At 41.8% G+C, this 72,089-nt stretch overlaps 1 protein-coding gene and 1 pseudogene across 1 annotated transcript; one reads left to right on the top strand and one right to left on the bottom strand.

Annotated features, from left to right (window-relative positions):
* Positions 1-58,925: 58,925 nt before the first annotated feature.
* On the bottom strand, positions 58,926-59,813 carry LOC146313982 (trace amine-associated receptor 4-like). The gene has a single exon (XM_084737026.1). It carries the CDS (start codon positions 59,811-59,813, stop codon positions 58,926-58,928), a length of 888 nt encoding a protein of 295 aa, XP_084593152.1.
* A 9,367-nt stretch (positions 59,814-69,180) lies between these two features.
* On the top strand, positions 69,181-71,106 carry LOC146313981 (uncharacterized; annotated as a pseudogene).
* Positions 71,107-72,089: the final 983 nt, after the last annotated feature.

Genomic DNA, 72,089 nt, shown 5'->3' with positions numbered 1-72,089 from the left:
TCTTTTGACAGTGTTCTGTATTCCATTTACATTCCATGAAATTACCATAATGACATTACTACCATTTATTTGTGTAAAATCTTGTTAGAACATGAGGTACAAGCATGGGAAAATAAGATAAAAGAGAGTAAATAAAAGTAGAGTGGAAGACCTGTGTTTATGTGTGTGAGTGTGTATGTGTTCGTGTATGTGTGCATCTAGCATCATGCGCTGATGTATAGTGGAAATGGGCAATGCTGCAAATGAGAGAAAAGGGAAAAAGGAAAAATACAAAACACAAATAATGAAAGATAACTACGCCAGGAGGCCTAGACAAAACATAATAACAATCCTGAAATGGAGTAAAGCCCATGTCCTATCCACGATAGTAAGGTGCAGGTGGAGGTTCACTACCAAAACCCAGACCGAAGAAAAAGAAGGAACAGTTTATGTTTAAGAACAAATCCGTCTGTTGAGTAGCAAACACCCAACACGCCATGTTCACCTATCGTGTCACTTGTTTGACCACTTGTGTTTCACGCTTTTAACTTCAATATTTACACTTTATTGGCACAAGATAGCAAATGCACCATGCCACACCTTTGTTTTGGCCTCATTTTTAAACCTCCTGCCCATGGTCGCACAGACCAGGTGCAAGTGCATTTGCTATGTTGCAGATATGGTAAAAATGGCAACTGTCCTGGTGTAAGATAGCAAATCCACCTGCACCACCAGCAAACAGCTTTGTTCTGGATGCAACATAGGGCTCTCAATGTTGTTATATGACAAACATACTGCACTGTGGACCACATAAATGGCCATGGTCATCATGGGCCATAAAAGTGGACATCGTCTTTGCTTAGTCTTGGACTCACAGCGTTAAGAGTCAAACCAGTGACAGAATGAGTATCAGAGAATTTACAGAAAAAGTGCATGTACTGTAAAGGCTGCTTAACTATGCATAGTATTACATCAAACAGAGATTGACAGAGACAAAAGTCATCTATTTAAACCTAGAGTTATCCACCTTCACTCTAATATCCGTAATGTTGTGGAAAATGCACAAGTTGTGGCTAAAATTACTTATTACAATGTTACTGTAAATTAACAACCTTGTAATAATAACATTTTTAGTGATGAAAATCTAGTCTAATTATTAATAATTAACACGATTTTTTCTCTGCAGCCAAAACAAATGGCTATTCTAAGAAAAAAAATGATTAAACATTAATTAATTCCTTAAGCTTAGATCACAAAGACAGACATTCAGAAATGTACTCGTGTTCATTGTGCAGTATCATTAACTGAATACATTCAGTGAAAGAGGTAAGCAATGGGATATATGGCTCATATATATATGATATATATATATATATATATATATATATATATATATATATATATATATATGATCATTCTGAAAGCTGATCGAAACCAGCTGTAAAAGACACCATAGATGATCCCAGCCACTTAAATGCTCCAATAACTGGAGGCTGTATTTTGTAATTACTCAGAGGATTAAAGGTCATACAAAGAAAGTAAGGAGTCCAACAGAGCAGAAAAACTCCCATCTGTCATGGTGTTGGATTTTGTTGGTTATTTCCTGTTTTATTTTGGTAGTTTCTGTTCCTCCCTCGTGTTTTGGGTTTACTTCTTGTTTTTGTCTGTTTTCCTGCCCTTTGTGTTCACTAATTATTTTCACCTGTCTTTGACTGCCCTCACCTGTGTCTTGTTTTCCTCCCCCTCCCTAGTGTATTTAATCCTGTGTCTTGTCCTCCTTAGTTGTTGGTTCATACTCGTTTCTTGTCTGATTCTGGTTGCACGTGTTTCTTCCCTTGGATGGATTTGTTTGGGATTTCTTCCCTGGATTTTTATTTTTGCATCTCCTCGAGTTCCAGTTGCCTTGTAAGTTTTGCGTGTTTGTTTTTGCCTGCCTTATTTGAGACTCGCTCCCTTAATCTGGTGTTAGCTTTTGTATCTTTTTTTTTGTTTATCATTAAACCTCTTGGATCTGCTCTGCTCTCTGTGGTCTGCATTTGGGTCCTCCTCTTAGTAGCGTTTTGAACTGTAACAGAATGAATGAATGAACCGAAAATGGACCCAGCAGACTTTTCTGTGACAGAGGAGCTGAGGATGGCGTGTGGGGAACTGGATCGGCTGCACTCAGCCATTCAGGGTTGCATGGACCTTTAGCGCAGGATTTTTGTTTATTCCTTAATGGAGAAGACTCTCTTATCGAGGCCCAAAATTTTAGTTTTGCCCCTTATTACTTGCAACCTGTGATTGCAAACATGAAGAAGGACTTGCAGGCTGATCTTGACTCTTGTGATTCTGAGCTTATCATGGACTCTTTTAACCACCAGCCACCTGCTCAGCCTGCTAGCCTTCTCCCCTGTCCAGCACCTGAGTTGGCTAGCCATCGACCTACAGGCCTCAAGCCATGCCTGATCCAGCCCCAGCCCATTAGCTGAGAGGTCTCCCAGACGCAAGCGTGGCTCCTGCCGACGTCATGCCTCTCAGCTACCCAACGTTCCCGAGCCTCAGCTGCCAAGCGTTCCCGAGCCTCAGCTGCCCAGCGCCATGGAGGTTCCGCTGCCCAGTGCCACGATAGTGCCACCGCCACCCCCTCCTGTCCCGGTGGGAGCTCCGCAGCCATCTCCTGCTCCGGCTGGGTCACCGCTGCTGTCCCCTCCTGTCCCAGTGGGGCCTCCGCAACCATCTCCTCTTCCGGCTGGGTCACCGCCACCGTCACTTCCTGTCCTGGTTGGGCCGCAGCCATCTCCTGTTCCGGCTGGGCCGCAGCCATGTCCTGTTCAGGCTGAGCCGCAGTCATCTCTTGTTCCGGCTGGGCCGCAGCCACTTCCTGTCGGGTGGGGCCACCGCAGCCATCTCCTGTTCCGGCTGTCGCCGCCACTTCCTGTCCCGGTTGGGCCACAGCCATCACCTGTTCCAGCTGGGCCGCAGCCACTTCCTGTCCCAGTGGGGCCACTGCAGCCATCTCCTGTCCCGGCTGGGCCGCAGCCACTTCCTGTCCCGGTGGGGCCACCGCAGCCATCTCCTGTTCCAGCTGGGTCGCCGTCACCATCTCCTGTCCTGGTTGGGCCACAGCCATGTCCTGTTCCGGCTGTGTCGCAGTCACTTCCTGTCGCTGCCACTGCCGCTGCTGCCACCGCTGCCGCCACAGCCAGCTCCAGTTCCTGCTCTGGTTGGGTTGCCGCCTCCGCCGCCTTTGCCTGTTCGTGCTGGGCCACTGTCGCAGCCGCTGCTGCTGCCATCACCTCCAATTCCTGCTCCAGCTGGGCCGCAGCCGCCGCTGCTCCCATCAACTCCAGTTCCTGCTCCGGCTGGGCTGCCACTGCTGCCATCACCTCCAATTCCTGTTCCTACTGAGCCACAATCACCTCCTGTCCATCCTGAACTGCAGCTGCCTCCCGTCACCCGGGCATCACTGCATCTCCCGTTGGCTGCTGCATCGTCTCACTGCTGGCCTCCTTCAGGGTCCCGTCTTTGTTGGCGCTGCTGGCCTCCTTCAGGGTCCCACCTTCGTCTTTGCATCACATTTCTCTGTCCAAGAACATTTTGCGTATATTGCCAGCTAGTAAATTATTTCTTGCTTTGTACATGACTTGGGCACTTTTAAAATCCACCAGATCCATAACTTTCAGTTCATGTGACTTCAAAAAAAGGCTATTAATGTGTTCCCAAAATCCAACATTGTGTAAAATTCTGATTGCTCTTTTTTGCAGTATGGATAATAGTTGTAGGGTGGTTTTGTAGGTGTTTCCTAATACTTCAACACAACAATTTAAATATAACAATATCAGAGAAGAATACAGAGTATACAATGCTTTATGATTGTAACAGTTTAACTAGGAGGTGGACCCAAATGCAGACAACCAGAAGGCAGGGGGGAGAGTTCAAAAGATGGCCCCACCGGAACAGGAGATGGTGGCGGTGGCCCCACTGGGACAGGAGGCGATGGTGGCGGCAGCCCCACCGGGACAGGAGATGGCTAGCCAACCCAGGTGCTGGAGTGGGGGGAAGGCTAGCAGGCTGAGCAGGCGGTTCTTGGTTGAGCTCAGAATCACTAGAGTCAAGATCAGCCTGCAAGTCCTTCTTCATGCTCGCAATCAGAGCCAGGTTTCGGGTTATAAGGGGTAAAACTAAAATTTTGGGCCTTGACAATAGACTCTTCTCCATTGAACAATAAACAAAAATCCTCCGCTTAAGGTCCATGCAACCCTGAATGGCTGAATGCAGCCTATCCAGTTCCCCACACGCCATTCTCAGTTCTTCTGCCACAGAATAGTCTGCTGGGTCCATTGTTGGTTGGTTCATTCTGTAACAGTTTAATTAGGAGGTGGACCCAAATGCAGACAACCAGAAGGCAGGGGGGAGAGTTCAAAATATATTTAATAACTGCAGACCAAAAACAAAACTTACATGAGTGATGAGGGAGAATCCAAAAACAGGCAGGGAGAAAAAAACCAAGAAATCCATGAGTCAAAAACACAAGGAAACACTGACCAACACGGAGACAAGACGAGAGAATGAACCAACAAAGGAAAAAGGACAAGACACAGGATTAAATACACTAGGAAGGGGAAGGAAAACAAGACACAGATGAGGGCAATCAGAGACAGGTGAAAATAATTAGTGAACACAAAGGGCGGGAAAACAGAACAAAGACAGGAAGTAAAAACAGGACACATGAGGGAGGACCAGAAACTACCAAAATAAAACTGGAAATAAACCAACAAAATCCAACACCGTGACAATGATCCAGTATGTGTCTGGCTTTGCCCAGAACTGCAATGCTCCCGATCAGCTTTGTTTGTAGATACATTATATGTCCATGGAGAAGGACTTTTGGTCAGCACTGAAGTGCTTCTGGAAAACCGTGTGGTACCTCAGGAGAGAGAAATGGGGTACCATCCAAGCTGTACATAGCAAGGATGGGCCCTGTTGACTTCAAATGAGGAAGTAATCCATCGGTGGAAGGAACACTTTGAGGAACTTCTAAACCCAACCAACCCACCCTCTATGACTCTAAAACAACTCCACAGTGGCAAAGCCTCAGGGATGGATGAGATCCGCCCAGAAATGTTGAAGGCTTTGGGTGTCGATGGGCTGTTGTGGATGACACGCCTCTTCAACACTGCATGGAAGTCTGGGACAGTGCCTAAGGAGTGGCAGACCGGGTGGTGGTTCCTTTTTTCAAAAAGGGGGACCAGAGGCATTACATTACTAAGCCTCTCTGGGAAAGTTTACTCTAAGGTGCTGGAAAGCTGGGTCAGGCCGATAGTCAAACCTCAGATTGAAGAGAAATAATGTGGGTTCCACCCTGGTTATGAAACAACAGACCAGCTTTTCACTCTCGCAAGGATCCTGGACGGGGCCTGGGAGTATGCTTATCCAGTCTACATGTGTTTTGTGGATTTGGAGAAGGCATATGACTGGGTTCCATGGGAGACATTGTGGGAGGTGCTGTGGGAGTATGGGGTGAGGGGGTCACTGCTCAGGGCCATCCGATCTCTGTACGCCCAAAGCGGGAGCTGTGTCCGGGTTCTCGGTATTAAGTCAGACTCTTTTCCGGTGGGTGTTGGCCTCCGTCAGGGCTGTGCCTTATCACCAATTCTGTTTGTGACTTTAATGGACAGGATATGGAGGCACAGTCATGGGGGAGAGGGTGTGTAGTTCAGTGGCCTGAGGATTGCAAAGCTGCTTTTTGCAGGTGATGTTGTTCTCGTGGCATCATTGGCCTGTGACCTCCAGTTCTCACTGGATCAGTTCGCATCCGAGTGTGAAGCGGCTAGGATGAGGATCAGCACCTCTAAATCTGAGGCCATGGTTCTCAGCAGGAAACCGATGCATTGTCTACTCCGAGTAGGGAACGAGTCCTTACCCCAAGTGAGGGAATTCTAGTATCTTGGGGTCTTGTTCTCGAGTGAGGGGACAATGCAGCATGAGGTGGGCCAGAGAATTGGAGCAGCAGGAGCGGTGTTGTGTTCCACTTAGCCGGAAGGCCACGCTCTCAATTTACCGGTCAATCTTCATTCCTACTCTCACCTATGGTCATGAAGATTGGGCCATGACCGAAAGAACAAGGTCATGCGTACAAGCGGCTGAAATGGATTTTCTCAGGAGGGTAGCTGGCATCTCCCTTAGGGATAGGGTAAGAAGCTCAGTCATCCATGAGTAACTAGAGCCGCTGCTTCTTTGCATAGAAAGGAGCCAGTTCAGGTGGTTCAGGCATCTGGTCAGGATGCCACCTGGTCGTCTCCCTAGGGAGGTGTTCCAGGCACATCCACCTGGGAGGAGACCACAGGACAAACCGAAAACTAGGTGGAGGGATTACATCTCTGCCCTGGCCTGGGAACGCCTCGGGATCCCCCAGTCAGAGCTGGCTAATGTAGCCGGGGAACGGGATGTCTGGGGTCCCCGCTGGAACTGTTACCTCCGCTACCTGATTTTGGATAAGCAGTTGAAGATGGATGGATGGATGGATGGATATGTGGTTTCCAGCAGAGTCTGTGCTCTATTTGCACACCAAGAAATTTATTTTTGTAATATAATAATAACAATAACATCTATCTATCTTAATAAATACATGTGTATTTATTTTTTGATTCCCAAACAGCATTAGTTTGGTTTTGCTCAGATTTAATAATAGTTTTTTGAGTCAAACCACATCTTGAATTTATTCAGCTCTGATGTGACTACCTCCAGAAGCTGCTGTAAATTGTCCCCAGGACAGAAAATATTCATATCATCTGCAAATAATACAAATTTAAATATTTTTGAAACTGTACATATGTCATGGATGTGCAAAACAAACAATTTTGGCCGTAAAACTGTCTCCTCTGGGACTCCACAAGTAATGTCCAAACATGAATGTTCACCAATCTGCACAAACTGTTCCGTTTATAGCTACAGCCAGTTCAACACAACCCTGCCCTACCTGTCCAGTTTACTGATTAATAAATCATGAACAGTGGTATCAAATGCCTTTTTTAAAATGATAAATATCCTTATTGTAAATTTTTTCCATCTATGCATGTTGTTATTTCTTCTGTTAGCTCCATCAGTGCCATAGACATCGATCTGTTTATTGACTTTCCAACAACAGTTTGTGCTTCTCAATGAAATCATCCAAACTTACAACAAAAAGTTTGTCCATTATTAGAGATGGAAGAATTGGGAAGCACTGCCCTATTACATGGACACAAAATTGTACTTTGGTATATGCAATCACGTAATTTTAAAGTGTAAAGTGGTGTAATGTGGAAGCAGATTGAAGAGACCAGGACGGAGTTGACCCAGAATTTTTTGGAACTAAAAGTCAGGAAATGTCATCCTCTGGGGTTCTGACTTCTGATTTTAATTTGTCTGTTATGAATAGTACAGGTTCTCCTGTACTATTCATAACAGACAGACATTCACTGAGTACCCCTTTGAGAGACTCCCTTGACCATGATATGCTAATGAACCCAGATTAACAACTCTGATCTGAATATACTACTCAGTGGCACAAACAAAGGGCTCCCATCAGTACCGATGCACAAATCAAGTCGGCATGGTGTGAAACACACAGAGCACTAAAACTGACTGAAAACCTTTCTCTACAGAAAAATAGATACTCTTAATTTTCTTCATTTAAGATCTGTTATTGCAAATACAGCTTCACTATTAATGATCATTTATGCATGGAATCTAACTTTTCTGTCAACAGTTCTGATGATGTTTTTGAGGACAAAACCATCTGTATTTTATCACCAGATATATCTGGCAAATCAGGAGCCACCACCATGAAGTATTTATTATACACTTTTGTTGGCTGTTTATCATTTCTTATCATATGTGGGAACCTTCTTGTAATAACCTCCATCATTTACTTCAAACAGCTCCACACTCCTACAAACTTCCTCATCCTCTCTCTTGCTGTAGCTGACCTGCTTCTTGGGGTTTTACTTTTGTCTTATGGCTTGATACCGGCTACGGAAAGCTCTTGTTCGGTACAAAACTCTTTTGATCTCTATCTGTGCTCATCTTCAGTTTGGAACTTGTGCTTTATTTCTGTTGATAGATATTATGCTGTGTGTCAGCCTCTGAAGTACAGGACTAACATAAACATCCGTGTTATTTTGATCATGATCCTGGTGAGCTGGACTGTATCTGCTCTTGTCCTCTCAATTGTTGGTTTAGCAGATGTTTTCGGTTTTTACCTCCCAGCTTCCATAATGTCTGCCATCTACCTAAAGATTTTGACGGTGGCAAAGAGACAGGCACGCAGCATCCAGAACACAACCTGTCAGAGCACAAAGTCTGAAAGTAAGATGGAAAAAAAGGCCACCAAAACTCTGGCTATTGTGATGGGAATTTTTCTGATGTGTTGGTCTCCTTTCTTTATTTGTTGGACCACTGCCCTTTTCATGAGAAACACAATACCATTTTCGGTGTTTTATGCATTAGCCTGGCTTGGATGGTCAAATTCAATGCTCAATCCATTCATCTATGGTTTCTTTTACAGCTGGTTTCGATCAGCTTTCAGAATGATCATTTCTGGGAAAATATTTCAAGGTGATTTTACTCATTCTAAGCTCTCTTGACTCATGACTTGCTGGTAATCATCACTAGTTTGGCTCTGAAAATTTACATCTCTTTCTTCTGCAGCTCATATAAAATTTGCCACTGTACTATGCATAAAGTATCTGTACGTACAACTCAGTACACAGATAGCAGTACATAGTAAATAGTACAAACAATAATGTAAATGTTAATGTGTGTAAATAATCACAGGATCCACATATCTCATTGTTTTTCTCATTTCTTACTGTATGTATTCAGTCATAGATGCTGCATAATGAATGCAGGAGTACAGCTCTGAAGTTCAGTTTTCAGTTAGTGTCTTCATCATTTGTTTTTGCTGCTGATGGAAACAAAATTAAGACGTAGATTGAAGTTTCAAGAATGCAAATTATATTAAATAAAGCAGGATGAAGATGAAGTTGATTATTTATTGTCTCTTTTCAGATATAAAAATTATGGATGTGCACTTGAGCATCTTACAGTCGAGTCACTTTTATGTGCAAGATAATAAGTTTTCATTCTCTGCTTTGACACTCATGAAGATGTTGTAAATACAAGACAATTTAGACATTTTCTGTTTTCACGGCCATTTATAATGTCCACACTGCAGTTTATGTCTTTGCAACAGTGAGTCATTATCAGTGGACACTTGGTTTGCCTTTGTCAGACAGTTTCACAATGAATCAAACTGGCAAAACAGCACAAGCAGGGTTTTTTTCAAATCTGAAGACTGTGTGTACATTTTCATTTTATCCATTCTCAATTATCTGTCTTTAGTCTTACACATTTAATCTCTGCTGTGGTTTAATCAGTAACCAATCAATGCACCCACATTACAACATAGTTGTTGAATCATTACATTTTAATGCAATGGAAAATTATGTGAGGCAGAAAGTTACTGTCGAAAACTTCTTTAATCTCAAATCTTTTATCTGTCAGTTCAGACAGGGAAATATTATCCTTGTAGGGCAGTAATACTCAACTTGTTACCAACAGGCCAAATCTGACCCTCAGCAGGCTGCCAGGTGCCTCCGACCTTTTTCTTCTTCACAATAAAAATCAGCTGATTCAAACTTTGTTTCTCAGGAATGAGGGACAGATATGCCAGTTTTGGATGATAGTCTAAAATAGGATGATAATAACAGAGAGAAGAATGATTAATATAATGAGTTGAGTAACACTGTTGTAGGGGTTTCTGGGGCAAAAATGAACTTTACACTCCTACTGACCCCACACACCAACTCATTCACTTTTAATTGTTGTGTATTATTTAGTATTTAGTATATGGCAACTTGATTAAGTACAAAAAAATATTGATTGACATAACATGTAAGCACAAAATGAACTGAAATAATAAAGGCCCCTCTACAAGATGGTGCATCAAGTGTCATGGTAAACAGAAAACCTGTTTATGAAAGAGAGAAAACCTTAACACTTCTCCAGGTTTTCATCTTTATCATTACAGTTTCACAGCAGTCACTCTTAGGTTGTTATTCATGCTGCATATTCCTTATTTTGTTTTTGCATCTACAGGCACATCTGCATTTAAACAAATCAATTCTTCCAACATGAAATAATCAACCTAAGGCACCATTAGTTCCAGTTAGTTATTGTGCTTTAAAAGCAACGTACAGTTTTAAAATAAGCATACAAACTTGCAGTTAATTACATCGTAGACCTAAAGACTTTGGCGTTCAACTGTTACAATTTATACTCCTTACATTATTTTGCAGTGGGACACCGCCTATTTTATACAAGTAGTACTGTATTCTTGTCATGAGGAGAACAAGGGTTTGGGATTTAATTAGGAATTAAAAGTCAGAATATAAATATTTTGTCAAAATGGGCATAATTTCAGGTCAAAACAGATTAGGGATTTCTGACACAACTTACTTCCAAGGTGAAATAGAGTAGAAGAAAGGTTTTAAAACAGGGGTCCCTAACAGGCGGACTGCGGTCCGAGTCCGGACCCACACGCCGTCCTATACGGACCCAGACCTATAAGCAATAAATTATTAAGACGGCGCTGGTTTAGCTGACAGGAAACACACAGACCAACTGCAGAGAAGCTCCGTGTAGAGGAGACTGTTGTTAATGACGGAGTTTATTACAACACTCGAAACTAACGTGATGGTTAATGACATCGACACCAACCAGATGCACTTATGAAATTAAACAACTGTACAAGGAGACCTATAGGTGAAACAGGAGAGTCTGTGTTTCTCTGTGAGAAACTTTCAGACCTTCTCACAGCAGAGTGAACAGGTGAGGGAGGAAAGGAGGGCAGACTGATCACTAAATCAATCACTGATACCATCGTCCTCTCAGATGTTTGTTGTCCTCTCAAACACTGCAGAGAGTAACATCGTGTTGTTTACAGACAGTCTGCTGTCTGTAGTTTGACAGAGAGACAGAGAGGGTCGTGTCTAGAAGGGAACCCTAGACCCACGAAAGATCACGCGAGTTTGATTATTTTAGTAGAAATAACGAACACTAATCTCATGAGAGTTGTGCAAATAAAGAGTTACCTTCTAGACACGACCGAAAAAGGTCTCAGCTCCAAAAATAGAAAATCATGTCGTGGTGCCGATATTTTTAATGTGGTGGGCCACCATAAATAAAACACTATTCACTGATCCACAGAGTCACTGAAACACTGATCACTGACCTGCTGTGATGGAAAAAATACTCACATTCTTTACTTAGGTATTTTTACATTGTGGTATTAGTGTTTTTACTTAATTACAATTTAAATATTTGCATGCTATTGTTTCCTTTTTTGAAAAATCAACATTTTTATTGCTGTTGTTGTACTTTAATGGTATTCTTATCGCTATTTTTTTTATTACTAAATACAGACCTGCAAACTCATAAGAGGAGAAAAAGGTGTCATGTTGGTAAACCAGTCCTCTGTCCTCTGGGGGTCTGGGAGCGTCTGTCCTGCTCCAGAAGAAAAAATGTTGTGATTTTTAACATGTGAACAAAACATTCTGGTGACTGTTTCAGTTAAAAGAGTTAGTTTCCATCTTCTGTTTGTGGTTTCTGCAGACATTACTACCTTTACTTTTACCTTTGTACTTGGAAGAAAAAGTAAAAAGTAAAGTAAATACAGTAAAAGTAAATCTACATTAAAAGCAAAGTTACTTTACTGAGTATTTTTACTTTAGCAATTTATAGCTGTTTATTTAATAGACCTGTCTTATTTTCTCTTTTGTATATTATCATTGTTCTTAAATAAAGCAAAAGTAATGTAACAGGAAAAAAATGCAGAACACACAATATTTCTTATCTGATTATTCGATTAATTGCCAGAATAATCAATAGATTATGCTTTAATTTTACTGGTCCGGCCCACTTGAAATCAAATTGGGCGGTATGTGGCCCCTGAACCAAAATGAGTTTGACAGCCCTGATGTAGACGCTGATACAACTACTACACTACTTTAGTATATATCCCTCTAAATCATAACACAAGTTAGACATTATGATGTTCCGGACCTTTGCTTTAGGAAATTTTCTCTAACTGGACCTCTTTGAATTTCAGTTGAATACCCCTGGTCTAAAAAGTCAAAACACCAAAGTTAAAACCTGTTTTAAATCTGTTGAGTACACAGCTATATCATGTACACAACTTCTATATTTAAGTGGCCACTTGTGCGACATATCCTCTGAAAAGAGTAAGACCAACAGATAAATCACAAAATTCAGGCAAATTACAAACAAAGCCTCACAAAACTCAGTTTTGTTACATTGGTAAAGGACCAGTTGATCCAATCCAATAAAATATTTTGGTCAAAACACATTTTTACATGAGTAAATAACAACAATAGCATCATTTTATAATATGAAGTTTTGTAGTTTCAGTAATAAAGACCATGCCTCAGGCAGATTCATTTTCTGCAAGTACTTCAGCACACCTCATCCATTTCCTTATCCTTTGACTCTGTTTTCACTTCACTCTTCAGAGATGACAAGTCAAACAAAGAAAACCTTTAGCATAAAATAATGTATGAGGACCTCTGTCTGAATCCATCTGATAGTGGTCATTTTCGAAAAAAGATCACCTAATTCCTGTCGTAACTGAGGCCTCTCCATCTTCAAGCATTCTGATGCTTCAGCAACCCTGGGTGTGGGCAGCCATCCATATTCCACGGTGCTCTCTGCATTCATTCTCCAACAACTTCAATGATGTTGGGCCTTCGCCCTCCAGACGCTTCAGGGGAAGATCCCAGCTTTGATGTCCGAGGGACATTCCTCCTTCCAGATGCCCGTCTCCAACCCGCTCAAGGTCCAGGCATTTGGACAACAGGTGACACCGCTGACACCTTCACTGCCCCCCCCCCCCCCAACACCATGGATCAACAACAATCCATTCTACTACTACTTTCCAGATTATTAGGGCCCGATCACCGTCCAGTGCGAGGACCCTATTGAAACTGAAGGAATTCTTATTATCCTCCTGAGAACCAAGGGAAAAAAGTGTCTTACAATTTCTGTTTTTTAATGATTTCCTATATATTTGGGCCTAAAAAAACACCTTACAATTTAAATTTTTTTGAATATATTTTTTATTTTAATTTCACAGCATGTCCACTGTAGAGGACAACAGGACGATATCCGTGTGAAAATAGAACTGAATTTAGAAAATGAGAAAAAATGAGCAGATTATATCTTTAGAGTGATATTCACCCAAGAACACATTTCATTTGAACAAATACAATAAAATTCTGTATCACTCTTCTGTTACTGCTTGCAAGGACAAAATGTATGTAATAATTCATTACAATGTAATGTAAAACATGTATTCAGTTCAACAGTGAACTATAAGACATAGAACGTAAGTATTTCTGCTTTTCTTCTTCCTCTGGACATTTTAGCTGTGATAATCCTGGAAGCATGTTTTCTTTTTGGTTATGCAGAGGAACATCTTGCATTTGGTGCACCTGATGTATGTCTTGCCATTGCAGCCTTTGTTCCTGCATCTTTCTGCATGTTTGATGTCCATCATCTCTGGCATGTGCCGGGCTCCTAGTCTGCGTACAGAAGGCTCTGGTTGTGGGATTCTCATTTTGGTTGGTGGCTGATACTCTTCCTCACTGTCGTCACTGCTGTCATCATATGAAGAACAGTCCAGCAGCTCTTCAGCCAGGTGCAACTTGAAGTCCAGGTACTGCTGTGTGTTCTTAGCTGGTCGATTCAGCGCTTTGCTGTCAGACTTGTACTGGATCCAAGCGTTTGTGATGGCAACATCAAAGAAATGTGTCATCACACGTGACGTCCACTTCTTGGTCCTGGTTGACATGCGGTAGAAGCTCAGCATTCGGTCACAGAGGTCCACTCCACCCATGTTGTCATTATACTCCCTGATCACTGCTGGCCGTCTCACCTGGACATGACCTTTGTCTTTGTTGGACCATCTGCTACAGATATCCTCTGGATCTTTTCCATAGACAGTGGAGGCCATCAGAACGGGTTTGTTGTCAAACCATTTTGTCACTGCCAGCTCAGGCCTCTTCCGGACCACCATCACTGAAGCCCCTCTCCCTTCTTTTCTCAGCTTCTTATCTTCTGGCAGCTGGCACTGCTTTGGAACCCGGTTCTTCATAATCGTTCCAGTTGCTGGAACACCCTTTGAGAGCAAAGTGTCCATGAGATCGATAGTTGTGAAATATCGATCAAAGAACACATAAGTTCCTGTAGGAACTGACTCAACCATTCGCAAGACAGCTGCAGCTCCAACTCCCAGTCTTTGGCCCCTGAAAGTGTTCTTGCCCTGATAGACTTCGAAATCCAGGACCAGACCGTTTGGGGAGGCAAGCACAAAAACCTTTAGGCCAGTAGGGTTTGGCTTTCCTGGCACATACTGCCTGACTGGGCAGCGGCCTGTGAACGGGATGATTTGCTCATCAATGCACACCTTGTCACACCTTGGAAGGCTGAGACAACCTTGCCTCACACGGTCAAGCAATGGTCTGACTCTCCAAAGAATGTCTGACTCCTTTGCCTCTTCAGTTACATCCAGGTCATTGACAATCTTGAGTGAGCTCCTCAGCTTGTAGAACCTATCCCTTGTCATTTTCTTGCTAATAACTGGCACTTTAGTTTTTTTAGCCCAAAACATTTTGACTCTGGGATAGCCAAGGCAAGCCATGTGTACTGATATGCCAAAGAAAATCTTGATTTCTTGGGCAGTAGTATTCAGTGACACTCCTGTAGTTTGCAGCTGTCTTTGATTTGTAAAAGATGCCAGATCTTCAAAGATTTTGTCATCTATGTACTGTGAAAAGTACTGGATTGGACTCCAGTATTCACGGATTTTGGGGTCATCTTGATTGGCAGGAAGCCCAGGTAGCACAGGTGTGAATCTGTTATGATGGATGGAAAAAAACACAAATAAATAAAAGTTAATTAAGGGAGTAGCAGTTAATTTGTTTCACATCCATTTGGATTAATGCAGTAATTTCAGTGTCATGGATGTGATATGACTCCCTATTGACCATCTTTATAAGCATATTTTTAGATAACTTGCATATTTTAACAGCATTTACACATAGCACAATACAATAATCTAACATGATAGTAAAATTTAATACATAAGCCTGAAACTAAATAAAACATACAAGTTATTCCTGGTCCACAGAGCACGACGACTTTCCTGCTCCTGCTCCTTCTCCTTCTCTGCCTCTGACTCTGTCTCAGATTCTCCTGCATCTTCTTCCTCTCCTTCTCCATCATCATCTTCTCCTATCACTGGCTGATACTCATCCTCCTCATCCTTTTCCTCATCTGAAAGCTCCAAATCTGAATCTCCCTCTACTATCCGGTATAGAATCCTCTCTGCTTCACTTCTTTCTCCTACAACAATGTGCAGTCATTAAATACATTAAAATGGTCCTGGTGTCCACTACAGTTGACATTCATTAAATGACTGTTATTTCAAAACAGAAATAATTAAACTGTTTTCAGATGTAAAAATATTGTTATTAACATGTTTATGAACAAGAATATATATAATTATCATGGTAAAAATAGCAATAAATAAAGAATATTTGACTTACCTCTCCTCTTTCCATAAAATGTGCTTGTTGGTATGGCGGCCATCTTCATAGAGGAAGAAAGTAAAGTTCCCAGCATGCAATCCCACAACATGACACATCACTGGAAAGCCCAGGATGTCCTCTACAGAACACTATAGGGGTTGGTAGGGTAACTTCAAATAGTTAAGGAAGATGCAGGTGAACAGAATGTCCATTATAAAGGACATAAATAAATGGGCCGGGTCTCAGGAGGTTATTATGACAAAAGTAAATCGCTTATATGGGGGCTTTAACATATTCAAAAACTCACCAAATTGGGAACGCGCATTAGTTGCTTTGTAAATTTACGTGTGATATGGTTGTCGGCGGTGGGTGGTGCAAAATGCCTTGTTTCACCGATATGCACGAAAATTGGTACACATGTAGAACATACCCAGATGCACAAAAAAGTCTCTTGGAGCCATAGGCTAAACCCAACAGGAGGTTGGCCATTTTAAATTTGGCGGCCATTTTTGCTGCTTTCAATGTTTTGTATCTTAACGAACTCCTCCTACATGATTAATGGAAATGTCTTCAAAATTGCTCTGTCCCAGCTACACTACTTTGTGATCAAAAGTTATAAAAGGATTATGATGTCTCCAAAAGGCCTGGCCTTTTTAAATACTTAGAAAAACAATAATTACGATTGGAAGTTCCTATGCCTGCCGTAGTCTGTGCCTGTACTTTTGACCTAAGCATGTACTGTGTCTCAGACTATCAATAACTTTAACTACAGAACTTGAAACTGACACAGGACAAGAGTTTTCTACAGCTACACCACAAGTTTTCACTGTACTCTGCTGTCTAAGATTGTACCCACTACAACAAGACACTTTGCAGTAACCATAAAAACTTTGCATTTGAAAACTACCACAGCCGTGCCAATGTTGGACGCAAAGCCAGACGGGTCACGTGCCACAATCAACCACCACGAAATAACTGTAGTGATGAACTACTACACTAACTGCACCACTGAGGTCCAACAGACACATGCCATCCCTCAACAAATGCTCTTGCCAGCTATCACACATGACAGTCTCTTCTTCTGGTAGCTCAAAATCTCTATAAACTGGCAGACCAATAGCCACTTTCCAGTTCCTGCTAAAAACACTGTGTAGTTCAATCAACTTGCACAACTGTTTCTGTTTAGCATCCATTTTGCTATTTTCCTGAGCTACGTTTAGGCCAACTTCCCACCCTCTACACCTATCTCATCAACATCTGATGCTCGCCATGTACACACAGGAGCGACCTCATGTTTAGTGACAGCCACAACACTACATGCTATCAACTTGTTCACATCGCAAGTCAATGGTGCCACTCTGACATCAGTCCCTGCAACAACGGATGCCGGCAACGTTTCTGAACAACTGCAAGAAAGGGGATTGGCATCGGACTTACCTTTGACACGTGCGCTGCATCTGAAGGCTCTCCTCTGGCACCTTTAATATCAGTCAATCAATTAATACTTTATTTACACTTTTCATACAAACAAAATGTAAGATGAAGTGCTACTCCAACACAACCTCCTCCATCACAGCCACTGGAACAGGACTGGTAGATGAAGGTCCAGAAGCCACCTCCGCAGCACCCACGGTCAGTAAGTACACCAACCCCCTCCCTCAGAGGTCGGGCTAGTGAGGCAGCACCAGTAGCATGTATTTTAATCATTGACTAAATACTGCAAACATGTAAAAATTTCATTGCTGTTGTGTACCCACACTGCCCAAATAATTACAAATTAGTCAAACATTACACTGAAATAAATGACCAACCTGCTGCCTAGCAGGTCTCCTCCATGACAAAAGTACTTCTTGAAGACATACTTGGAGTATAGGTCCTTTTGTACAATATAAGCAGTCGTCACTGTGGTTAACTTATTGTTTGTCAGGACCAGGTTTGGAGAGCAACAGATTATTTGGATTAGGATTACATAATCTAGATACAAAAAAGGTAACTAATCCATTACAATTAGAAATAAAGACAGTCTGATTAAAGTTATATTTAGTAAAAAATAATGATTTTCTTTTTAGCAGGATTACAACATGAAAATAAAAGATGATATACCACCATGCTCAGTGCACACAGCACTTTAGTCTCACTGAAACCAGCTAATGTTTCAGTCAATTCATTATCATGTCCTCTAGTGATAAAAGTGTTTCACTGTGTGGAAAATAACTTATTTTTGGCCTTTAAATCTATCACTCAATTGCACACAACAAAGGAATAAATAGCTGGACAAACTAATAAACCTAACAATGAACATAAAACATTTGGCTACACAATTGCATTATACTTTATATTGTGGTAATCCAAAAGTAACAAAAAGTAATCAAGTTCATTACTTTAATATTGTAATACTTGGATTAGGTTCCAGCAGGTAAGTAGTTACTGTTTAAACAACAACAACAACAACATAAAGAAACATTCTGTAAAAAAGGCCCCAACACACAATTTGCATGCAAATTACCCGCTTGCCATGTGGAATGGGTGTTGACGTGCACACAGGGGTAGGCAGATGTGATGGAAAAGCTTGATCCATCGCATCCAAAATGGCACTGCTGAACCGGACAGGATTCAGTGGGATGAAGCACTCCTTCAACACCACCTGTAACAAAAAAAAAAAACACAGTAAGACTATTGCTGAAAATTTGTCTTGGTAAAAAGCAGACCAGACACAGCATAATAAAAACATGACAAACCTGCTGGTGAACCATCCTGCGTTTGTGTGTATCAGAGGACTGCAGGATGTCCTCGGGATGGTTTCTCTGTAATGACAAATATCATAGTTTGTATTTAAAATGAGTACCCTTTGATCATTACTACATTAAACTGCTTAAGGAAACTTTTTTTTTTCCAAAAAGTCACAAACATAATAACAGTCTATAAAGTCTTACCTTCCGATTCTTGCAAACAAGCGTCCATTCAAAAGGATTTGACGGACGTGGCACAACAAGCTCCCCCTTCATGACCACCTTGGGAGCAAAGGTTCTCACAGGAGGTGGTGGTTTGTGAGGAACCTTAGTTTCGAGTGATGGTTTTTCAAGCTGCTGATAGGCCGAAACCCACAGCAGCTGGGCCAAGATCTGCATGCCACCATCATCGCTGAGGTGGACCTGCAAATAAACAATTAAAAAAAAAATTATTCACAGAAAAGAACTTTTACAGTCAATATGAATCTGCAATGCACTGAACCTGGCATATCAAATACAAAGAAGTGTACGTGAAACTTCTCCATTTGACATTTCACAATTACATATTCCATTTACACAATCTCTGCTCCACAAGTCCAGGCGGTCAAGGGGGAAGTCCTCAGCAGTGGGGTAGTACTTGATCCCTGTGGGGGTAGAGAGCATTGAAGCAGCTAAAGAAAACAGTGACTGTAACGATTACAATATTTATTCATTCGTTTTGACTAAGAATATTACCTGTTACCTCCCTATTAGATATTACCTATTATACAAGTAACTGCACTGGAGCTACAAACTTTTTAAACTTACCCATGCTGGCTGCCACTCTGCGGAATTCTTGGCGCATATGGTCTTGCAGAACCGAGTCAACGTTAAGACGAGGCGCTAAGTCCTGCACAAAGACCTACACAAAATAATAGCTGTTATTACATAACTGTATTTTCTTCTCAAAATGTCAAAAATATAGATATATTATTTTAGTACACCTAATATAACCAACTTGCTTATAGTACAAAATATTATCTACTACTAAAAAAAAAAAAAAAAGACATACGTTTGGCCAGTGACTACACATGCTCGAGAGGAGCTTGCGGAAGGACACTCCTGCCTTGTCGATGGTCCTGCTCGCTGTCAGGTCGTTGCTGGGGGCCATCACGCAGACTGCGTCGGGTGTCCGAGCGACAGCAGCATGAAGAAACTTGGTCCTCAACTCAGCAGCACAGGCCCCCGGGGTGGACATGAAGCCAAAGGAGATGCATCCCTCTGGCATCAGCACAAATCCATCTACGATGGCTCGTAGATGGGAGGTTCCCACAACAAGAACGAACTGAAACGAGAGAAAAGATTTTTTTTATAATTAAAATGTTTTGTAATTCCTCAAATCAAGAAATTTGTTCTTAAATTCTAAAATAATAATACCTTCTTGTCTGGTGCTGTGGCTGGAAGGGGGGTGGGGGGGCTATAACTGCACCAAAGTCCATTCACAAAACCAGGAATTTTCCTTCATAAAGCATCTTACAATACACTTGCTTCAAACACCACAGCAAACAAATAAATACGACCACAAACATTTGTGTTACCTTCCCCTTCTTTTACTTTAATAAAACACAGTTACGTGTACAGTTACAGTAAACACAGCAAACAACACACATGAAGATAGAAAGCTAACGAACAAACTCCGTCGAGCCTGTACACTGATAACTTTAACACTTTGTACGTAAATTGTGTGAAAATTATTTACGGCGCGTCCGCAACAAGTCAGCTGAATAATTCACAGGAAGAACCTAGAAAAATCACTGGAAAAAAAAGGGTAAAAGCCTGTAGAACAGACTGTAAAAAGCTCTCTGGATCGCTCTCAAACTCTCAAACTCGCTCCGAATCTCGCTCTGAATCGTTCTCAATATCACCTCTCATTCGTCTCTAAATCCGGTAAGTTGGAGGCCTGTATTTATAGCTTCACCTACACGCCAATCAAAATTCAATTCAACCAATCAGGAACGCTGTAACTAAGGGGGTGGGACAAGGCTAGCGCAAGCTAGGACATACCGGATACACTTCCTTTAGCAGAAGTTGTCAAAATAAATGTCCTCTTGCATTTACATACTGTTTTACTGCATAGTACAATTAATTTGAATTATAATTTAAAAGTGTAAATTATTTCTACATTTAAGGTTAATTAATATGTTAGAAACAAACAGTAAGCCAGGAATGTATACTGTTTACTTCGTAATGAGACAGATAATACCAAATGAAATGTTTTGTTTCTTAAGCACAGGAGTGACAGGATGTAATCCCAAAACTGCAGTGGATATGTAGTGTAAGCATAACATCACCCAAAAGACATAATTGAAGTACAGTTAAAAAGTACTGATGACTTATTTTTAAAACCACAGTTTCATATTACTTTCACTTTTTTCTATTTCACAGTTTTGTTCAGTATGTGCTAAAACAATTACGTGGTTAGGTTCAATCAGATTATGTTATTGTTAAATATCATTGTTCAAACTAAATTACACCTTTAACCATAAGTTACAAAACCCTTTTGCTAGAAATATTTGCATTCTAAATTCTCCTAAAAAGAACACACAACATGAATGCTACCATCTAGTGTCATAAAAAATTATAACATGACATAAAATGAACAGCCTAAAGACTACCACTGAGATGGTATTTACCAAATAAAATCATTCATTTGACCATTACACCAACAGGATTAAAATACTCAGTGAAATTATGTACATTTATTCCATTTCCAGTGAAGTATGGGAAAGGTAATTTATTTGAACTCACATTATAGACGGCTATTGTTTTCATAACAGCTGATTTTGTGGTGAAATTATGTATACTATAAGAAGCTACTTATATTTGCCAAGTCTCACTACTGTAAGCTTGAAATCATAAGAATTTTTAACAAACCAGGGATCTGTTCACTGTACATAGTTTATCCTATTAATTTATCTGTATATGTATTTTTATATGCATGTAGCATCATGGCACTCAAACACTTGTGTTGTAGAATATCAATCTGTCTTGATACCTTATGTAACCTCTAAAACAGGATTTATAAACATATTCTGAATTTGGGAAGAAATTCATCTTCAATTTAAAACACATAATGTGCACAATGTGCCTGACTTATCACACTCTATCTTCCTCTCTCACTTAACTTTATAAATAAGACTAAATGCAAACCATCAAAATGAAACAGACAACCAACAATTAGGAAACAATTACTTTTACTTCAGAACATTAATAAAACAAATCCAACATAACAATTAAAAGGAACATAAACAAACAAAATATAAGAACAAAAATATATATTTTTAAAAATCATTCGTCCTCCTCCTCCTCCTCTATCTGACAGGCAACATCTGTCACATCTGCAATACAATAAATGAATTTATAAACACGTGAATTATTACACTTACTTTTTTCATGACACTACATACTTCATCATGCAATCTAAAACATATTGATATATTCACAAAATCAAAATACTAAATTGTGGCCAAATTTTTGGACATATTTAGTTGGGTTTATGTTGCAGTTTCATAACTAATAAATGTTTATCTTGCTTTTTCAAAAATGTTTCTAATAATATTGATTTTAATTTGTTCTGAAAACATAGCTAAGCTACCTTTGAGTAAAATAATAATACAATTAGGATCAACAATGAGCAAAATAATTATTGAAGCTTCTATCATTATACATTATACTGAAAAACAACAGATGAGGATCCTAAAGTGACCGAGTACTTTAAAGACAATCAAATTGCTAAAAACAAAACTTCCTTATACTCCAATGCACAGAGCAGGTGACATAGTCATGACTCATGACCATTACTGGATGACTCTGCAAAATTTCCAATGTCACATTTAAATAACAATACCATAACATTATTATCATATGTTTCACAACACCCAAACCACAACTAAACAAAAACACTTACCATCTTTGGCAAAGTCAGCCGTAGCCTGGACAACCTCCAGCTGCTCCTTCAACTGGAGGTTGTCTCTCCGCAACTTGTCCACCTCCTTCATCAGTGTGGACGCCCTCTGATCCGCCGCCCTCAGCAATCGTGTTTTCCTGACCATGAGGTCCATAACAGTGCCATGGACCTCACTGGCATGCTTATATCGCTCCTGGCGGGTCACAGCAGGATCCATACATGCATACTGCAAATACAAAACAAGAAACATGCATATCAATCATAAAACAACATGACTACACATTTTCAAAGATGATTCATGAGACATTGGAGAAAACGTATCAAAAAACCTATTATTAGGTTTAAAAATGGCATTTTTTCCAATTGTAAATGTTAAAAGCTAGTCACAATACAGGTAATAGTTCATACAGATATGATGATGTAAAAGTCAGACTGTTAACAAACCCCTTGGCAGTCATTTCTTCATACATAGGTTAAAGTGCTAATTGTTGGTAAATGAATAATGAATGGTTTCATTAATGTATTATTCCTCTCAGTATACATGCCAGCCATGGATCCTACTTGATTTTTCTTTTTGAACAGTTAGCGATTGTAACAAATCTCAAATGTAAAGGTACAACACAAATCTACTACATATTTTAATTCAACCTATATTACACTGACGTTTACTCTCTTACCTTCTGTAATATCAGTTTTAACAGAATTACAGACTATATAATCCAGACACAAAATGCATTATTGACATTAGAACTCTGTTTGGCCACAAGCATGCTAAGTGTGCGTACAGCAAATTCAGAGACATGTTTCTACATAAATTTCACAATACTAGAAATTATCAAACTGTTTTTCACTAGTTTTGATTTCATGGTATTTTGCTCATGTCTGAAATTATAGTTTTATGAAGCACTAAACCTATACTTGGCATAATATGAAAGCAAACACTATAGAAAAAAGATGAATTGCTTGTGTACACTGTGAATAATAATGATTGCGAATAATAACAAATGTGATTAATAGCACACAAGAATCTGTTTCTGAAATTGTATCAAACCGTCTTATAACTATGTTGCACCAATTTAAGTTCATGCACAGGTCAAGTAGACACGTTGCAAAAATTAGAACATAACAAGATATGGGGCGATATAAAAGGTCACAAAAGATCATAACTAATAGACGCTTGCGCAAAAACAGGAACTAGTACTTATCACAGCAGCGCAGACAGGCCCCATCATGCACGCACCCACATAGTCTGATAATTTTCAAGGAAAACACCTACACACATAAGATGCATGCGTTGATCACGCAACACATAGGCCAATGAGACACTCCAAAACAAATAAACAACCTATCAGAAGATGACACAACTCTAAAGAGAAGAGTACAAAAGATACAGGATCCCTAGACACGAGTCAGATCTCTCTCGGTACTCGTACTTGACCTGTGCTGAACTGATCTCCACGCTCTGCAGACCGTGAATAAATGCTGTTGCTTCAATCCTCGATTCTCTGACTGTTTTCTTCACCACATCAACGGACTCGGTGAGGCAACCAGTAGCAGTTCCCTGCCTCAACAGTTTTGGGGGCTCGTCCGGGATGTGGTGAGGAGGCGGACGGAGCATTCGGCCTAAAGATTGCTTCACGAACCATGGTGTGAGGACACAAGCCGGCACACAAAAAAGGTAAGCAGAACCTGTTATAACAAATTCTGCAAAATTGAACACGTTAAAACTGTGTCCTCCTCTGTGAAGTAGTGCGAGTAAATCAACCAAAACGAGGAAAAGAAGTAACTGTTGTAAAAAAAAAAAAAAAAAAGAAACGACAATGAAGTGTGAATGAACTGCAGTGGGAAGTTTTTATGATAACGTTATGGTATTTATGGAATATAGATGAAAAACTGTCGGTAGTGGCTTACCCACCTAGTTCCTGACGAGGGCTAGGACCCGTAGGACGGGGGTAGCTGGGTTGGAAGCCCTGGAGTCCATGGACAACTCTTAAAGTCCCCTGGTGAATCCTGATTAGTACATGTGACTCACTGGATAGTGGAAGTCAAGAGTCTCGACGAGTCCTGCAAGATAATTTCAGTGGACTCCAATAAGGCCGGAGACTCGCTGGGTTCCATAAACTCGGGACTCGGTAAACCAGAGATTCAGCGTGTTCTGCAAGATAATTTCAGTGAGCTCCGATAATCTGAATCTTGGTGGACCCTGCAAGATAATTTCAGTGGGTCCGTTGGAGAGAATTCTGGAAGATAACGTCAGTGAATTCTAAAACACAAAACTAAGAAAAATAATAAACAGTGGTGGAGGTGAGAACCCTCTAAAAGGAGTCGAAGGGAGAAACTGTGCAGTATAAGTGTCTGACTTTGTTCTGTGTTTTGTGTTGTGAGTCAAAAGAAAGAGGAAGAAGTGGGTGTGGGAAGAATAAAACTCTGAGGTGTCAGAGGAAGGAACTCAGAGTGTTGAAAAAACAGTGTCTTGAGTTGACTGAGCGGTGGAAACCTAACGGTGTCAACACAAATCGCTCGGTCAGCTCAACAGGGGCAGTTGCTCGGGTGTACTCCATACAAACTGCCTGGCTGTTAAACACTCAGACGAACTTCTCTCTATAAGGCTTGTTGCTCGGGTGTATTCCATACAAACCGGCTGGCCTCAGAGTTAAGAAAAGTAGAAAATGGATGGGGAATTTGACAGAGAATTAGATGATGAAGGGTGGGGTCCAGTAAATCCACCAGATGAGTGGAGACCCTTAGAGGCCCAAGCCAATAACACTCTCTCAGCAGCCAAAGAAGTCATGTTGCACAAGCACAATAAAGATAAACAAAATAAACAAGAAAAACAGATACAGGCAAAGCTGGGAGAGATGAAAGAAAAGATGGAACAATTAGTCAAAATTAAAGGGAAAAAGATGGGTGACAGGGAGCCACTGGGTAAATGGCTATGGGAAAAATGTCGAGAGTGCAAAGTAAGAATAGCTCAGCTGGAAGAGCAGGGAAAACAGGCAGGGCTTTTTCAGAAATCCAGACTAAAGAAGGACGCGGAGAACTTGGACGAGGAACGACGGGCGTGGTCTGAACTGGCGGTCCTATGGCAAAGTATGAGACACCTCCACCAGGAGCCCAAATCCAAAGTAGGAAAACAGTTGGTAATTGCACCTGACACACCCACACGTCCACCTCCATATGCGCCAAATAGCCATGACACACCAGGTATATATCCCACAATGTGTATCACAGGGGGAACCCTCCAGATACAGGAAAGTGCAGATAGAGAAGACTCAACCTCACAGGCAAACAGTCAAAGAATGAATCTGTCGCCAGGAAAACAGAGCGGAAGTGAAACTCCAGCTCCACTAGACAGACACCAACCGTTTCAGTTGCGACAGTGGAGGGAGAAAGAGGGAGAGAGTAAGTCAGCTAGAAGACAGGATCAGGAAATACAGGATCAGTTGAGAAAAAGATTGATTGAGGCAGAAGAAGACGAAAGGGAGTGGCGTAAGCTGCTAGAACAGGATGGAATGCAAAAAGGGGATGGGAAACCCAAGAAAGAAAAGCAGCTGATTGAACTGGAAGACGGGGAACGAGAGTAACTTTCAATGGCAGTGGTAGATGGCAAGACACAGATGTAGAGGCCGAAGTACGAATGGAAATGAACGGAACATGGCAGGCAGAGGACAAAGGGGAAGTAGATTTGAATAAGGAGATGGAAGGAGAACAGAACGAACTAATGACCTCCCTGAGCCAAAGTATGATTAAATCAGCGGGGAAATCAATGCAAGCTGCGGAGCGCGTCGCACAGTATCTGAACGGTCGAGACAGCAGGTTAAGACAACAACAGCGCGTGAACTATGTAATGCCGCTCACTCGAGTTCCAGGTGGAGGCGATAAGTATAAACCATTTAATATAGGGGATGTACAGTCGATCGTAGATAAACTGCCACCAGTCGTAGAGGGAGCAAACATATGGTTGGGAAAACTAGACACGTTAACGGCAGGGCACCGTCTAGCCATGGGAGACTTCAGGGCGATCGGAGCGCGTTGCATGACCAACAGCGATTTGAGAGAAATTGAAATAGACGCCCGCACCGCGCGCGCGCCCGACAGCGATCCATTCACCCGTCACAGCACTGATATAGGAGAAGCAATGAGGGCTAAATTCCCATTACCAAATGCGGCCGTAATGCCCAAAATGAGGTGGGATCCTAAGAAAAATCCCAGAGAATACATCAATGAAAGTAAAGAACTCTGGACAAGACACACGGGATGTCACCCTGGTAAAGAAGGGTCCCAGAGAGAATGGTTCCGACAGGCTGTCCTGGAAGGTGTACCTGTCAGCGTTAAAGCTATCATGGTCAGCAATCCAGACATGCAAGGGTGTGCCGCTCATGTGTGGGAAAAACATCTGATACACCATTTAACCTCGGCCCAAGATAAAACACACCAGGAACAAAAAGAGTTAGAAGACTTACAGGCGCAACTGCTAAAACTTCAACTTAGTGAAGCCAGGCAAAAGGTAAACGATAAAAAACAAAAGAACAAAACTGAGGTCTCTAAGGTCATGGTAGCCTCCGCTCAGCAACCCCAGCCCCCAGATTTATTTCCCGTTCCACCATGGGTACCCTCACCACCGCATCATCACGGTCCCACAGCGCCAACCAATTATAGAGGGAGGGGATTTCAGAGGGGAGAGCCAGGGGGTCAGAGATGGGGATTAAGGGGTGGTACAGGACGGGGTGGCCAGAGGAACTCGCAGGGCTGTTTTGTCTGTAACGACCCCAGCCACTGGGTAAAAGACTGCCCATACCTCCCGCAGAACCAAAAGGGAGTTCCTCCACAACCACCAGGTACGGGCAGAGGGATGAGACCTCCCACACAAGGGCCAAATACACCAGCTGTGACTCAGCTCCCGGTGTGGGACGATGGGTACACTTACTCAGACTGACACGCCCCACAGAGACGCTCTGACAGCACTAACACGGCAGAACCAGTGCTGTCCATCGGAGTAGAGAATCGATCTCTGCCATTTTTAGTAGATACAGGAGCTACTGTGTCCACTATGAAAGAAGTGCCTAAAGACTCTCTCACATCAGACTCTATTACTGTAATGGGCTTCTCTGAGGAAAGGATTACTCTGCCATTTACAAAACCGCTGCATACCACTATAGGGCAACAAACTGTGTCACACTCGTTTGTACACTCACCCGCGGCACCAACCAACCTGCTGGGGCGAGACCTATTAACACAGCTCGGCGCTACAATACTCTGCTCGCCCGATGGCCTCGAAGTACGCCTCCCAGATGGGTCCAGATTGCCCTGCCTAGGCAGTGGGCTGCTGACGACTGGACAATATCTCATACAACCGGTGGTAGAACCATGTGCTGACATCTACTGGGGATTGTTGCAACCTGACACCTCAGCTCACAAGGGTATCCTCTCGGCTTACCTCCAGTGGAAACCCTGGATCTCTCAGATCCATCCCCTGATCTCGCCTCCTGACCCTCCACATGTAACACTGTTTTATGACAGAGCCCAAACAGAGTGGTACCAAGAGCAATTCCAGGACCACCTACAAGGCCATGAATGGCAGATTCAATCACAAAATATTTATGTAGCTCCAGAAGGGGTAGCTGCTGGGGTCTGCCTGACCGAGGAACAACAGTTATGGTATATGATGTCAGATGAAGCAGCACCGCATGTGTCACTAGCCTTACATCCAGAACATCAGGCGAAAGAACTAGGGAGTATTGTAAAAAAGGCATTAACTCAAACAGACTGGGTACAGACACAGATTCCACAGGTTTGTTATTCTCCACAGACCGAGATCTACCGAATATCACTCTCAGCGTCCGATACTGCCACTTTAGAACACCTCCAAATTTCTAGACACCATGGTAGGGAACGTTCTGATCACCCGGATGCAGGGCCCATGATAGACAAACTGCCTGACTCACTGTGGGCCCAAGGACCCACCGATGTAGGTTTGGTGTCATGTGAACCAGTTACGTTCAAACTACTATCTAACGTTCCAATCTGGAAACGGCAATACACACACAAGGATCAGGCCGAGGAAGGTATCAGGGATACGATAACTGGGCTACTGGAAAAGGGGGTGTTAGAACCCTCCAGGTCGAACTGGAATACGCCAATTCTCCCAGTAGAAAAGAAAGGTACAGGCAAGTATAGAATGGCACACGATCTGCGAGCAATTAATGACGCTCTTAGCACTAACACCGTTCCCGTACCCAATCCGTACGTAGCTCTTACCAATCTGGCTCCCACACATGAATGGTTCACCTGTATAGACTTGGCTAACGCATTTTTCTGCCTTCCCTTAGCTCAGGAATGCAGAGACATATTCTCATTCACGTATCAGGGACAGCAACTCCGATACACCCGTCTTCCACAAGGGTTCGCACTATCGCCAGGTATTTTTAATCAGGCTCTAAAACAAGTCCTCTCTCAGTGCTCTCTCCCGGAAGGCGTCACTATGATACAGTACGTTGATGATCTCCTACTAGCCGCACCCACAGCTGCACAATGCCTGGCAGCAACGCAGGCAGTTCTACGTCACCTGGCAGACTCAGGGTTCAAAGTTAGCAAGTCCAAACTGCAAGCCGTACGAAAACAGGTCTCTTTCCTAGGCAGACAGATATCTCAGAAAGGTTCAGGCCTCTCACCTCAGCACAAATCTACCATCCTCCACCACCCTAAACCGAACACGGTCAAAGAAATGCTATCGTTTTTGGGTCTCACCGGCTACAGCCGGCACTATGTACCTAACTATACGGGTATGACCAGACCGCTCCGCGAGTTAGTCAAAGAACACGGTATGAGAAACCTGTCGGCCACGCTAACCTGGACGCGAGAGGCTGAAGAAATGTTCATCAGCCTTAAACAAGCACTATCCGCGGCCGCCGAACTCGCGATTCCAGACTACACGCTGCCCTTTTACTTAGATGTCTCTGGGACAGAACTATGCACCAACGGGGTTCTGTTCCAGAGAAAAGGGGGAATGAGAACAGTACTCATGTACGTTAGTGTAATGTTAGACAACATGGAGAAACGACACCCGACATGCACGCAACACGTAGCAGGAGTAGCCAAACTGATTCAAAAAACGGCTCATATAGTCATGGAACACCAACTACACGTGCTGACGACACATAGTGTGGTAGCATACGTGAACTCACAAACATTCACACTCACCGCGCTAAGGCAAAGACGGCTGAGCAAGATTCTAGAAGCACCAAATCTGACATTTACACATGAAGGGCTCAACATGGCAGAACAGATAGGAACAGGCGATCCACATGAGTGCGTAGAAAGAGTACTCAAGGAAGAAAAGGTGAGACCAGACTTACAGACAGACCCTATATCGGGGGCCAGGCAGCTCTACACAGATGGGTGTTGCTACAGACATGAGAAAGAGGGACTGATAGCAGCATATGCAGTAGTAGAACAGACCTCAGAAGGGATAGTCGAAATCCAAGCCAAAAGGCTAACAGGACAACAGTCAGCACAACGAGCAGAGATAATGGCAGTAATTGCAGCCCTACAGATAGGAGAGGGACAGGAGGTAAATATTTACACCGACTCGGCGTACGCAGCTAGCGCAGTACATGTAGAGCTTAAGCAGTGGATGAGGACAGGGTTTCTGACAGCAGCTAACAAGCCGATAAAACATGAGACAGAAATGAAACAACTAGCAGAAGCTCTCCTCCTGCCCAGCAAGGTAGCCGTAATTAAATGTAAGGGACACGAAAAGAACGATTCAGACACAAAAAAAGGAAATGACGCAGCAGATGCAGCAGCCAAAGCGGCCGCAGGGTATACATCTAACATGATCATGATCTGCGCAGAATCAGAAATAGAAACAGACATGACAAAACTAATTAAGGAACAAAACCAAGCCTCGCCACAAGAAAAAACACTGCTAAAAGCTAGAGGCTGTACAGTGGTAGAGGGACTCTGGAGGGGTCCAGATGGCAGACCCATACTTCCACCAGGTATCAGACTAACAGCAATCAAAGAGGCGCATGGGGTGGGACATGTGGGGGTGACACAAATGATGAAGAATCTCGAAAATTGGTGGCATCCCCACCTTAAAGACATGGCTAAACATTTTGTAAACACATGTGAACAATGTAATCAATACAACGCCAGACCAACGGTCGGACCACATCCGGGACGTTTCCCGTTAGAAACTAGGCCAGGAAAAGAAATCATTATTGACTATACAGATATGATCTCTCCAGTTCGAGGTTACAGGTATTTGTTGATGTGTGTTGATGCATACACTGGGTGGCCGGAAGCCTGTCCTACAAAGAAAGAGGACAGCCAGTCAGTAATTAAGTTTTTGATAAACCAATACATTCCACGACATGGGTTCCCTGAGAAAGTCAGATCTGACAATGGTACACATTTTAAAAATCAAGACCTACAAAAAGTGGAAGAAATGTTGGGACTGCAACATAAGTTTGGTACAGTGTATCACCCTCAATCACAAGGCAAAGTGGAAAGGATGAACCAAACGGTCAAAAGCAAATTGGGCAAAATCTGTGCACAGACAAAACTCAATTGGGTAGACGCACTACCCTTAGCACTGATGACTGTTAGAAGTTCAGTGAACCAGAGTACCACATTCACACCACATGAGTTGCAGACTGGAAGGGCGTTTCCAGGGCCCCATACCCGCTTACCAGGAGTAGGTAACCTCACGCAAGATTTAACCCATAAAATGTATTTTCATGAATTGCAAAGTCTCGTTGCAGCATTCGCCAGACAGGTGAAGGACCACAGGGGAGAGGGAAGCACTGACGCAGCTCCCCAGGCAGAGTGGGTCCTCCTGAAGGTCATCAAACGAAAGTGGTCAGAACCCAGGTGGACGGGTCCATACCAGGTGACGGAAAGAACCACACACGCAGTACGTCTAAAAGGCAAAGGAGACACCTGGTATCATTGGAGCCAGTGCGCAGCCGCCGAGGAACCAACCCGGTCGCTGGAGGAAACACGGCAGGCGCTGTGTGAAACAACTGGGACACCGGCTGGTGTCGAAGAAAAGCCCACCGAACAACAAGGGGCAGAATAATCCCCTGGTGGCAAAAAGGGGGTGAGGTAGTCTAACCAAAAACCCTAACGAGAAGGTGGTGAAATAGCGCACCTCTCCTACATGTAGCGTGCCAAGCTACCATCACGGGTAGGCGGTGAAATAAGCGCGCCACCCCATCAAGTGACGTGCCAAGTCACCAACGCAAGCATCGGATCAAGAGACAGACGAGTGTCTGTCGGAGGACCGCAATGGCGCGGCGGAGGGTGATTCTCGAATATATGAGCTTTAGCTTCTTCGCTAGGTGCAGGGAATGATTCTGATGTTGATCTCGTAGTCGAGATCAAAAGGGGGAATTGTGAATAATAATGATTGCGAATAATAACAAATGTGATTAATAGCACACAAGAATCTGTTTCTGAAATTGTATCAAACCGTCTTATAACTATGTTGCACCAATTTAAGTTCATGCACAGGTCAAGTAGACACGTTGCAAAAATTAGAACATAACAAGATATGGGGCGATATAAAAGGTCACAAAAGATCATAACTAATAGACGCTTGCGCAAAAACAGGAACTAGTACTTATCACAGCAGCGCAGACAGGCCCCATCATGCACGCACCCACATAGTCTGATAATTTTCAAGGAAAACACCTACACACATAAGATGCATGCGTTGATCACGCAACACATAGGCCAATGAGACACTCCAAAACAAATAAACAACCTATCAGAAGATGACACAACTCTAAAGAGAAGAGTACAAAAGATACAGGATCCCTAGACACGAGTCAGATCTCTCTCGGTACTCGTACTTGACCTGTGCTGAACTGATCTCCACGCTCTGCAGACCGTGAATAAATGCTGTTGCTTCAATCCTCGATTCTCTGACTGTTTTCTTCACCACATCAACGGACTCGGTGAGGCAACCAGTAGCAGTTCCCTGCCTCAACAACACTGACATACAAACACAAATACACACACAGAGAGAAGAAACTGGTTGCATTTATATTTGTGTTAAAGAAACACAAATATAAACGCAACCCGCCTGTTAATTCAAAAGGAGAACCGCACTAGGCTTTGCTTACGTTTACCATTAAACACATACTAAACAAAACACAAACGTCTACAATGACAAACAGAACTTACAGTAACGAGTTGAAGGTCCTTTCGAACCCGCTGGACTTCGTCATCATTTAAATTTGCAAATTTGGCAGGTGAATTTGCCATTTTCTGAAAAACATATTACACTTATTATTATTAAATCAAGCATAAACAACAGTCAGACCAGTTCAATACTTCATATACCATTAAAACACAAATAAATTAATAAAAGGGAAACAACAAACATGTTGAAACATTAACGGTTCACCTTACCTGCTAGTTAGAAGGGTGCTTACCGCGTAAAAAACAGAAAGCGGGCGGCCAGAATTTATAGTCTGAGTATACCGTGACTTCGCAAAACCTTGCGATATTTCGACATGACCGCGCAGGGGAGTCTTTTCCCGGCTAATTAGTTACTAGGGACAGTAACTTTACCTCTGAGTATGCTCCAATCATATCATTAATGCACACATAGATATATTACTGTATTGTAAATGTTATTTCATTATAACACTTATTAATTAAACAATTATTTAAATGACATTATAAATGTGGTAATAATAATGATAATAGTAATAATAATAATAATAATAATAACAATAATAATAATAATAATGATCTAAGATTATATTACTTTAGTTGACCTACATTCATTTATATTAGTTACATTATTTTACTGCCAACTGTCAAGTCTTATCTCTCATTATCACTACACGGAGAGCAGGCAGAACTGATGCTATTTGGCCTAATCAGCAACCTCTATATCTGTATGGAAGGAACATTATTTATTAAGCCTTTTCAGTAAAGTATAGCGCACAAGGATAATTATTATTCGGCCATCCACACCTTGCTCCGGCCCCATCTCTTGCGCGACCAGCCTTTACATTTGAGCTTTCCCTCTTCTACACCATGTATAATGTCATCAAATGATAAGTTGATGGGCTCAGGTGTTAGCTTTCTAAGCAGGTATCATAGATGCATTCAAGCAGCCCATTCATTCATCCTGTGGAATCTGTGGAGGGATCAGGAGGGATTCCAATATTTGCCATGCGTCTTCTCGACTGTTGCAGCCCAAGCAGACCTGTAACTCTGTGAGATGAAGTTCAAGTGTCTTTATTGTCCTCATGCTTACACATAACGAAATTTCGTTTGGTAGTTCTCGGCACATAGTTATGATAAAAAAAAAACAAAAAAAAACCTAGTAACATAATATGTGCATAGTTATACAGTTTTTGTGTTATTTATGTTTGTGCTGATCTGGTGTAGTGTCTTTATGTTGTTTTGTGTCATGTTTTTTTTTTCAGTGAGGTTATGTGTGTTATTTAAAGTAGTAGAGCAGCTTTGTGTGTGTAAGGACATAGACCAATTTGAGGTTTGTAAATATTACAGTGCAAGCAATAAGATATCAAGTCATACTTCCTATGTAGTTCAGGTATCTCTTTTTTTTGGCCCTTAATGGTAGTGATAGCGGAAAGTATGACAGGAAAGGGGGGTGGAGAGACAGGGGATGAACACGCTGCACGTGAGCTACAGGCGGGACTCGAACCGGCGGTTGTCGCAGAAGACCAACTGCTTCAACACATGACGCACACGCCCTACCGACTGAGCTATAGGGGAACACGTGTTCAATTATCTTAAAGTGATCCAAGCTATTTAGTAAATGTTTCATTGCCAAGTTTGGAAGGTAACTCTGAAATTGCAGGAAATGTCCTTAGATGTATCGTTTGAGCGTCTTAAGTGATTCAAGATGTTGAAAAATGTTCAGAGTTTTTTTGCAAATCAAGGGTTCTCTTTTAGATACAACTTAATAAAAGTTTTGTAGTTTGTTTCATAGTCTGTAAGACGATTTTAAAAACAAAGTGTCATGTCGTTAGTAAACGTGTTGGGATATGTTAACAGTCACGTTGGGTTATTAGAATGTTGAATTATATATTTTTGTGTTTACATACATTCAGAGCTAAAGTTAGCTTAGCCGTTTGCAAAAGCCGGTTGAGAGGATGTAGTGGTTCTAGAGTTGTGCTATGCATTCCGGGGTTATCTGCAGGTGAGTTAGGATCATTTCTTGTCTCATGTCTTGTTCTTGTCTCATAACCCTAACCCTTTTTTTGTGATGTAGTACAAAACTGGACATGTATTTGTGTTGTGTAATTAGACAGTGAGTGATAGTAATTATGGCAGTTACATACAATTATATATAGTTTTGTATTGGAAAAGTAAACAATCTACGTGTTTATTACTAGGTACTTGATTAACAGTAACAGACTTTCATTGTAACGTATGGTAATATTTGTTGTTTGTTGTAAAGATGTAATAATGTAATATATAGGTTGTATATTAAGTATTGATGCAGTGCTCTAGTATTGTTTTGTGATTTGATTTGCAAGTGACGTTTTTGCACATGTCAGGGTACAGGCATTGTCAAAATGTGTGCGCCTTGTAGTTTTGTGTGTTGTCATTGTGTGTTTGTCTGTGTGTTTTCATCAGGCATGATGTTGTGGGCGGAGTTATCACGAAGGTACAGGATAGTCGCCATTGTGTTACATCGGTTTTTGTGTTGTTGGATTGACGTTTTCAGGTAAGATGTACGATTAAGTGTAGACTTTTGAAATGTCGCGTTTTCTATGTCAAAGTTGTCGGAGGAAGTGTGTGTGTGTTTAAGGTGGTTTAAGAGAAAAGTTCTGTTTATATAATAAACGCGTCATGTTGTTTTTCACAGAATGAGTGCTTCTCCCATTAAGTTTCCTAAAATGGACGACCCCCAGGTCGACAGCATCCGCAAGGATCTGCAATTAAGTAGTGTGAGTATTCTTTAGTTGCAATTGTTTTTTCGTGCTGTCTGTGTTTATAGGCATTCGATAATGTTTTTTAGGCATTTAGTTCCACATTAGTCTGTGAGTTGTCAGTAGAGGTTATGCCAGTAGGAGGCTTGCAATATGATTGTAATGTAGTGTACGTGGCTAGGCTTTTAAGGCTGATGTGTTATGGAACAATTTGTATCTTTAAAGCAGGTGTTGGTAATGGGTACACATGCACTGTGTGTTTGTATAGTTGACATAGCAAAGCGTGTTTGTTAGTGTATCATGAAGTTAACGGGTACAGACACGCAAGTAATGTGTAGATATTAAGTGAATCGTGACGGTTTGTCATGATAAGGCACTTTCAATGCCTTTATGCAATTTGTAGTGTTGTTTGAACAACCGTAACCATTGTTTTGTGCACAAGAATGTGACATTTTAGCTATAGAACGTAAGTTCCTGTTGTACTTTGGCTTGAAGGTAATCAGTATGATGGTTGTCTAATAGCTATATGTTTGGGGTTGTTTACTATGTGTATGTTGCAGAGAAAGATTTTGTTATGTATTAGCTAGGGAGTGCTGTGTGTATATATAAAGGACTTGTGTTGATAATGTGTGTCTTGGAAGTGACAGTAATTGGTGGCAAACTTGTAGACTTGTAAAAAAGAAATTATTGTGTGAGAGAAATTGTTAGTTTTTTTTGGTGCAAGCATTTTGTGTAAGATGTCACAGCATGTGTTTAGTGTGTTGTATTTTTAGTTAGTAGTCATATGTGCTTTAGAGTTTAATAGCAGTAGTTAAATGTGAAGTAGTTCTGATGTTGCCAAATTGTTTTTGTGTGTAGTGAGCAAGTAAGATGTAGTGAAAATGACATCATAATGTATTGAGTATATAGTAGACAAAGTCAGGTTGGCATTGTAGTATAGTGTAATTTTTGGATTACATTAACGTTCTTAGTTTGTACGATATAGTAGTATCAGGTCTTTAATGGTGCTATTGTAGTTTGTTATGCCTGTTTGTGGTTACGTGTCAATAGTGCTTGAGGTCTTGTGTCTTTTTTGGATTTGGATTGTTAGGCAAAGAACAAACATATATTGCATTTGTCAAGTATTTTAATTAGACATGGTGATTTTTGTAAGGAATGTTTAGAAGGAAGTCATATTTGGTTTTTAGTTTGGTCTATATGTATGTATGCATGCATAGTGTTAAAGTTGTGAATAATGTTGTTAGTAGTTATGGTTGGCAAAATATAATGTTTATAGTAATGTAATATAGTTTTCATTCATGTATTTCTTACACTTTTTTTTGAAGTGCTGATGTGTTCTTTTGCATATAAGCACTAAAAATTCAATAGCACTATAAAATGTATAAAATTGATATTTGTAACTTTGAGGGTTTATAGGTGTATTGTGGGAAATGGCATGTTTATAGATAGTAAGAATCAATTTGTATGTATACAAGCATATTGTTTTTTTTATGTAGTGGTTATAGGCAGTAGGTACATGGCTTGCAATTATAGTTGATATTTTTGTGTGGTAGTTTATCTGTTTAAATCTTTTGTGTGTTTGGTTGAATTGTTATTTGTATACTGTGTCTTTCTAAATGTGTTATATGACATGTGTTATGTGTCTTATAGGGATATTATGTTGTAGAAGTGTTTGGTTGCATTTGTGTTTTTTGTTTTGTTTTGTGTATATGTTTTGTAGTGTTCTTACTCAAATGTACTTTTTTTTGTGTGTGTCATAGTATGCATGCTTGGATCCGGAGATGTCGAGGCAGGACTTGTACAAGTATACCGAGTGTACATGGACATGCCATGGATGTCTTCATCCAAAATAAGAGGCGTTTGCGGGCCGAAGAAAAAAAAAAATCCAGTTATAGCGGCTGAGGTGGCTCGTCTCAAACAAGAGAACCAGCAGCTTAAAACCCAGATTGATGTGCTGCAGGCTTCGCTGGCTTTTGTTGCAGATTGTAAGTGTTTGTCATTAGTTTTTTTTGTTTTTGTTTTTTTTTCCCCACCAAAGTTGTGATGGGTGTATTAAACATTGCATGTGTTATTGACAGATAATTTTTTTGACAGTAGTGCTTGCGTTGTATTCATTTAGTAATGTTTAGGCCATGTAATTATGTCATTGTGTTATAGTGTCTGTGTTTGTGATGTTTGGAAATGTTTTGTTTTTGATGTAAATGTTTCAAAAGTGAATGTTTGCTTTAGTATGTTTTTTATATAGTTATTGTAGTTTAACGTACAATGACAATCATTTGTGGTATTATTTCTGTTAAGTGTTATTGGGATATTTATATGCATTGTTTTGTATGTAATACATGTATTGTATGTTTATGGGGATGTTTTCAAGAAGTGTATTTCTAGTCAAAGGTGTCATGGTCAAATGTGATTTTTATATAATGTTAGTTGTTTAAATATGTAGATAGGTGTTTTTTGCAACAGTGTGATAAATGTACTGTAGTTGTAATTGAACCTGGTTTTTGTCTGTAGCGTTTGTGATAAGTTATTGTATTTGGATCAGTGTAGATGTAGTGGTTATTTATTTGATATTAATATTTGCTGTCAAAGGTTCTTATTAGTTCTTGTTAGTGGTGTATTTATTGGTAAAGTGTGTTTCTTTTTAGGGTGTGACATGAAATTCACTCTGGTTGACATGGTTTTGTGGTAATATCTATAGTTTAAAACAAGTGCAGTTCTAGTACTGGTGTGGTATTGTAGGACAAAATCATAGTATTGTTATGTTGAATACTTTACAATATATAAGTGCATAGTCAGTAAATAATATTTGTTGTGGAACAGATGTTTGCTATGGAATGTGTTATACATTAAGCATGATGTGTTTGTACATGGCATGTTATGGTATGTATGGTTTACATGAATGTTTGTTTGTCTATTGTTATGTCTGTATTGTTCTATAAAAAAAGCTTTATTGTGTTATGCACTTATGTCTTCTCTTTTTGGTGTTTGCAGAGCGAAATGAAGTTGCAACACAAACTGTTGAACTGGAAGAAACCCTGTGTACAGAAGCAAGTGATGTAAAAGCCAACATTTTGGTGTGTGACAGTGATGGAAAAGATGGGGATAGTGTTTGATGTAAAAATCAAGATATAACGTTGAGTTTTGTGTGGTTTGCTGTGTTCTTTATTGTAGTTGTAGGCATGTTTAGGGCAGGTTTATGTTTGTAATTTTTTTTAAGGATAGACTTTTTATTATTTATTTTTTAGATGTTTTTGTTAACTGTACAGTGAAGTGTTTTGTATTATAAATAAAGTATGTGTGAAAAATGGCATGATGTGTTTTACATTGTTTGATATGAACCTGAAGTTTATGTTGTGTTTGTGCATTTGCAATTTGTTTTGCATGAACAAACCAGACGTTGTTGTGGCATATTGTTTCTAAAATGGTGGGTAATGAGCATGACAAGTTTTTTTTTTTTTTTTTTTTTACAGAGCATATTGTGCTTGAATTGGGTGTGCATGCAAAAATGGGACTAACTTGTGTAAGTAATTTTAAGTAGTTTAGTAGTAGTAAAGTCACTTAAGTAGTAAGTTTATTGGTAATTGGTCAAATAAGGTTGTATTTCAAGGTAGTTTGAAATTTGACACAGTTTTTGGACATGTAGTTTTTTCTTGGCAGATATCATGTAGCATGTAGGTTTACTGTTAGAAAAATTGTACAGTTTTACATTTTTACATTTCTAACTTATGTTGTAATGGCAAGTAGTGGCAGTAGTATGAAGAAAAGTTCTCATCTTGCATTGGTATGTGGGCGAGCCTCCATAGACATTAGCATGAAGATCAGACTTTGTGTTTGAGTTTATGTATGAATAGCCGGTTGAGTTGTTTTTTTCACAGTTTACATTGTTACACTGATTGTCACACTTAGTGTAGTGAATGAGGTTCAAGCAAGTTGTTGAGACAGCATTTGTTTTGTTGATGTGTGAGATGTGTTATTTGGCACATCATGCATGTCTACTTACTATTCACTTTAAATGTTTCATTTTTGTGGATGTCATTATTGAGTTTGGTAAAGACATTTAAATAAATGTGCAAGTATTTTAGTATGTTTCACTGTATAGTAATATGGTAGTTTTGTAATTTTATGTAGGAGTAATCGGGCAATTGTACAGTGGTTTTGAGGAGAAATGTGGTTATAGAATTGAGGTTGAAGTTGTTAAAGGTGCAAGTCATTAGAGGAAGTTATATACTACTGGCTTGTTTGTATGACTTTATAATATTGTAGGTCAGTTGGCCAAACATTACTTTGAAAGAAACATTTTCTACAGTATTTCAATAGTTATTGCAAGCAATATCTATGATTGATTTGTTTGATAAAGTATTTATTTGTATACTGCTATTGTTGTAAACTACTTACAAAAAGTAGAATTAGGAGAAGTACAAATATTAGATAGTAACATAGACAGTTACAGTGTTGCATTGAAAGTGAAGGTTTCAGTGTTCTTTGGTTGTGTGTTATTGGTATTTCAATCAGGAGAGACTAAGAGTAAAAGAGAAATGGTTTATTGGCACGTGCATGATATATGAACATGAACAGTCTTTGGCAGTTAGACCCCATTGAGGTGAAACAATATGTATATATATATATAAATGGGGGTGATGAAGCTGTAGTGAAGAGAACCCCCCCCCCCCCCCCCCAAAAAAAAATAATAATAATAAGAGAGGATACTCGGATTAAATCATGCATCCTTACCTCAGCAGACAGCCTGATTCTAATGAGATAAACCATAAGAGTTAGGCACAGAAATAAAAATGAAAGCACAACAAGCTGAAAATGAGATGGTAGTTAGCAATAAAGAAATGCGATCAGAATACAATGGACTGGGTGAAATAGGCAACTAGGATCGTGCAAGCAGAGGTGAGCGAGCACAGCCAATGTGGGGTCTACTGCAATAGGCTGCATGCGAAGAAGGAAGTAGAGTTGACTGAAGGAAAAACCTACCTCCCCCCCCCCCCCCCCCAAAAAAAAAGAAGGCAGCCACAGAATGGCTGAATGACCAGAGGGTTGGTAAAAGGAAAATATGCCTGAGGTGAGGACTAGTAAACACTGTGATGAGGACTAGAAAATAATGAAAGAATGAAGAAAGGGTGATCTGGATAGGGTTGGAAGAAGGTCTGACCAACTAAAGAAATAAAGGTGTACGATCAAAGAAACAGACGGAGATACAAAGATAGGTGATGCTTGTAGCCCAAAAGACAGGATAGGGAGGCAATGCCGGCATTTGGCCTGGTCATTGGAAAGAGACAGAGTTGCAGCATTGAGGTTTTTGCATGAGGTCCACTGATCAGTTTTCACTTATCTTGATGAAAGACAGGATAGGGAGGCAACGCCAGCGATCGCCTGGTCGTTGGAATAGACAGAGTTGCAGCATGGAGGTTTTTGCATGAGGTCCACTTACCAGTTTTACTTATCTAGAATGAGACAGGATAGGAAGGCAATGCTTGCTGAGCGCCTGATTGAATAGATGAGAATGGAAAGGTACAGAGAACAAGACGAATGCTGAAATTGCACAGAAGTGAAATAGAGAAGATGTATACACCATGGATCAAGCACCACCACCAGTTTAAACTGAAAATAAGAGTTCAGAGGTATTTGATTAGCACACAGCACTGATGTCTGGATAAATGTAGGACGTGAAGCAGAGATGACCAGCAGCCCGGTTGTAGCAGGGATGAGGGAGAATGCCTTGATTTGCATAAGAGGCAGCTGAAGAGGCTGTCCTGAATTTGCTGTGGATACAAAATCCATTATTAAACATTAACAAGAACCTTCTTGAAAGATAGTAGACCCACATTTGACAAGGAATGCCCTGAGCAGGAACAGTGGAGAGTGAGGCTAGTGATTGGTCAGATTTTATATTTATTTAATTATCTATTTATTTATTTTATTTATTATTATTTTATTTTATTATTTATTTATTTATTTATTTATTTTTTTCAACGACACCACACGAAGCATGTGCTGCCGCATTAAGTAACAGGACTTGACGGTAGTGATGAAATGAAACCAGATCTAACGTAATGACTATATTAGGGTAAATGATTTAGAAGGAGTAGAAAATCCTCTACTTCCAAGAAGCTATAAAATGGTAATGAATACTGCATCGAGTCCATGTAGAGAGAAAATTGCATATTGAGAGCTATAACACCTAGACAAATAGAACAGTGAACGGACAGAGTGACCGGGTATACTAGGAGAAACTGAAATGCTCTTAACAACACTTAGCCAGGTTGAAACAGTCTGGGGAAGAAGGGACCTTGAGTGGGAGCCTTAGCAGGAACTGCTGGCACCTGGGCAAAGTCGTCAGAAAGTCTGGAATTGATGGGAGAGAGCTTCAGCTCAAGAGTTGGAATGATCAGGCATGTGTCGGGCAGGGATGATGAAGTAAATGATGAAGACTACGTGATGCTTCTCAGGACTTAAATTCTTATTACTTGTCTATAAAGCACTGAAAGGTCTAGGCCTAAATACATCTGATTACTGGTATGAAAGAAGCAGACCCCTCAGATCATCTGGAAGAGGTTATTCAGTATTCACAGGATCTGAACCAAGCAAGGTAACCAGCCTTACTTTCTATGCTCTCCCTTGTGGAACAACTTCCAGAATACCTGAGGTCAGCTGAACTATTAGCTCATTAAAAAACAGGGCTTAAGCACTGTTACCTACTACAGTTTACCAATGAAGTCAATATGAACCTTTTATTTATTTATTTATGATATGTTGCTTCGCTTATGTATGCTTTAAATGCCATTCCCGTAATGATTTAACAATATACTTGCTTGTCTTAATGAATTCAAATGCAATTTTAATGATTTCTAAGGTTTGTAAAGCAACTTTAATTGCCTTGAGTCTGGATGGTGATATATAAATAAAGCTGCCTTTGCCTTGCCTCGTGATGGCATGATCTCTTGAAGAGGAGCGCACTATATTGATGATGCCGACATGATTGACGCATAACACTGAATGCATTGCACTTCCTGCAAGCCCCTAAACCTGGCACGAGACTGAATAAATATATCTCTTATAGCGCAGGGTGCGATCGAAACTGGCAGCGACCACTGCCTTGAGAAAACACCCCCGAAACTACGGATAGACCCGCATCCGTGAAACACCCACCCTCCCCCCCAAAAAAACTAAGAATCAGAGGACTGCGCCAGCCCGTATAGAGGGAGTGCCAACCAGCGAACTAGCATGAAGACACCATGCAGTCGGAGCGCAGCCTTCGTCTAAGAGATAAATCCTGCAGATTGGCACAGAAGACGCCATGTCCAGGAGCTAAATAAGGGCGACTCTGAAGATGATGCGCTGACGAAGATGAGAGGCTCATGGAGGGAGAGAACTGAAATTTTGATATGTATGACAGCGCAGGAGGAATTTGGAAATCATGACTGTAGTTCTCTAAAGGGAGGACTGGACTCACTCTGATTGCACTTACCTATCAACATAATTCCCTGTATGGCTGCCGACTCTTGCACATATTATGTTACTAGTTTTTTTTTTTTTTTTTTATCATAACTATGTGCCGAGAACTACCAAACGAAATTTCGTTATGTGTAAGCATGAGGACAATAAAGACACTTGAACTTCATCTCATTGAGTTACAGGTCTGCTTGGGCTGCAACAGTCGAGAAGACGCATGGCAAATATTGGAATCCCTCCTGATCCCTCCACAGATTCCACAGGATGAATGAATGGGCTGCTTGAATGCATCTATGATACCTGCTTAGAAAGCTAGCACCTGAGCCCATCAACTTATCATTTGATGACATTATACATGGTGTAGAAGAGGGAAAGCTCAAATGTAAAGGCTGGTCGCGCAAGAGATGGGGCCGGAGCGAGGTGCGGATGGCCGAATAATAATTATCCTTGTGCGCTATACTTTACTGAAAAGGCTTAATAAATAATGTTCCTTCCATACAGATATAGAGGTTGCTGATTAGGCCAAATAGCATCAGTTCTGCCTGCTCTCCGTTTAGACTGACAGATACATGCGATATATGCAAGGCTGATAAATAATAATGCTCAATAGATCATCTATGATCAGCCGGGATCAGCAATTTGAACACAGCAGTAATGCTTCCTGTGGCCATGCTAACGCACTCGGGGGATGCATGAAAAGGCTACCCGAGATATTGTCTACCTGGAGAACTGATCTCATGGGCTGGATATATTTGGTGCTTGAGAGGTTCTCGTAGCGGAGGGTGACTACAGCATGGGGCCTGGCGGCACAGAGTCGCTGAGGAGCGGACGGGTTGAGGTGGTCTCCGGCGCTTGGAGGCGTGCGTCGATGGAATTGAGTAGAGTCGGTGGACTGCAGGGAGGAGGGCAAGGAGTTGTCCACGTCGCCTGGGATAGAGGAGAGGAGGGAGCGGAGATCGAGGTGCAGTGGAGGCCTCCTCTTAACGCTGAGGAAGCCTGGTTTCCTGGTTCTTAGCGGCCATGAGAACACGGCGGGGGCCGACTGACGTTGAATCTTGCCCTGGGAGCAAACTCTGATGAACACGGCACTTGTTCGGCCAACTCACGTTTTGGAAGAGTGCATGCCCGCTGCAGGAGAAACGCTGGTTCACGAATATGGGATAAGAAGCTCGGCCTCGTCTGGAGGCCATCAGAAGAGAGGGAGGAAGTCGGGGCTGGAGCCCTCAAGGGAATCGAGGTTGTAGTAGGACTCACTTGAGGCGCACCAGGGAGCAAATGGTGAGTAAAACATGAGCCTGTCGCGCGACTGACTGAATGACAACTGATGGAGCAAAGAAAGAGGCGATTTAAAATTTTGGCAGCAGCAAATTGACTGGCTATCGCGACCGTGGCAAAATCTGATTGGATAGTAAAGACGGAGGTGAACGCCCACAAGCAGCTGATTAGAGGGAATAGGAGGAGAGACAGAGTAAAGGAAAGTTATGAATGAAGGCAGTGTAATAGAAGGTCTTCCTGATTGAACATACGCTGAGCTTCATAAGTGCAGCTTTAAGTGAGGAACAATAGTTTGTGCTCTTCTCTGTTGGATGTAAGCATTAATTAATTAAAATCTTTTATTAATGATAATGAGAGATAAGACTTGACAGTTGGCAGTAAAATAATGTAACAAATATAAATGAATTCAGGTCAACTAAAGTAATATAATCTTAGATCATTATTATTATTATTATTGTTATTATTATTATTATTATTATTATTACTATTATCATTATTATTACCACATTTATAATGTCATTTAAATAATTGTTTAATTAATAAGTGTTATAATAAAATAACATTTACAATACAGTAATATATCTATGTGTGCATTAATGCTATGATTGGAGCATACTCAGAGGTAAAGTTACTGTCCCTAGTAACTAATTAGCCGGGAAAAGACTCCCCTGCGCGGTCATGTCGAAATATCGCGAGGTTTTGCGAAGTCACGGTATACTCAGACTATAAATTCTGGCCGCCCGCTTTCCGTTTTTTACGCAGTAAGCACCCTTCTAACTAGCAGGTAAGGTGAACCGTTAACAAGATGTTTGTTGTTTCCGTTTTATTTATTTATTTGTGTTTTAATGGTATATGAAGTATTGAACTGGTCTGACTGTTGTTTATGCTTGATTTAATAATAATCAGTGTAATATGTTTTTCAGAAAATGGCAAATTCACCTGCCAAATTTGCAAATTTAAATGATGACGAAGACCAGCGGGTTCGAAAGGACCTTCAACTCGTTACTGTAAGTTCTGTTTGTCATTATAGACGTTTGTGTTTTGTTTAGTATGTGTTTAATGGTAAACGTAAGCAAAGCCTAGTGCGGTTCTCCTTTTGAATTAACAGGCGGGTTGCGTTTATATTTGTGTTTCTTTAACACAAATATAAACGCAACCAGTTTCTTCTCCCTGTGTGTGTATTTGTGTTTGTATGTCAGTGTACACAAGCAATTCATCTTTTTTCTATAGTGTTTGCTTTCATATTATGCCAAGTATAGGTTTAGTGCTTCATAAAACTATAATTTCAGACATGAGCAAAATACCATGAAATCAAAACTAGTGAAAAACAGTTTGATAATTTCTAGTATTGTGAAATTTATGTAGAAACATGTCTCTGAATTTGCTGTACGCACACTTAGCATGCTTGTGGCCAAACAGAGTTCTAATGTCAATAATGCATTTTGTGTCTGGATTATATAGTCTGTAATTCTGTTAAAACTGATATTACAGAAGGTAAGAGAGTAAACGTCAGTGTAATATAGGTTGAATTAAAATATGTAGTAGATTTGTGTTGTACCTTTACATTTGAGATTTGTTACAATCACTAACTGTTCAAAAAGAAAAATCAAGTAGGATACATGGCTGGTATGTATACTGGAAGAGGAGGAATAATACATTAATGAAACCATTCATTATTCATTTACCAACAATTAGCACTTTAACCTATGTATGAAGAAATGACTGCCAAGGGGTTTGTTAACAGTCTGACTTTTACATCATCATATCTGTATGAACTATTACCTGTATTGTGACTAGCTTTTAACATTTACAATTGGAAAAAATGCCATTTTTAAACCTAATAATAGGTTTTTTGATATGTTTTCTCCAATGTCTCATGAATCATCTTTGAAAATGTGTAGTCATGTTGTTTTATGATTGATATGCATGTTTCTTGTTTTGTATTTGCAGTATGCATGTATGGATCCTGCTGTGACCCGCCAGGAGCGATATAAGCATGCCAGTGAGGTCTATGGCACTGTTATGGACCTCATGGTCAGGAAAACACGATTGCTGAGGGCGGCGGATCAGAGGGCGTCCACACTGATGAAGGAGGTGGACAAGTTGCGGAGGGACAACCTCCAGTTAAAGGAGCAGCTGGAGGTTGTCCAGGCTACGGCTGACTTTGCCAAAGATGGTAAGTGTTTTTGTTTAGTTGTGGTTTGGGTGTTGTGAAACATATGATAATAATGTTATGGTATTGTTATTTAAATGTGACATTGGAAATTTTGCAGAGTCATCCAGTAATGGTCATGAGTCATGACTATGTCACCTGCTCTGTGCATTGGAGTATAAGGAAGTTTTGTTTTTAGCAATTTGATTGTCTTTAAAGTACTCGGTCACTTTAGGATCCTCATCTGTTGTTTTTCAGTATAATGTATAATGATAGAAGCTTCAATAATTATTTTGTTCATTGTTGATCCTAATTGTATTATTATTTTACTCAAAGGTAGCTTAGCTATGTTTTCAGAACAAATTAAAATCAATATTAGAAACATTTCTGAAAAAGCAAGATAAACATTTATTAGTTATGAAACTGCAACATAAACCCAACTAAATATGTCCAAAAATTTGGCCACAATTTAGTATTTTGATTTTGTGAATTGAGAGGTATATATTGCTATTATCAACATGTTTTAGATTGCATGATGAAGTATGTAGTGTCATGAAAAAAGTAAGTGTAATAATTCACGTGTTTATAAATTCATTTATTGTATTGCAGATGTGACAGATGTTGGCTGTCAGACAAAGGACGAGGAGGAGGACGAATGATTTTTAAAAATATATATTTTTGTTCTTATATTTTGTTTGTTTATGTTCCTTTTAATTGTTATGTTGGATTTGTTTTATTAATGTTCTGAAGTAAAAGTAATTGTTTCCTAATTGTTGGTTGTCTGTTTCATTTTGATGGTTTGCATTTAGTCTTATTTATAAAATTAAGTGAGAGAGGAAGATAGAGTGTGATAAGTCAGGCACATTGTGCACATTATGTGTTTTAAATTGAAGATGAATTTGGCTAAGTTAACCACAGTGACGACTGCTTATATTGTACAAAAGGACCTATACTCCAAGTATGTCTTCAAGAAGTACTTTTGTTTTTCTTACATTAGGCGCCAAATGTGGAACAACGACGGACAGTTGTTGCGTCATGGAGGAGACCTGCTAGGCAGCAGGTTGGTCATTTATTTCAGTGTAATATTTGACTAATTTGTAATTATTTGGGCAGTGTGGGTACACAACAGCAATGAAATTTTTACGTTTGCAGTATTTAGTCAGTGATTAAAATACATGCTACTGGTACTGCCTCACTAGCCCGACCTCTGAGGGAGGGGGTTGGTGTACTTACTGACCGTGGGTGCTGCGGAGGTGGCTTCTGGACCTTCATCTACCAGTCCTGTTCCAGTGGCTGTGATGGAGGAGGTTGTGTTGGAGGAGCACTTCATCTTACATTTTGTTTGTATGAAAAGTGTAAATACAGTGTAAATAAAGTATTAATTGATTGACTGATATTAAAGGTGCCAGAGGAGAGCCTTCAGATGCAGCGCACATGTGTCAAAGGTAAGTCCGATGCCAATCCCCTTTCTTGCAGTTGTTCAGAAACGTTGCCGGCATCCGTTGTTGCAGGGACTGATGTCAGAGTGGAACCATTGACTTGCGATGTGAACAAGTTGATAGCATGTAGTGTTGTGGCTGTCACTAAACATGAGGTCGCTCCTGTGTGTACATGGCGAGCATCAGATGTTGATGAGATAGGTGTAGAGGGTGGGAAGTTGGCCGTGTACGTAGCTCAGGAAAATAGCAAAATGGATGCTAAACAGAAACAGTTGTGCAAGTTGATTGAACTGCACAGTGTTTTTGGCAGGAACTGGAAAGTGGCTATTGGTCCGCCAGTTTATAGAGATTTTGAGCTACCAGAAGAAGAGACTGTCATGTGTGATAGTTTGCAAGAGCATTTGTTGAGGGATGGCATGTGTCTGTTGGACCTCAGTGGTGCAGTTAGTGTAGTAGTTCATCACTACAGTTATTTCGTGGTGGTTGATTGTGGCACGTGACCCGTCTGGCTTTGCGTCCAACATTGGCACGGCTGTGGTAGTTTTCAACACATGCCTTAATGACCTGATGCTTCACATCAGGGATCTAAAAACGTCTTTAGATGCACAGTGGTATGCGGTTTGTAGCATTTCTGTGAAGGCATGTCAAGTTGATTCTGATATGTGTAGTGCTGCAGTCATTAGTGATAGTGATGTTGTCAAAGTTGCAGCTCAGGTTGAGGGTAGTTCTGTCAGGGCACTGTCAGAGTGTCATAATGCAACAGATGAGGTCAGAGAGGTTGTTTCTGGTGGAGTAATAGTTTCTAGTGTTGATTTGGACAAACCTCAGGTTGCAGATGAGCCTGAGTGCAGCCTTGTTAGAGTTAAAAATAGTGTCAGAGGATCATTCCATCAGGGGGATCTTCTGTTTAAATATGCAGGGCTGCAGTGTATGGCAGTAGGTTTGGCAAGTGTAGCAAAGCATTCAGTTGATAGCGTTTTTACATGGCAGACGAAGGATCTGGACACAGTTGTATTTTTAGGTGATCAGCTGTACACGTCCTTGCATGATAGCGACATGATTAGTGGGTTGTCCAAACTGTTGTGTGTTCCTGATTTGCCTAAGCAGTCAGTGATCAATGGACAGAAGTTTGACTTTGAATATGGTGACTTTGTATGCGGTGATGTTAATGTGGTTGATGGAAACCTCATCCAGGCTGGTGTACACATGTCTCTACGTAGTGGATTAGAAAACATGTTTGCCAAATATGACACATGTTTTCTAACAGTGTGTAGTAGCACGTGTGTCGTCATTTGTCAGAATGGGCAGTATGCAGTTGTTGATTCTCATGCGCGCAGTGCTGAAGGGATGGCAGATCCAAATGGAAAAAGTGTTATTGTGTATTTTAGTTGTATTAATGAGGTGTATGATTACATTTGCAATTTGGCTGCATTGCTTAGTGGAAGGGAAAGGCCTTTTGAGATTGCTGTCCTTTCTGTCCTTAAAGATACCAATACTGAGGTTAGTCATTTGTCCTCAGGATCAGTAGTCAGCAAGAGTGTGCAGGGTTGTAGTTCATCTCAACAGTCAGAGTGTAAAGGTCAGGCAGGTGTGAAGCGTAAGATTTCTTTTGGTACGTCTACATCAAAGAAGGCAAAAAACAAAAAAGAGTGGTGTTAATGCTGTTAATTCAGATGTAGTATTTGTCAGTGAGGTACAGCAGAAAGGGTTTCAGTTTAACCCGCTGCGTAGTCACATTGCACAAGCGCTGTGCACACAGTTAAATGCGAAGCCTGGCAGATAACAAGGACTGCACGCTTCAAGAAGAAGGATAAGTACCCCTTCTTTCCGAGTGATTCCCCGCTACGAGCCGGAATCGACTCGCCTCGCCAGAGACTTACCCCCTCGCCGAAGACCCGTTAGCCGCTGGGAGCCGCTAACCCCGTTACCTCCGCCGCAACCAGGACACACGAGGAACGACGACACATCACTCCACCTTCTGCAAAAGTAAGAGGCTTTAGCTCTGGGCAGATATAAGATAGTGTGTGTTTTCTTTTATACCAACTGTAAGGGCTTGTTAATACGGACCGCCGTGTCCGGCTTCATGCTGCAATTTTTAATGTTGTAAAGACATTGTCTGTGTTACTGTGTTTGTTATTCTCCTTCCGCTCATCTGTGTCTGCTTGTGATGCATAGTGATCCGACCTCATCGGACCGCTATTGTGTCGCCTCGCACTCAGGATTGGTCAGTATTTCAGCTGTGTTGGTTCAATGTCCAGATTCACGCCGCTCACCAGCTGAGCCGAGCGCGTCTCTGCGTAATACAGACGGGTTACTGCACCTCAATACCGCCTGCGTGACGACACCCTTGAGTGCTTTCCTTTCTCTCTTCCTCCCTTCTAACCTACGCTTGGAGTTGAGCTACTTGAATCTCCCGCTACCTGCTCTCCTCCTTTGTGGTGAGTCACGTGCTCTCTTGGCGAGCCGCCATTACGTGACGTGGTCAGTGGCCCTCGAAGGGCATAGCCTGCAGCGTTGCCGCCGCCATCTTGCCAAGTCTTACCCCCGCTCGGGCTCACCACCCGCCTCCTTTTTCTCACACACACACATACATACACATATACACACACACACACACTCGCTCAACCACCCACTTCCCTCCACACTCTCTCTCTCTCATACACACGCACACACACACATACACACACACACACCCTTCTTGATGCTTGTTGATTGGGTAATGTTCTGTAGTTGCTAGGGTTTATACAGAAATGTTGATGTTGGTTGTGAATTAATGTCAGCAGTGAGAATAAAACCTGTCATATTGCAGAGAGAAGTTGTCCTGGTTTTTCGTTGCATATTGTGATAAAGCTGGTTGACGAGGTCAGTGCCTGAGCTCCACTCCTTCTGAATACTCTGAGACTGAATTACGTCCGATCATTGGTCCGGGTTTTTCCTGGTGGTGCCCCGTTATAAGATAATTAAAATATTATTCTTATGTAATAGTTAATTAATTATAAATTAATTAATAAAAATATTTTTAATAATAAGATGAGCTTTTACATGATAGACAGCAGCATTGTATGTTTCAGGATACGTGTCTTATGCCTGTGGATATTGGTCAGGAAGTGCTTGATCAGCATTTTGAGGGCATATTGAATGTGGCCCCAGCAGAAGGGAATAGCCCTGTGAAATTGCTTTCGGATCATAATAATGAAGCCAAATGTTTCCCTGTATTGTTTCCAAATGGTTGTAATGCATATCATGATAGTAGACTGTATCGGTTGACATTGTCGTGTTATTTTAATAACAGGATTTTGCATGCCGACGGGAGATTTGCCCAAAATGCAGAATATATATTTTTTGCTCAGTACATGTCTGAGGTAGAACAGGTTGTGTCAAATGTATCGATTGCATTACGGAAAGGAAAGGGAGGTTGTTCACCTCAAAAAGTTAGTGATAATTTTTTAAACAGTGAAGAGTCTTTAAAGAAGAACATGTAGATAGTATTCCAGATTTAGCAGCTTCTAGTAACCAAGTTACACATTTGGAGAAAAATAACACCATGTGCAGAAGTGATGGTTTGGCATTGATTAGATCACTGAATGACATACAGATGTCTGTTTTTTATAGGGTTAGACAGTGGTGTTTAGAAAAGGTAATGGGTAAAAATCCAGACTCATTACATGTTTTCATTACAGGTGGTGCAGGGACAGGAAAGAGCCATTTGATAAGAGCCATTCAGTACGAGGCAGTTAGGTTGTTGTCAACAGTTTGTCGTCATCCTGATGATATTTGTGTTTTGTTAACTGCTCCTACAGGGATTGCTGCATACAATTTACATGCAACAACAATTCATAATGCCTTTAGCATTGGTAAAGATATTTGCTTACCTTACACACCTTTGGGTGAGGAAAAGATTAATTCTTTACGTGCTAAATATAATAGTCTAAAAATTTTAATCATTGATGAAATATCTATGGTTGACCACAATCTGTTGACATATATTGACGGTAGATTAAGACAGATTAAACATTTTTTCCAGTTGCCTCCAGTTAGAGGGAAACCCCTGTATATTGACAACGTAGGTGTTAATTTGTGGTCTAGTCTGTTTAGTGTTGTGGAATTAAAAGAAGTAGTTCGGCAAAAAGATAAGGTGTTTGCAGAGTTGTTAAACAGGGTACGAACTCATCCAAAGGGTATTCCAATGGCTGATTGTGATATTGAAATATTGAAACATTGTGAAACTGGTGAAGTCAGCTCAGCTTTACACATATTTTCTACAAATAGACAATTAAGTGAGCACAACGATGAGCAGTTGTTAAGGACGTGTCCTGAATACATCTGGGTGGATGCTCAGGACTTTATTAATAATAAGAAATCAGGTAAACTGGAATTGATGAAGGGGCATCATGCCAAGACACCAAACACTTGTTTGTCAGAACAGCTGTTCCTGGGGAAGGATGCGCGTGTCATGTTGTGTAAGAATGTGGATGTAAACGATGGTCTAGTTAATGGTGTATGTGGTATTGTAACGCACATAGTTTGTTCAGAGAGTAGTAGGTTTCCTTTAAAAGTGTATGTTAAGTTTGACGATGAACATGTTGGTGCACAGAGGAGAAAACAATGTGCGAGTGTTTCAGTAGATTTAGCGGGCTCCAAGGGTATTGAACCAGAGGAAGAAAAGGTCTCCAACAAAGGTGGATTGCGACGGCAATTTCCCCTTAAATTAGCATGGGCTTTAACTGTTCATAAAGTTCAAGGTCTTACTGTAGATCAAGCTGTGGTGTCTTTGAATAGGATATTTGCACCTGGTCAGGCATATATTGCTTTAAGTCATGTTAGAAGTTTGTCAGGGTTGAGGAAGATGCACACAGATACCAATCCATATCATTCAGGGCCGGACAAGCGATCATCGTAATCGGTATCAAGCCATATGGCAAAATTAAAACCCCAACAATAAGGTCAGCTATAGCGAGAGACAGGATGAAGAGGTTTGTAGGAGTGTGGAGCTGTTTGAAGTAAATAATGGAGATTATTACAAGAATGTTGCCACATATGATAACAAATGATAAAGAGCTAACAAATATGTATAAGAAATAAAAGATGCTGGTGGTGATGTCTCCTGTGATAAAAACAAAACAGAGAAGTTTGTCCTCAAAACCATAATCAGACTCATTGACAAAAACACTAGGTACCATGCATAAATGATCATTAATAGTGAAGTAACATTTGCAACATTAAACCTGAAATCAATAAAATTAATAATTTCTTGTTTCCTGCAGAGAGAGATTTTAAGTTGCCTTAAGTGTTCTGTGTGTTTCACATCATGCTGATTTAGTTTGTGTATCTGTACTGATGGGAGCTCTTGGTCTGTGTCACTGAGCAGTATATTGGATCAGAGTTGTTATTCTGGGCTTATTAGCATATCATGGTCAAGGGACACCACTGCCGCTTTCCAGTAATCCAGTTTTTCACACGTGATACATCATTTCTTCCCACTGACTTCTGTGGAGAGATCAATACTCAGGTGACCTTCATCGTCACAGTTTGTGTAGGTTTACGTAACAAAACTCCTAGTTAGATTTTGGAAAAGACCACGGTGTGGGTTAAAGTATGTATGTTAAACATTTGGAAAATACAACATGCCATTTAATCAGTTACATTAAAGTTAACACACCTTCTTTTCCCAGTTGTACTGTTGAATCACCCACTTCCTCCAGAAAAGAGGTGCTATATATTTTTCTCTAACTGGCATCTACTTCAAGTTAAATGCTTTATCCCATGGAGGTGCAGTCAAAACAGAAGCATTACAAATCAGGGCTTTAACATTCTGAGAATTTCTGGGGACCACATACATTTAGCCTTCAACAGATCTGTGAGAGCAGCAAAATCAGTAGGAAAAAAATCTACAAAAACATTGGTAATACCCCTTTAGTCCCCCAAAACACATGAGACTTTTTTAGTTGGAGGCAGGGCATATTCATCAATAGGCTGAAGTTTGGCACAGGACACAGGACACACTCTGCCTTGCACCATTATAAGACCCAATTAAAGCTGCAAGCAGCGTTTTCCGGGCCCTCGCACCCACGTGCCACTCGGGGGGCCGGCGGCCGCGGCCTCGTGCCCGGATTCGCCCCGGGCAAAGAGGCTCTGTGATTGTCACGGCCTTTGGACATCCCCTTAAGGAATTTGATGTCGCTTCCTGTCGCCGCTTGGTGGTGCTATGAGTATGTCTTCTGATTGTCATGTGGATGTATTCAGACTGGGACTTCTATGACACTCGTGAAGTTTGGTGCGGATCGGACCATGTACCACCCAAGTTATAGCAATTTCGTCTTTCATGGCGAGACATCAAAACTCGAGGCCATGCCATGGTCTCACCGTTTAACGCTGACAAAATCTTTTAATAAGTTTTGATCACACGCTTGTCTACATGGTATACACCAGTTTTGATGTCAATTGGAACATTTCTGTAGGAGGAGTTCGTTAAAATAGGACACATGGACAAAGCCAAAAATGGCCGCCAAATTCAAAGTAGCTGACTTCCTGTTGGGTTTGGCCTATGCGTCCAAGAGGCTTTTTTGTGCATCTCTGTGTGATACATGTGTGTACCGATTTTCGTGCATTTTGGCAAAACTTGTTATAGGGGGTGCTGCACTTTAAAGGGTGTGGCCATGCATGTTTCAGTCAGATTGAACCAAGTACACTAAAGTTAATGCCACTTTCTGTGTTTTGGCAAAACACTGACCTTCGCTGCGCTCTCAGGGCAACGCCGTTTGATGATATGCCAAGGTCTTCGCAATATAGCACAACCAAGGTCTTACTGTTTTCCTGACAAGATTTGAGTTGGATATAGTCAACGTGCTGGGAGCAGTACCTCAATGTCTAAAACATGTAATTTCCTGTTGTCACCAGGGGGCGCTATGACAATCACGGAATGTTGTCATACACATGTGTTCAGGGCGGGACTATTATCAACCATGTGAAGTTTGGTGCAGATCGGAACATTTATGGTCAAGTTATAGCAATTTCGTGTTTCATGGCGAGACATCAAAATTCGCCGCCACCTCACGGCCACAGCCTTCAGCGAGGGCATAATCTTTTAATAACTTTTGATCACAATGTTGTCTAGATGGTACACAGTGATTTTGAAGCCGTTCTGATCAATCCTGTAGGAGGAGTTTGTTAAAATACGACACGTGAAAAACGCCAAAAATGGTCACAAAATTCAAAATGGCTGACTTCCTGTTGGGTTTGGCCAATGGGTCCAAGAGGCTTTTTTGTGCGTCTGGGTGTGATACATATGTGTACCAAATTTCTTTCATGTCGGTGAAACGTGCCCCAGGGGCTGATGTTTAAGGGGTGTGGCCAAGCCATTTGGCCACGCACATAAACGAAACTCATATCACATGTTCAGACCTGGACTATTAACACACATGTGAAGTTTCAGGCAGATATGACCAAAGACACTGAAGTTCAGGTCACCTTTCTGCGTTTTGGCGAAACATTGACTTTGCTGCGCTCTCGGCGCAGCGCCGTTTGACGATACATCATAATCTTCATAATATAGCATTACCAAGTTGTTAAGGCCTCGCTGACCAAATTTGAGTCAGATATGGTCAACGTGGTGGGAACAGCACCTCAAACTGTAAAACATGACATTTCCTGTCACCACCAGGGGGCGCTGTGACAATTATTGAATATTTTCATATACGTGTGTTCAGGGCGGGACTATTATCAAACGTGAAGTTTGGTGCAGATTGGACCTTTTATGCTGAAGTTATAGCACTTTCGTTTTTCATGGCGAGAGGTCAAACTTCGCCGTCACATCACGGCCAGGCACTTTAATGATAACGCGATCTTTTGATAACTTTTGATCACAAAGTAGTGTAGATGGTAGCCAGCAATTTTGAAGCCGTTCTGATTAATCCTGTAGGAGGAGTTCATTAAAAAACAACTTTTGTAAAACGCCAAAAATGGCAGCAAAATTCAAAATGGCCGACTTCCTGTTGGGTTTAGCCTATGGGTGCAGGAGACTTTTTCGTGTGTCTGTGTATGTTCTACATGTGTACCGAAGATCGGTGATACGAGCCGCAGGGGCTGCTTTTTAAGGGGCGTGGCCTAGCCATTTTGGACCTCCCACTGCCAAGAACCCTAAAATACGAAATTTTTCGCCGGGACTGATGTAACCACCAAATTTGGTGAGTTTTTGAATATGATAAAGCCCCCAAATAAGCAGTTAAATTTTGAAATAATAATAATAATCCTTACAGATTCAATGGGGTCCTCGCACCCTCGGATGCTCGGGCCCTAAAAATAATAATTTCTTCAGTTTCAATAGGGTCCTCGCACCCCTGGGTGCTCGGGCCCTAATAAGAAGAAGAATAATTTCTTCAGTTTCAATAGAGTCCTCGCCTTCGGTGCTCGGGCCCTAATAATAATAATAATTCTTGCGATTTCAATTAGGGCCTCGCACCGCGGTACTCGGGCCCTAATAATCTTAGCGATTCCAATAGGAATCTAATAATCTTTATAGTTTCAATAGGGTCCTCGCACCCTCGGGTGCTCGGGCCCTAATAAAAGTAAACAAAGATCTAATAAATAGGTAGACAAATGCAGATAGTAAAAACGACAGACCAGGGTAGAAATGTATTACATGAACTAAAAGCTTGCCTGAACAAGTCGGTTTTAATTTGAGTTTTAAAAGTGTCAACAGAGCTCACATGTCAGGGGTAACTGGGCAGAGTGTTCCATAGTCTGTTTTTCTTCAACTTTCTTCAGCTTTCCTACATGACTGCTTTAATGCATGAATATCTCTATAAAAAGGTCTCATGACAACAGGGAGGATATTTGTTAATACAACTATAGTTTTTCAAAAAATGTCATCATGATGGAGGTGAGTGCTGTAGTGGAAAAGTTATCATGTGACATATAATTCTGCATTGAGTACAACAATCTCCTATTCTAACCTCTAATCTGTCTCTATCTGACACCCAGCGCAAAGCCATTTTGCTGCCGGCACAAGTGGTTTTATTATCTTACACCAGCGCAAGTGCTATTTTTACCATGTCTGCAAGATATCAAGTGTTCTTGCGCTGGGTCTGTGTGGCTGTGAGCGTCTAAATATGAAGGCAAAAAGAAGGCGTAGCCCGGCACGTTTGCTATCTTGTGCTCGGTGCATTGGAGTAAAAAATAATTGTGCTGTAGACCAGCCAAAACCTGGTTGAAAAACAAAGTCTGTGGTCTTTCAGCACAAGATAGCACCCGACGGGTTTGGCTGATACACACACGTCTTCACAATCACAAAACACCTTCATTTATGGTCACTCTCTTCCTCACACGGGAGTGTGGATTAGTAAAGTGTTATTTGAACATGTTTTCTATCAGCAATAAAGTGTAAATATTGAAGTTAAAAGCATTTGTGTGTGTCTCATGCTTGGTTGAGGCACACATACGTCTCCACAATCACAGAACACTTTTAATTAATGTTAAATAACCATGCGCGTGTCTTTAAGGATAAACTCACTAATAAGGAAAAATAAATAATTTTTTGATTACAAAGCCTAACAAATGTAAAAGTAAAGTGCACACGGGACAGGATCACAGCTGTCAGATTGTCTTTATCAGATGAGTCAGCATGATAGCTGGAGCAGCTGTAGTGTTTGTATCTGCATGTTTATTGTGATCCAGAAAACAAGGATTAATCAATTATGATCTATAACATAAAACATACAAGACACTATATTTGACCACACCAGTCTGGCCTGACCTGGAGAGAAAAAGTTGTGTGCTTCTATCAGTGCTGTTTGGATACAGCTGTGCATAATTTTGCTCACTTCAAACTTGAGAAACTCATTTCTGATTGTTTCATAGCGGGTCAGAGGAGTGAGGATGGGAGAGGAGATGAGGATTAGGTGGGAAAGGAGGAAAAGGAAGAGGACAGACAGTCGTGTATCTGCTCCTCCACCTGGCTCAGGTGGGCCAGTGGAGCTGGGCAGCTTTGCGGCTAGATTGAATGGGTTCACCTCCCTGTCCATCTCTGTCCCCCACAATAGTTTATCTTGTGCTTATGTATCACATTAATCTATGTTAATTTGTGCTGAATAAAGTTGTCACATACTAATTACTCCAGAAAGTATACACAGTGAATGGGTTACTATGCTGGATCAGTATGAGTGTAAAGTTTATTTTTGCCCAAAGAAAGCTCTACAGTAGGGTTACTTGACTTGTTTTGCCCAGGGGCCACATTTGCAAAACAACTGGAGAGCATAGGACAGTTAATAAAAAATATTAACAAAACAATACTTATCACATGAAATGAATGAACATTAAGAGACCCACAATTCATCTTTCTCTGAAGTTCTTTTTCAATCAGAATTATCCTCTACTGTCCCTCCTTCCTGGGAAAAAAAAAACAGTGTCAATCACTTGATTTCCATTGTGAATGAGAAAAAAGACGGAGGGCCACACAACAGCCAACTGAGGGCCAGACTTGTCCTGCTGGCTGCAAGTTGAATATCACTGTCCTACAAGGATAATTCAGTCCTGCCTGAACTGACACATAAAAGGTTTTGAGTTTAAAGTAGTTTTTGATGACAACTTTCTGTTTCACATAATTTTCCATTACAGTAAAATGTAATCATTTAACAACTATCTTGTAATGTGGGTACATTGATTTGTCACTGATGAAACCACAGCAGAGGTGAGATGTGAAAAAGTCAGACTGAAGACTGATCATCAAGACTGCATAAAATGGAAAGGTACACACAGTCTACAGATTAAAGGAACCCTGTTTGTACTGCTGTGTAAATTTGATTCTTTGTGAAAACTGTCTCACAAAGTCAACCCGAGTGTCCACTAATCATGACTGAGTCTTGTTAAGACAAAAACTGCAGTGTTGACAACACAAATGATCACAACATGATCATAGTGGGCCATAAAAGTTAACATTTTCTCTGCTTAGTCTTGGATTCACAAAATCTTCATTCTTCAAGTGTCAAAGCAGAGACAGAATAAGAATTTATGAACCTGCACACAAAAGTGATTCTACTGTAAATGATGCTAAACTGTACATCCATAAATTTGTTATCAAAACAAAGAAAGTAATCCACCATTCATTGCTTGAGCCATTTTCGTGCTGACAAAACTGGATTCATTATGCAGCATCTATGACTGAATACATACAGTAAGAAATGAGGGAAACAATGAGATATGTGGATCCTGTGATTATTTATAGATATTATCATTGAGATTATTGTATGTACTGTTTACTATGTACTGATATCTGTGTACTGAGTTGTACATACAGATACTTTATGCATAGTACAGTGGCAAATTTTATATGAGCTGCAGTAGAAAGAGATGTAAATCTTCAGAGTCAAACTAGTGATGATTACCAGCAAGTCATGAGTCAAGAGAGCTTAGAATGAGTAAAATCACCTTGAAATATTTTCCCAGATAGTATCATTCTGAAAGCTGATCGAAACCAGCTGTAAAAGAAACCATAGATGAATGGATTGAGCACTGAATTTGACCATCCAAACCATTTAAGTGTAGAATACACAGGAAATAGTGTGTTGAAATCAATGAAAATATCTACGGTCCAAGAAACAACGTAAGGAGTCCAGCAAATCAGAAAAACTCCCATCACAATAGCCAGAGTTTTAGTCGCCTTTCTCTCCATCTTACTTTCAGACTTTGTGCTCTGACAGGTTGTGTTCTGGATGCTGCGTGCCTGTCTCTGTGCCACAGTCAAAATCTTTAGGTAGATGGCACACATTATGATAGCTGGCAGGTAAAAACAAATCATTTCTTGTAAAACTATAGTGTAGAAGCTTAATCCAGATATAATCCAGCTCAACAGGATCATGATCATACTAACATAGATATTTATTTTAGTTCTGTACATCAGAGGCTGACACACAGCATAATATCTGTCAACAGAAATAAAGCACAAGTTCCAAACGGAAGATGCACACAGATACCGATCCATTTCATTCAGGGCCGGACAAGCGACCATCGTAATCGGTATCAAGCCATATGGCAAAATTAAAACCCCAACAAGAAGATCAGCTATAGCGAGAGACAGGATGAAGAAGTTTGTAGGAGTGTGTAGCTGTTTGAAGTAAATAATGGAGATTATTACAAGAATGTTGCCACATATGGTAACAAATGATAAAGAGCTAACAAATATATATGAGAAATAAAAGGCACTGGTGCTGATGAGGTCTCCTGTGATATACACAAAACAGATACGTTTGTCCTCAGAACCATATTCAGACTCATTGACAAAAACCATGCATAAATGATCATTAATAGTGAAGTAACATTTGTAACATTAAACCTGAAATCAATAAAATTAATAATTTCTTGTTTCCTGCAGAGAGAGTTTTTAAGTTGCTTTAAGTGTTCTGTGTGTTTCACATCATGCTGATTTAGTTTGTGTATCTGTACTGATGGGAGCTCTTGGTCTGTGTCACTGAGCAGTATATTGGATCAGAGTTGTTATTCTGGGCTTATTAGCATATCATGGTCAAGGGACACCACTGCCACTTTCCAGTAATCCAGTTTTTCACACATGATACATAATTTCTTCCCACTGACTTCTGTGGAGAGATCAATACTCAGGTGACCTTCATCGTCACAGTTTGTGTAGGTTTACGTAACAAAACTCCTAGTTAGATTTTGGAAAAGACCACGGTGTGGGTTAAAGTATGTATGTTAAGCATCTGGAAAATACAACATGCCACATTCCATTTTCCAGTTTCCTCGAATCAGTTACATTAAAGTTAACACACCTTCTTTTCCCAGTTGCACTGTTGAATCACCCACTTCCTCCAGAAAAGAGGTGCTATATCTTTTTCTCTAACTGGCATCTACTTCAAGTTAAATGCTTTATCCCATGGAGGTGCAGTCAAAACAGAAGCATTACAAATCAGGGCTTTAACACTCTGAGAATTTCTGGGGACCACATACATTTAGCCTTAGCCTTCAACAGATCTGTGAGAGCAGCAAAATCAGCAGGAAAAAAATTCTACAAAAACATTGGTAATACCCCTTTAGTCCCCAAAAACACATGAGATTTTTTTTAGTTGGAGGCAGGGCATATTCATCAATAACCTGAAGTTTGGCACAGGACACAGGACACACTCTGCCTTGCACCATTATAAGACCCAATTAAAGCTGCAAGCAGCGTTTTCCGGGCCCTCGCACCCACGCGCCACTCGGGGGATGTTGCTTCCTGTCGCCGCTAGGCGGTGCTATGAGTATTTTTCCTGATTGTCATGTGGATGTGTTCAGACTGGGACTTCTATGACACCTGTGAAGTTTGGTGCGGATCGGACCTTTTACACCCAAGTTATAGCAATTTCGTCTTTCATGGTGAGACATCAAAACTCGAGGCCACGCCACAAACTCATATCACATGTTCAGACATGGACCATTAACAAACATATCAAGTTTCAGGCAGATATGACCAAGGACACTGAAGTTCAGGCCACTTTTCTGCGCACTCTTGGCGCAACGCCGTTTGACGATACATCATAATCTTCACAATATAGCATTACCAAAATGTTAAGGCATCGCTGACCAAATTTGAGTCAGATATGGTCAATGTTGTGGGAGCAGCACTTCAAACTGTAAAACATGACATTTCCTGTCGCCACCAGGGGGCGCTATGAAAATTATGGAATATTTTCATATACGTGTGTTCAGGGCGGGACTATTATCAAACATGTGAAGTTTGGTGCAGATTGGACCTTTTATGCTGCACTTTAAAGGGCGTGGCCAAACCATACGGCCATGCCCATTGACCAAACTCATACCACATGTTCAGGCCTGAACCTTTAACAAACATGTCAAATTTCAGTCAGATTGAACTAAGGACACTAAAGTTAATGCCACTTTCTCTGTTTTGGCGAAAGACTGACCTTCGCCACGCTGTCAGGGTAACGCCGTTTGACGATACGCCGAGATCTTCACAATAAAGCACAATCAAGATCTTACTGTCTTCCTGACAAGGTTTGAGTTAGATATTGTCAATGTGTTGTCACCAGGGGGTGCTATGACAATCACGGAATATTGTCATACACATATGTTCAGGGCGGGACTATTATCAACCATGTGAAGTTTGGTGCAGATCGGACCATTTATGGTAAAGTTATAGCAATTTCGTTTTTCATGGCGAGACATCAAACTTCGCCACCACCTGACGGCCACGCCCTTCAACGAGGGCGTAATCTTTTAATAACTTTTGATCACAATGTTATCTAGATGGTACACAGTGATTTTGAACCCGTTCTGATCAATCCTGTAGGAGGAGTTCGTTAAAATACCACACGTGAAAAACGCCAAAAATGGTCACAAAATTCAAAATGGCCGACTTCCTGTTGGGTTTGGCCAGTGGGTCCAAGAGGCTTTTTTGTGCGGCTCGGCGTGATACATATGTGTCCCAATTTTCGTGCATGTCGGTGAAACGTCCCGCAGGGGCTGATGTTTAAAGGGCGTGGCCCATCAACGAAACTCATATCACATGTTCAGACATGGACCGTTAACACACATGTGAAGTTTCAGGCAGATATGACCAAAGACACTGAAGTTCAGGCCACTTTTCTGAGTTTTGGCGAAACATCAACTTCGCCGCTCCGTCACGAAAACCGCATTGGATGATACATCACAATTTTTATAGTGTAGCATTACCAAGGTCTTAAGGCCTTGCTGACCAAATTTGAGTCAGATATGGTCAACGTTGTGGGAGCAGCACTTCAAACTGTAAAACATGACATTTCCTGTCGCCACCAGTGGGCGCTATGACAATTATGGAATATTTTCATATATGTGTGTTCAGGGCGGGACTATTATCAAACATGTGAAGTTTGGTGGACCTTTTATGCGGAAATTATAGCAATTTCGTTTTTCATGGCGAGACATCAAACTTCGCCGTCACCTCACGGCCAGGCACTTTAACGATAGTGCAATCTTTTAATAACTTTTGATCATAATGTTATCTAGATGGTACACAGTGATTTTGAACCCATTATGATAAATGCTGTAGGAGGAGTTCATTAAAAAACAACTTTTGTAAAACGCCAAAAATGGCAGCAAAATTCAAAATGGCGGACTTCCTGTTGGGTTTGGCCAGTGGGTGTAAGAGACTTTTTTGTGCGTCGGGATATGTTCTACGTGTGTATTGATTTTCGTGAAGATCGGTGATATGAGCCGCAGGAGCTGTTGTTTAAGGGGCATGGCCTAGCCATTTTGGACCTCCTACCGCCAACAACCCTAAAATACAAAATTTTTCGCTGGGACTGATGCGACCGCCAAAACTCTTCGCGCTTTCATGCATGTTAAGGCCCCCAAATAAGTGATTAGTTTCAATAGGGTCCTCGCACCGGACGGTGCTCGGGCCCTAATAATAATTCCTTCAGTTTCAATAGGGTCCTCGCACCGGACGGTGCTCGGGCCCTAATAATAATTCCTTCAGTTTCAATAGGGTCCTCGCACCGGACGGTGCTCGGGCCCTAATAATAATTCCTTCAGTTTCAATAGGGTCCTCACACCGGACGGTGCTCAGGCCCTAATAATAATTCCTTCAGTTTCAATAGGGTCCTCGCACAGTTTGGTGCTTGGGCCCTAAAAAGGAATAATAATTCCTTCAGTTTCAATAGGGTCCTCGCTCTGGACGGTGCTCGGGCCCTAATTAGTCAAATATTACTTTGAAATAAATGACCAACCTGCTGCCTAGCAGGTCTCCTCCTTGAGGTAACAGCTGTCCGCTGTCGTTCCACATTTGGCGCCTAATGTAAGAAAAACAAAAGAAACTTCTTGAAGACATAATTGGCATATAGGTCCTTTTGTACAATGTAAGCAGTCATCACTGTGGTTAACTGTTTGTCAGGACCAGGCTTGGGGAGTAACGGATTACTTGGATTAGGATTACATAATCTAGATACAAAAAAGGTAACTAATCAACAATGAATGTAAAACATTTGCCTACACAATTGCATCATATTTTATATTGTAGTAAACCAAAAGAAAGAAAAAGTAATCAAGTTCATTGCTGTAATATTGTGATACTTGGATTAGATTCCAGCAGGTAAGGAGTTACTATTTAGGAATACTTTTTTTTTTGTTAATTGTAACCCTCCCAGGCCTGGTGATAACTAAAAAAAATGTTGTAAAAAAGGCCTCAACACACATAATTTGCATGCACATTACTTGCTTGCCATGTGGAACAGGCTTTGACACGTACACAGGGGTAGGCATATGCGATGGAACAACTTGATCCATTGCATCCAAAATGGCACTGCTGAACTGGAGAGGATTCAGTCCTTCAACACCACCTGTAAAAAAAAAATTGCAGGAAGACTATTGCTGAAAATTTGTCTGAGTAAAAAGCAGACCAGACACAGCATAATAAAAACATGACAAACCTGCTGGTGAACCATCCTGCGTTTGTGTGTATCAGAGGACTGCAGGATGTCCTCAGGATTGTTTCTCTGTAATGACAAACAGCATAGTTTGTATTTAACACGAGTACTCTTTGATCATTAGTATACTAAGCTGCTTAAGGAAACTTTTTTTTTCAAAAAGTCACAAACATAATAACGGTTTGTAAAGTCTTACCTTTCAGTTCTTGCCAACAAGCGTCCATTCAAAAGGGTTTGATGGACATGGCACAACATCACTCTCTTCACAACCACCTTGGGAGCAAAGGTTCTCACAGGAGGTGGTGGTTTGTGAGGAACCTTGGGTTCGGGTGATGGTTTTTCAAGCTGCTGATAGGCCGAAACCCACAGCAACTGGGCTAAGATATCCATGCCACCATCATCGCTGAGGTGGACCTGCAAATATAAACAATTAAAAAACAAATCATTCACAGAAAAGAACTTTTACAGCCCTACAACATCCAGGGACTTGAGGTACTCATGGTGGATCTCATCCACCCCCGGTGCCTTGCCACTGAGGAGCTTCCGAACTACCTCAGTCCCCTCTGGCTCCTCAGCCTCTGCTTCCTCTACGGAAGGCGTGTCAGTGGGATTGAGGAGATCCTCGAAGTATTCCTTCCACTGCCCCAGTTAAAGTCAACAGCTCCCCACTCTGCCAACCTGAGTGCCCTGGACAGTTTGCCAGAATCTTTTCGAGGCTGACCGGTAGTCCTCCTCCATGGCCTCAACAAACTTTTCCAATACCCAGGGTTTTGCTTCCGCAACCGCCTGGCCCGCAGCACGCTTGGCCTGCCGGTACCTGTCCGCTGCTTCAGGCGTCCCATGAGCTAACCAAGCTCAATAAGACTCCTCCTTCAGCATGACAGCATTGCTTACATCCGGTGTCCACCACCGGGTTTGGGGATTGCCACCGTGGCACGCACCGGAGACCTTATGGCCACAGCTCCGAATGGCCGAGTCAACAATGGAGGTGGAGAACATAGTCCATTTAGACTCAATGTCTTGTACCTCCCCCAGGATCTGGTCAAAGCTCTCCTGGAGGTGAGACCCACTGACAGAGGGTTCCAACAGACGTTCCCAACAGACCTTCACAATACGTTTGGGCCTGCCAAGTCTGTCCAGCTTTCTCTAAGTCAGCGGATCCAACTCACCACCAGGTGATGATCAGTTGACAGCTCAGCTCCTCTCTTCACCTGAGTGTCCAAGACATACGGCCGAAGGTCAGTTGACATGACTACAAAGTCGATCATTGACCTCCGACCTAGGGCGTCCCCGTTCTACGTGCACTGATGGACACCCTTATGCTTGAACATTGTGTTCGTTATGGACAAATTGTGACTAGCATAGAAGTCCAATAACAGAACACCACTCAGGGCGGGCGTTCCTCCCAATCACGCCCCTCCAGGTAACACTGTTGCCACCCACGTGGGCGTTGAAGTCCCCCAGCAGAATGACGGAGTCCCCAGTTGGAGCACTTTCCAGCACCCCTCCCAAGGTCTCTAAGAATACCGGGTACTCTGCACTGCTGTTCAGCCCATAGGCCGAAACAACAAGGCACCTATCCCCGACCCAAAGGCACAGGGCGACGACCCTCTTGTTCAATGGGGAAAAGTCTAGTACATGGTACATACCGCCTCTCACCGTGGGCAACTCCAGAGCAGAAAGGAGTCCAGCCTCTCTCAAGGAGTTGGGTTCCCAAGCCCAGACTGTGCGTGGAGGTGAGCCCGACTATCTCTAGCCGGTACTGCTCAACCTCTGAGCACTAGCTCAGGCTCCTTCCCCCTCCGCAAGGTGACATTCCATGTCCCTACAGTCAGATTCCATATCCCGGGTTTGGGTCATCGGGGCCCCCGCCAAACCACACTGCATCAGCCCCTTCTGAACCCTCCTACAGGTGACGGGCCTACAGGAAGGCGGGCCCACGTCGCTTGTTCAGGCTGGGCCCGACTGGGTCCCGCGGGCAAAGACCCAGCCACCAGGCGCTTGCTTGCAAGCCCCAACCCTGGGCCTGGCGTGGGGTGGGGCCCTGGTAACGCCAATCCAGGTGACATAAACGACCCTGATCTTCCAGCACTCACTGGGGGCATTGGAACCACTCTTAATCTGACCCGTCACTTAGGACCTGAAGCACATTCAGGTTCTCAAACCCCTCCACCACGGAAGGTGGCGGTAAATTCTTTCAAAGGAGTCAATTTCCCTAAATTAGAAACAATGGACACACCCCTTCTGAACAGTTGTTGTTGTTTTCGTGTTGTTACCGTCCGTTCATATTTTAACAAACTCCTCCTACAGGATTAATCCGATTGACTTCAAAATTGGTTTGAACGAGCTCAACAACATTTTGATCAAAAGTTATTAAAAGATCTTCGTATCATTGAAGGGCGCGGCCACTGCGGAAGGGTGAATTTTGATATCTCGCAACACCCACGTCAAAAAACACAAAATTGCTATAACTTTAGCATAAATGGTCCTATCTGCACCAAACTTCTTGTGATGGATAATAGTCCCGCCCTTAACACATCTATGTCACACATCTATGTCACAAATGACTTGGCCACACCCCTTAAACATCAGCCCCTGGGGCACGTTTCACCAACATGCACGAAACTTGGTACAGATATGTATCACATCCAGACACACAAAAAAGCCTCTTGGACCCCTTGGCCAAACCCAACAGGAAGTCAGCAATTTTGAATTTTGTGACCATTTTTGGCGTTTTTCACGTGTCGTATTTTAACGAACTCCTCCTACAGGATTGATCAGAACGGCTTCAAAATCACTGTGTACTATCTAGACAACATTGTGATCAAAAGTTATTAAAAGATTATTCCCTCGTTGAAGGGCGTGGCCCTCAGGTGGTGGCGAAGTTTGATGTCTCGCCATGAAACACAAAATTGCTATAACTATACCATAAATGTTCCGATCTGCACCAAACTTCATATGGTTGATAATAGTCCCGCCCTGAACATATGTGTATGACAACATTCCGTGACAACACCCCCTGGTGACAACAGGAAATGACATGTATTAGACATTGAGGTACTGCTCCCAGCACGTTGTTTATATCCAACTCAAATTTTGTCAGGACCACAGTAAGACCTGGGTTGTGCTATATTATGAAGATCTTGGCATATCATCAAACGGTGTTGCCCTGAGAGCACGGCGAAGGTCAGTGTTTCACCAAAACACAGAAAGTGGCATTAACTTTAGTGTACTTGGTTCAATCTGACTGAAACTTGACATGTTTGTTAAAGGTCCAGGCCTGAACATGTGGTATGAGTTTCGTCAATGGGCGTGGCCATATGGCTTGGCCACGCACTTTAAAGTGCAGCACCCCCCGTAGGAAGTTTCGCCAAAATGCACAAAAAACGGTACATACATGTATCACACAGAGACGCACAAAAAAGCCTCTTTGATGCATAGGCCAAACCCAACAGAAAGTCAGCCATTTCGAATTTGGCGGCCATTTTTCCCGGTCTGAACACATCCAAATGACAATCAGGAGACATACTCATAGCGCCACCTAGCGGCGACAGGAAGCGACTTCAAATTCCTTAAGGGGATGTCAAAAGGCTGTGACAATCACAGAGCCTCTTCGCCCGGGGCGAATCCGGCCACGAAGCCGCGGCCGCAGGCCCCCCGAGTGGCGCGTGGGTGAGACAGAAAGTTGCTGTCAAAAACTTATTTAAACTCAAATCTTTTATCTGTCAGTTCAGACAGGGAAATATTATCCTTGTAGGGCAGTGATACTCAACTTGTTACCAACAGGCCAAATCTGACCCTCAGCAGGCTGCCAGGTGCCTCCGACCTTTTTCTTCTTCACAATAAAAATCAGTTGATTCAAACTTTGTTTCTCAGGAAGGAGGGACAGATATTCAAGTTTTGGATGATAGTCTAAAATAGGGCGATAATAACAGAGTGAAGGATGTTGATGAGTTGAGTAACACTGTTGTACGGGTTTCTGGGGTAAAAATGAATTTTACACTCCTACTGACCCCACACACTAACCCATGCACTTTTCATTGTTGTGAATTATTTAGTATTTAGTATATGGCTTTTAGGTTATTCTTCATCATGCATAATCTTTATTTTGGTTTTGCATCTTCAGGCACATCTGCATTTAAACACATTCTCCCAACATGAGGTAATCAACGGAAATCAAAACACCAGACAAAGTTAAGACCTGTTTTAAATCTGTTGAGTACACAGCTATACCATGTACACAACTTCTACATTTAAGTGGCCACTTCTGCGACTTATCCTCTGAAAAGAGTAAGACCAACAGATAAATCACAAAATTCAGGCAAATTACAAACAAAGCCAACCTGTAAAGAAAACCTGTAACCTAAAATAATGGACCTCTGTCTGAATCCATCTGATAGTGGTCAGTTCAAAGACGATCAGCTAATTCCTGTCGTAACTGAGGCCTCTCCATCCTCAAACATTCTGACGCTTCAGCAACCCTGGGTGCGGTCAGCCATCCATATTCCATGGTCAGCCATCCATATTCCATGGTGCTCTCTGCATTCATCCTCCAACTAATGAAGTTTTATAACAAGATTCAGGAACAAAGACCATGCCTCAGACAGATTCATTTCCGTACTATGAGTACTTAAGCACACCTCACCCATTTCCCCACCCTTTGACTCTGTTTCCACATCTGTGAGAGACTAGTCAGCTATGAAACATACCAAACAATGGACGAAGAGCTCTTTCTGAATCCATCCGACAGCGATCAGTTTGAGAAAGACCAGTTCATTCCCATTGTACCTGAGTCCTCCCCTTCTCCTCACTGCCCACCACCTCAGCAGCCCCGGTTGCGGTCAACCGTCCATGTTCCCCCAGACTCTCGGCATCCATCCTCCGATACTTCCAACATCGTCGGGCCTTTGCCGTCCAGCAGCTCCCGGGGGAGATCCCATTATCGACATTTGGGGGACATTCCTCCTCCAAGATGGGCATCTTCGGGCATATGCCCACAATCCGAGTGCTTGGATGACAGGTGAAGCCACTGAGACCGTCACTTGCCCAGCCAACACTCACACTGTCCTTCTACTCCTGATATATCTGAGTGGACAATTGCTCGGCTGAAGCACGCCCTCAGCCAGCGGCACATTTCCTTCCGTCGCACCAACAACAAGGCAAAACTCTGCTCGCTCTCGCCATGCTTCCCGATCTCTTCCCGAGTCCCAGCGTCGCGACGCCCACACCGATGACGTCATGACGCACTCCATGGCCAACGATGCCCGGCCTCCCATATCAGCCCTCTTGCAGGGCCAGGTCGTATCTAAACCAGCTCAAGCTCTCCCCATTTCAGAGCAATCTCATCCCTCCTCTTTCCCCCAGCCTTCACGAGCACATGCATCCCTCCATCCCTGCATCCTTTCTTCTTCCCTTCCTTCTACCTTTCCTATTCAATCTTCTTTGGCCACTGTAGCTCCTCCCACCCTGATGCCCACCACCACAGCTCCACAGACTGCTCCTACATCAACAAGCAACAGTGGCAGCATCGGCCAAAGCCTTCAGCCTACACTCCGAACTGTATTGCCGGGTTTTTGCAGCTCGGTACTATGTGTTGTGATCTCTGTGGTGCACCGTCTCACCCAGCCACATCATGCACATCACTACTTCCTTGCCCCACATCACAGCCCCAAATAAACCGAGCTCCACCGTTTTTCGTAGGCTCCCCCCTGTGCCTCTTACACATGCCACAACTTGCAGTCCGCCATTTCTGAGCCCACAGTGGTTGACAAACTTTTGCTTAAGGAAGTTGAACACGGATTCAAGATCGGTCCATTTTCCACCCCACCCTTCCCCAAATTCAAGATCAGTCCATTAGGCATAGCCACCAGAAATTACTCGGGGAAAAAAGAGACTCATTATTGATCACTCTTCCCATCCATCTTCCATCCCTAGTATTAACAGTCTCATTCCAAGCCCGGACTTCTCAATGCAGTATGCGACAATCGACCATGCCATCTCACTTATCCGCATCGTAGGCCAAGGAGCCTGGCTGTCTAAGGCGGATATCACCAGCGACTTCAAAGTCCTTCCAATCCAACTACGGGCATCTCTTTGGTGTCCTCTGGAAGGGTGCGTACTATTTTGCAGCACGCCTGACCTTTGGGTGTAAGAGCAGCCCAAAAATCTTTCTTCCTTTCCAAAGCACTGTGCTGGATCCTGACAAACAACTACAAACTCCCGTTTGTTATACATCTTCCGGACGACATTCTCAGTCATGCCACCTTTTTCTCCCCCATCATTTGGTCTTTCCACTCTGATCTTCGCTTTCCATGAACTCGGAGTACCTCTCTCTTCCGAGAAAACAGAGGGTCCCAGCACATTTCTAGAGTTTCTTGGCATCACCCTTGACTTAGTCTTGCTCCAAGCAACCCTGCCTACTGAAAAAATCCACCGGCTTTCCTTACTCATTTCCAGTTTCCTTCTGACTCACAGATGCACCAAATGCCAACTTGTCTCACTCTTGGGCCATCTCAACTACGCCATCCGCATCATCCCCCAAGGTAGACCCTTTGTGTCACACCTCCTTTCCATTGCCACTGCCATTCCATCCCTCCATGGCCATGTCACACTGGACGATGCATGCAAGATAGAACTGAAAATGTGTCATCAGTTCCTCTCGTCGTGGAATGGCATCTCCTTCTTTTACGATGACCACATCACTCAGCCAGAAGACTTCCAGCTCTTCACAGACACAGCCCCTCCATCGGTTTCGGTGGCTACTTTGACGGCAGGTGGTTCTCAGCCAAATGGTCGCCCAAATTCACATCCCTCACTCCTTCCTCTGCCATCTACAAAACGTACACAGTCATCGTAGCCGCTATCCTTTGGGGGCACAAATGGTCCAGAAAGATCATTGCCATCCACTGTGACAATATCGCTGTTGTTGATATTATCAATAAAGGACGGTCCCAGTGCCTAGATATCATGCAGTTCATGCGGAGACTTACTCTGACTTCAGCCCAGAACCAATTCATCATGCGAGCTTTGCACATCCCACGTCACAAGAACTCAATCGCTGACTTACTTTCTCGCTTCTCATTACAGAAATTCAGACAATTGGCATCAGCCTCTGACCCTCTTCCAACCCCTGTCCCACCATTTTCAGCCACCATCCTTAACTGACCCCCCAGCTGGAACATCTGGTAACCACTTCACTAATTGCAATCCTCAACAGTGTCGCCCTGCGAACACTCTCATCTTACCTGACAGGATGGAACTGCTTCAAGGTATTCCACGCCTCCCACAATCTTCCATTCCCCACTCTCGACATCCTGACACACTCTAGTTTAATTTCTTTTGCTCATTCCATCCTTAATATCAAGTCTTCAACCATTCAGGTTTACATCAGTGGTATTAACTTCTTAGTTAAACTGTCCTCTGGAGCACCATGCCCAGCCCTGTGTCACTCCCACATCAGTATGCTACTCAAAGGCCTTCGCAAGGCCAAACCTCACCAGACACCAAAACGCTTGCAGCAAACTCCTGGCCACGCCTTCGTTTTGCCTTCATGTTTAGACCTCCCGCCCACAGCAGCACAGACCCAGCGCAAGTGCGTTCGCTATCTTACACACACATGGCAAAAATGGCACTTGCGCGGTGTAAGATTGCAAAACCACTTGCGCTGGCGGCACAATGGCTTTGTGCCGCGTGTAAGATAGGGCCCATAGCGTCCTTTAGAGATCTCTGAAGGCAGGACATCAATGTCCAAATGCATAAGGTTCTTTTTACTCCTTGATGCCATTATCATGAATAAACACTTGCTGACATGTGTGGCAGGAAGCGTACTTTTATATGGTATTATTGGGGTGTTACTTATGCGAATTCACGTGCACTTAGATATGCTCAGACAGATCATTTACACAGTTATCTGGAGTTAAGGGTGTTAGTTAAATCTGACGGACATGCTTATAGTTTGCATCATACAAATAAATGTAAGAGAAACTTAAGATAAGAATCCGAAAGTCCTCTTGCGTGAGGCCTGTTGTTTTGCATCACTATCCTTGCCAGGTTATTCAGAGGTTGTGGGAGTTTGGCCATTCAGTTTTTTGTGGATTTTGAGATGGCTTAAGAGCAAGTCCAATGGGGATTCATGAAGCTGATATTAC

Source organism: Lutjanus erythropterus, chromosome 15 (assembly GCF_056507025.1).
Source record: "Lutjanus erythropterus isolate fLutEry1 chromosome 15, fLutEry1.hap2, whole genome shotgun sequence".
Taxonomy (NCBI): domain Eukaryota; kingdom Metazoa; phylum Chordata; class Actinopteri; order Lutjaniformes; family Lutjanidae; genus Lutjanus; species Lutjanus erythropterus.
The sequence above is the reverse complement of the archived record's forward strand: the minus strand, read 5'-3'. Positions and strand labels throughout refer to the sequence as shown.

Excerpts from the sequence above, each read along its gene's own strand:
- LOC146313982 (XM_084737026.1), bottom strand. The coding sequence starts at position 59,813 with ATGGTTTTTGTCAATGAGTCTGAATATGGTTCTGAGGACAAACGTATC.